Below are 66,179 nucleotides of genomic sequence, written 5' to 3'. Positions count from 1 at the left end.
AGACGGTGACAGAGAGGGGGGGCAGAGAGAGGGAGACAGAGAGAGGGGTACAGAGTGGGGGTGAGAGAGGGGGTCAGAGAGAGGGGGACAGAGAGTGGGGGAACAGAGAAGGGGGCAGAGAGAGTGGGTGCAGAGAGAGAGGGGGCAGAGAGAAAGGGTGAGTGAGAGGGGGTCAGAGAGCGGGAGAGAGAGAGAAGGGGCAGTGAGAGGGGGATAGAGTGAGGGGGACAGAGAGAGGGGGGCAGAGAGAGAGGGGGCAGAGAGAGGGCGACAGAGAGAGGCTCAAAGAGCGGGGGTGCAGAGAGAGGGGACAGAGTGAGGGGGACAGAGAGAGGGAAACAGAGAGAGGGGAACAGAGAGAGTGGGACAGAGAGGGGGGGACAGAGAGAGGGAGACAGAGAGAGGCGTACAGAGTGGGGGTGAGAGAGGGGGTCAGAGAGAGGGGGACAGAGAGTGGGGGAACAGAGAGGGGGCAGAGAGAGTGGGGGCAGAGAGAGAGGGGGCAGAGAGAAAGGGTGAGAGAGAGGGGATCAGAGAGCGGGAGAGAGATAGAGGGGGCAGTGAGAGGGGGATAGAGAGAGGGGGACAGAGAGAGGGGGGCAGAGAGAGAGGGGGCAGAGAGAGGGCGACAGAGAGAGGCTCAAAGTGCGGGGGAGAGAGAGGGGACAGAGTGAGGGGGACATGAGTGAGGGGGACAGAGAGAGGGGAACACAGAGAGGGGAACAGAGAGAGGGAAACAGAGAGAGGGGGACAGAGAGAGGGGTCGGGGGGCAGAGAGCGCGGGGGCAGAGAGAGGGCAACAGAGAGGGGGTCAGAGGGCGGGGGGAGAGAGGGGGTCAGAGAGGGTGGGAGAGAGAGGGGACAGATAGAGGGGACAGAGAGAGAGGGGACAGAGAGAGAGGGGGACAGAGAGAGGGGGGCAGAGAGAGAGGGGAAAGAGAGAGGGGCAGAGAGAGGGTGACAGAGAGTTGGGGACATAGAGTGGGTCAGAGAGTGAGAACAGAGAGAGGGGTAAAGAGTGAGGGAGACAGGGGGGGGTCAGAGATGGGGTGTCAGAGAGAGGGGGACAGAGAGTGGGTGGATGGAGAGAGTGGGGGACAGAGAGAGAGAGGGGGACAGAGAGGGGGCAGAGCGAGAGAGGGAGAGATAGAGGAGACAGAGAGAGGGGGACAGAGAGCGGGGGAGATAGAGGGGGTCAGAGAGAGAGGGGTCAGAGAGAGAGAGGGGGACAGAGAGAGTGGGGGTCAGAGAGAGGGCGCCAGAGAGCAGGGGACAGAGAGTGGGGGAGATAGAGGGGGTCAGAGAGAGGGGGGGCCAGAGAGAGGGGTTACAGAGAGACGGCGACAGAGAGAGGGGGACAGAGAGTGGGAGAGATAGAGGGGGTCAGAGAGAGAGGGGGTCAGTGAGAGAGAGGGGGACAGAGAGAGAAGGGGGCAGAGAGAGGAGGACAGAGAGAGGGCACAGAGAGAGGGCGGACAGAGAGAGGGGGACAGAGAGATGGGGGCAGAGAGAGGGAGACAGAGAGAGAGGGGACAGAGAGAGAGGGGGACAGAGAGATAGGGGGACAGAGCGAGGGTGGTTCAGAGCGAGTGGGGCAGAGAAGGATAGGGGCAGACAGAAGGGGACAGAGTGAGGGGGGCAGGGAGAGAGGGACAGAGAGAGGGGGCAGAGAGAGGGGGTCAGAGAGAGGGGGGTAGAGAGAGGGGGGCAGAGAGAGAGGGGAAAGAGAGAGGGGCAGAGAGAGGGTGACAGAGAGTTGGGGAGATAGAGTGGGTCAGAGAGTGAGAACAGAGAGAGGGGTAAAGAGTGAGGGAGACAGGGAGGGTCAGAGAGGGGGTGTCAGAGAGAGGGGGACAGAGAGTGGGTGGATGGAGAGAGTGGGGGACAGAGAGAGAGAGGGGGACAGAGAGGGGGCAGAGCGAGAAAGGGAGAGATAGAGAGGGGGGGACAGAGAGCGGGGGACATAGAGGGGGTCAGAGAGAGAGGGGGTCAGAGAGAGAGAGGGGGACAGAGAGAGTGGGGGTCAGAGATAGGGCGACAGAGAGCAGGGGACAGAGAGTGGGGGAGATAGAGGGGGTCAGAGAGAGAGGGGGACAGAGAGAGAGGGGTTAGAGAGAGGGGGGGACAGAGAGAGGGGGACAGAGAGAGGGGGAACAGAGAAAGGGGGAACAGAGAGAAGGGGGGATAGAAAGATGGTGACAGAGGGGGGGCAGAGAGAGGGAGACAGAGAGAGGGGTACAGTGTGGGGGAGAGAGAGGGGGTCAGAGAGCGAGAGAGAGAGAGACGGGGCAGTGAGAGGGGGATAGAGAGAGGGGGACAGAGCGAGGGACAGAGAGCGCGGGACAGAGAGTTGGGCACAGAGAGTGGGGAAGAGAGAGGGGGTCAGAGGGAGTGGGGACAGAGAGAGGGTTACAGAGTGGGGGAAAGAGAGGGTGTCAGAGAAAAGGGGGCAGAGAGAGGAGGACAGTGAGAGGCAGGTGGGAGAGAAAGGGGGACAGAGAAATGGGGGACAGAGAGGGGGACAGAGAAAGAGGGACAGAGTGGGGGACAGAGAGAGAGGGACAGAGAGAGAGAGGGACAGAGAGAGGGGGGGACAGAGAGGGGGGGCAGAGAGAGGGGGACAGAGTGGGTGGGACAGAGAGAGAGGGGGACAGAGAGAGAGGGGGACAGAGAGGCAGACAGAGAGAGGCGGGCAGGGAGAGGGGGGCAGAGAGTTGGCGACAGAGAGAGGGCCACAGAGAGTGAGGGAGATAGAGGGGGTCAGAGAGAAGGGGGGCGGAGAGTGGGGGACAGAGAGACGGTGACAGATATGGCAACAGAGGGAGGGGGGCAGAGAGAGGAGGACAGAGAGAGGGGGACAGGGGGTGCAGAGAGGTGGGGACAGAGAGGGGAGGACAGAGAGATAGTGCCTGGGAGGGGGCATAGAGAGGGGGACAGAGAGAGGAGAACAGAGAGAGGGAAACAGAGAGAGGGGAACAGAGAGAGGGGTCGGGGGGCAGAGAGAGCGGAGACAGAGAGAGGGCAACAGAGAGGGGGACAGAGAGTGGGGGAGATAGAGGGGGTCAGAGAGAGAGGGGGTCAGTGAGAGAGAGGGGGACAGAGAGAGAAGGGGGCAGAAAGAGGAGACAGAGAGAGGGGGATAGAGAGAGAGGAGGACAGAGAGAGAAGGGGTCAGAGAGAGGGGGGACAGAGAGAGGGGGACAGAGAGAGGGGGGGCAAAGAGAGGGGGAACAGAGAAAGGTGGGACAGAGAGAAGGGGGGATAGAGAGACGGTGACAGAGAGAGGGGGCAGAGGGAGAGAGAGAGAGGGGTACAGTGTGGAGGAGAGAGGGGGCGTCAGAGAGAGGGGGACAGAGAGTGGGCGGATGGAGAGAGTGGGGGATAGAGAGGGAGAGGGGGACAGAGAGGGGGACAGAGAGGGGGGCAGAGAGAGAGGGGGCAGAGAGAGGGCGACAGCGAGAGAGGGAGACAGTGATGTTGTACAGGGAGAGGCTGGTGTGAGAGAGGGGGTCAGAGAGAGGGCGACAGAGAGGGCGACAGCGAGAGAGAGCGGGGAAGAGAGAGGCGTCAGAGAGATGGGGACATAAAGAGGGCGACAGAGAGAGAGGGGGCGGTGAGATGGGGGGCAGAGAGAGAGGGGGCAGAGAGAGAGAGGGGGACAGAGAGACGGCAACAGAGAGAGGGGCGACAGAGAGAGCGGGCGACAGAGACTGGGTCAGAGAGCGGGGATGGAGAGAGTACATAGAGAGAGGGGGACAGAGAGGGGGGGAACAGAGAGAGGGGGAACAGAGAGAGGGGGGGCAGAGAGAGGGGGGACAGAGAGAGGGGGAACAGAGAGAGAGGGGAACAGAGAGAGAGGGGACAGAGAGAGGAGGTACAGAGAGAGGGGGTACAGAGAGAGGAGGATAGAGAGGGGGGAACAGAGAGAGGGGGGAACAGAGAGAGGGGGGACTAGAGAGGGGGCACAGAGAAAGGAGGACAGAGAGAGGGGGCAGAGAGCGGAAGAGAGAGAGGGGACAGTGAGAAGGGGATAGAGAGAGGGGGACAGAGAGAGAGGGGGACAGAGAGAGGGGGGACAGAGAAGGGGGCAGAGAGATAGGGGGCAGAAAGAGGGCAACAGAGAGGGCGTCAGAGAGCGGGGGAGAGAGAGTGGGGACAGAGAGAGGGGGACAGAGAGAGGGGGCAGAGAGAGAGGGGGCAGAGAGATAGGGGGCAGAGAGAGGGGCGACAGCGAGAGAGGGGGACAGTGATGTGGTACAGGGAGAGGCTGGTGTGAGAGAGTGGGTCAGAGAGAGGGCGACAGAGAGAGGGCGACAGCGAGAGAGGGCAACAGAGAGAGGGGGGACAGAGAGCGGGGGAGATAGAGGGCGTCAGAGAGAGAGAGGGGAGAGAGAGAGGGCGACAGAGAGCAGGGGACAGAGAGTGGGGGAGATAGAGCTGGTAAGAGAGAGTGGGGGACAGAGAGAGCGGGACAGAGAGGGGGGGGGACAGAGAGAGGGGGAACAGAGAGAAGGGGTGATAGAAAGAAGGTGACAGAGAGGGGGGGGCAGAGAGACGGAGACAGAGAGAGGGGTACAGAGTGGGGGTGAGAGAGGGGGTCAGAGAGAGGGGGACAGAGAGTGGGGGAACAGAGAGGGGGCAGAGAGAGTGGGGGCAGAGAGAGGGGGCAGAGAGAAAGGGTGAGAGAGAGGGGATCAGAGAGCGGGAGAGAGATAGAGGGGGCAGTGAGAGGGGGATAGAGAGAGGGGGACAGAGAGAGGGGGGCAGAGAGAGAGGGGGCAGAGAGAGGGCGACAGAGAGAGGCTCAAAGAGCGGGGGAGAGAGAGGGGACAGAGCGAGGGGGACATGAGTGAGGGGGCAGAGAGAGGGGAACAGAGAGAGGGGAACAGAGATAGGGAAACAGAGAGAGGAGGACAGAGAGAGGGGTCGGGGGGGCAGAGAGCGCGGGGGCAGAGAGAGGGCAACAGAGAGGGGGTCAGAGAGCGGGGGAGAGAGGGGGTCAGAGAGGGTGGGAGAGAGAGGGGACAGATAGAGGGGGACAGAGAGAGAGGGGACAGAGAGAGAGGCGGACAGAGAGACGGCGACAGAGAGAGGGGGGCAGAGACTGGGGGAGATAGTGGGGGTCAGAGAGAGAGGGGGGTCAGTGAGAGAGAGGGGGACAGAGAGAGAAGGGGGCAGAGAGAGGGGGACAGAGAGAGGGGGGCAGAGAGAGGGGAAAACAGAGACGGGGGACAGAGAGAGGAGGGGACAGAGAGAGGGGGACAGAGAGAGGGGGACAGAGAGATGGGGGCAGAGAGAGGGGTTCACAGAGAGAGGGGGACAGAGAGAGGGAGACAGAGAGAGAGGGGGACAGAGAGAGAGGGGGATAGAGAGAGAGGAGGACAGAGAGAGAAGGGGTCAGAGAGAGGGGGGACAGAGAGAGGGGGGGACAGAGAGAGGGGGGCAAAGAGAGGGGGAACAGAGAAAGGTGGGACAGAGAGAAGGGGGGATAGAGAGACGGTGACAGAGAGAGGGGGCAGAGGGAGAGTGAGAGAGGGGTACAGTGTGGGGGAGAGAGGGGGGTCAGAGAGAGGGGGACAGAGAGTGGGCGGATGGAGAAGTGGGGGATAGAGAGAGAGAGGGGGACAGAGAGAGAGGGGGACAGAGAGGGGGGTACAGAGAGAGAGGTGGCAGAGAGAGGGCGACAGAGAGGGCGTCAGAGAGCGGGGAAGAGAGAGGGCACAGAGAGACGGGGACATAGAGAGGGGCGACATTGAGAGCGGGCAACAGAGAGGGGGTCAGAGAGCGGGGAGAGAGTGAGTACACAGAGAGAGGGGGACAGAGAGAGGGGGACAGAGTGGAGGGGCAGAGAGAGGGAGAACAGAGAGAGGGGGGGCAGAGAGAGGAGGATAGAGAGAGGGGAACAGAGAGAGGGGGGAACAGAGGGGGTACAGAGAGAGGAGGACAGAGAGGGGAACAGAGAGAGGGGGGAACAGAGAGAGGGGGACAGAGAGAGGGGGTACAGAGAGAGGAGGACAGAGAGAGGGGGACAGAGAGCGGGAGAGAGAGGGGACAGTGAGAAGGGGTTAGAGAGAGGGGGGCAAAGAGAGAGAGGGGGACAGAGAGGGGGGGACAGAGAAAGGGGCAGAGAGATAGGGGGCAGAAAGAGGGCAACAGAGAGGGCGTCAGAGAGCGGGGGAGAGAGTGGGCACAGAGAGAGGGGGACAGAGAGAGTGGGAAGAGAGAGAGGGGGCAGAGAAAGGAGAACAGAGTGAGGGGAAAAGAGAGAGGGGGACAGAGAGAGAGGGGGACAGAGACGGGGACGGGGTTCAGACAGAGGGGGGCAGAGAGAGGGGGCAGAGAGAGAGGGGGCAGTGAGATGGGGACAGAGTGAAGGGGACAGAGAGAGACGGGGCAGGGAGAGAGGGTGACAGAGAGGGGGTCAAAGAGCGGGGGAGAGAGAGAGGGGACAGAGAGAGGGAGACAGAGAGAGGGGAATGGAGAGAGGGGAACAGAGAGAGAGAAGGGACAGAGAGAGGGGTCCGGGGGGCAGAGAGAGTGGGACAGAGAGTGTGGGACAGAGAGAGGGGCGACAGCGAGAGAGGGGGACAGTGAGGTGGTACAGGGAGAGGTGGGTGTGAGAGAGGGGGTCAGAGAGAGGGCCACAGAGAGAGGGCGACAGAGAGAGGGGGGTCAGAGAGCGGGGGAGATAGAGGGGGTCAGAGAAAGAGGGGGTCAGAGAGAGATAGGGGACAGGGAGAGGGCGACAGAGAGCAGGGAACAGAGAGTGGGGGAGATAGAGCTGGTCAGAGAGAGAGGGGGGGACAGAGAGAGCGGGACAGAGAGAGGGGGAACAGAGAGAGGGGGAACAGAGAGAGGGGGAACAGAGAAAGGGGGAACAGAGAGAAGGGGGGATAGAAAGACGGTGACAGAGAGGGGGGCAGAGAGAGGGAGACAGAGAGAGGGGTACAGAGTGGGGGTGAGAGAGGGGGTCAGAGAGAGGGGGTCAGAGAGTGGGGGAACAGAGAGGGGGCAGAGAGAGTGGGGGCAGAGAGAGTGGGGGCAGAGAGAGGGGGCAGAGAGAAAGGGCGAGAGAGAGGGGTTCAGAGAGCGGGAGAGAGAGAGAGGGGGCAGTGAGAGGGGGATAGAGAGAGGGGGCAGAGAGAGGGGGGCAGAGAGAGAGGGGGCAGAGAGAGAGGGCGACAGAGAGCGGCTCAAAGAGCGGGGGAGAGAGAGGGGACAGAGTGAGGGGGACAGGAGTGAGGGGGACAGAGAGAGTGGAACAGAGAGAGGGGAACAGAGAGAGGGGAACAGAGAGAAGGAAACAGAGAGAGGGGGACAGAGAGAGGGGTCGGGGGGGGCAGAGAGAGCGGGGGCAGAGAGAGGGCAACAGAGAGGGGTTCAGAAAGGGGGGGAGAGAGGGGGTCAGAGAGGGTGGGAGAGAGAGGGGGCAGATAGAGGGGGACAGAGAGAGAGGATACAGAGAGAGAGGGGGACTGAGAGACGGCGACAGAGAGAGGGGGACAGAGAGTGGGGGAGATAGAGGGGGTCAGAGAGAGCGGGGGTCAGTGAGAGAGAGGGGGACAGAGAGAGAAGGGGGCAGAGAGAGAAGGGGGCAGAGAGAGGGGGGACAGAGAGAGGGGGGACAGAGAGAGGGGGACAGAGAGAGGGGGGCAGAGAGAGGGGTTCACAGAGAGAGGGGGACAGAGAGAGGGAGACAGAGAGAGAGGGGGACAGAGAGAGTGGGGCAGAGAGGGATAGGGGCAGACAGAGGGGGACAGAGTGAGGGGTGCAGGGAGAGAGGGACAGAGAGAGGGGGGCAGAGAGAGGGGGGCAGAGAGAGAGGGGAAAGAGAGAGGGGCAGAGAGAGGGTGACAGAGAGTTGGGGAGATAGAGTGGGTCAGAGAGTGAGAACAGAGAGAGGGGTACAGAGTGAGGGAGACGGGGTGCCAGAGAGGGGGTGTCAGAGAGAGGGGGACAGAGAGTGGGTGGATGGAGAGAATGGGGGACAGAGAGAGAGAGGGGGACAGAGAGGGGGCAGAGCGAGAGAGGGAGAGATCGAGGAGACAGAGAGAGGGGGACAGAGAGAGGGGGGCAGAGAGAGAGGGGGCAGAAACAGTCGACAGAGAGAGGGGCCAGTGAAAGGGGGCAGAGAGAGGGGGACAGAGAGAGGGGGGCACAGAGAGAGGGGGCAGAATGAGGCGACAGAGAGAGAGGGCCAGAGAGAGAGGGGGCCAAAGAGAGAGGAGGCCAGAGACAGGGGGACAGAGCGAGAGGGGCAGAGAGAGAGGGGGAACAGAGAGTGGGGGAGATAGAGAGAGAGGGGCAGAGAGCGATGGGGGCAGACAGAGGGGGACAGAGTGAGGGGGGCAGAGAGAGAGGAACAGAGAGAGGAGGACAGAGAGAGGGAAGCAGAGAGAGAGGGGAAAGAGAGAGGGGCAGAGAGAGGGTGACAGGGAGTTGGGGAAATAGAGGGGGTCAGAGAGTGGGAACAGAGAGAGGGGTACAGAGAGTGGGGGATGGAGAGAGTGGGGGACAGAGAGAGGGCAGAGAGACAGGGAGAGATAGAGGGGACAGAGAGAGGGGGACAGAGAGAGTGGGGGACAGAGAGAGAGGGGGACAGAGAGAGGGGGGACAGAGAGAGGGGGAGACAGAGAGAGGGGGACAGAGAGAGGGGGGGACAGAGAGGGAGGGGAACAGAGAGAGGGGGGACAGAGAGAGGGGGACAGAGAGAGGGGGGGACAGAGAGAGTTGGACAGAGAGGGGGGTGACAGAGAGAGGGGGGACAGAGAGAGAGGCGGGTGGGAGAGAGAGGGGGACAGAGATGGGAGAACAGAGAGCGGGACTGAGTGAGTGGGGGACAGAGAGAGGGGGACAAAGAGGAGGGATAGAGAGATGCGGGTGGGAGAGAGAGGGGACAGAGGGGGACAGAGAGTGGTGAGATGGAGAGAGTGGGGGACAGAGAGAGAGGGGGACAGAGAGAGGGGGACAGAGAGAGGGGGGGACAGAGGGGGAGAACAGAGAGGGGGGGACAGAGAGAGAGGGGGGCAGAGAGAGCGGGCGACAGAGAGGGGATCAGAGAGCGGGGAGAGAGAGAGGACACAGAGAGAGGGGGACGGGGGTCAGAGAGAGGGGGGCAGAGAGAGAGGGGGGCAGAGAGAGAGGGGGCAGAGAGAGAGGGGGCAGAGAGAGGGGGCAGATAGAGAGGATGACAGAGAGGTGGTCAGAGAGCGGGAGAGAGAGAGAAGGGACAGTGAGATGGGGATAGAGAGAGGGGGACAGAGAGAGGGGACAGATGGAGAGATGGAGACAGAGGGGGGGTCAACGAGCCGGGGAGAGAGAGAGGGGACAGAGAGAGGGGGATAGAGAGAGGGGAACAGAGGGAGAGGGGACAGAGAGAGGGGTCGGGGGGCAGAGAGAGTGGGACAGAGAGAGTGGGACAGAGAGAGGGGCGACAGCGAGAGAGGGCAACAGAGAGAGGGAGACAGAGACGGGGGGAGATAGAGGGGGTCAGAGAGAGAGGGGGGACAGACAGAGAGGGGGCAGAAAGAAGCAACAGAGAGAGGGGGACAGAGAGAGAGAGGGGGACTGAGAGAGGGAGGGACAAAGAGAGGGGGAACAGAGAAAGGTGGGTCAGAGAGAAGGGCGGATAGAGAGACGGTGACAGAGAGAGGGAGCAGAGAGAGGGAGACAGAGAGGGGGGACAGAGAGGGGGGGACAGAGAGAGGGACAGAGAGAGCGGGACAGAGAGAGATGGGGAAAGAGAGGGGGGACAGAGAGAGGGCGGGAAAGAGAGAGAGGGGACAGAGAGCGGGGGAGACAGACAGCTGAGGGACAGAGAGTGGGGGGAAATAGAGAGAGGGGGCAGAGAGAGAGGGGGATAGAGAGAGGGGAACAGAGAGAGAGAGGGGTACAGAGAGGGGGGACAAAGATCGAGGGGGACAGAGAGAGGGGGACAGAGAGAGAGCGGGACAGAGAGAGAGGGGGAAAGAGAGGGGGGACAGAGAGAGGGCGGGAAAGAGAGAGAGAGAGAGAGGGGACAGAGAGCGGGGGAGACAGAGAGCTGGGGGACAGAGAGTGGGGGACAGAGAGCGAGGGACAGAGAGCGAGGGACAGAGAGCGCGGGACAGAGAGCGCAGGACAGAGAGTGGGGCACAGAGAGTGGGGAAGATAGAGGGGGTCAGAGGGAGTGGGGACAGAGAGAGGGTTACAGATGAGGGAAAGAGAGGGTGTCAGAGAAAGGGGGGCAGAGAGAGGAGGACAGAGAGAGGCAGGTGGGAGAGAGAGGGGGACAGAGAAATGGGGGACAGAGAGGGAAACAGAGAGAGAGGGACAGAGAGGGGGACAGAGAGAGAGGGACAGAGAGAGAGGGACATAGAGAGAGGGGGACAGAGAGGGGGGACAGAGAGATGGGGACAGAGTGGTTGGGACAGAGAGAGGGGGGGACAGAGAGAGATGGGGACAGAGAGAGAGGGGGACAGAGAGAGGCGGGGAGGGAGAGGGGGGCAGAGAGTTGGCGACAGAGAGAGGGCCACAGAGAGTGAGGGAGATAGAGGGGGTCAGAGAGAAGGGGGACAGAGAGTGGGGGACAGAGAGACGGTGACAGATATGGCAACAGAGAGAGGGGGACAGAGAGAGGAGGACAGAGAGAGGGGGACAGAGGGGGGGCAGAGAGGGGGGGACAGAGAGAGGGGGACAGAGAGAGGGAGACAGAAGGAGGGGGACAGAGGGAGGGGGGACAGAGAGATGATGACTGGGAGGGGGCATAGAGAGGGGGACAGAGAGGGGGGGACAGAGAGAGAGGGGGTCAGAAAGAGGGCGACAGAGAGAGGGGGACAGAGAGAGGGGGACAGAGAGAGGGGGTCAGAAAGAGGGCGACAGAGAGAGGGGGACAGAAGGAGGGGTCAGAGGGAGGGGGGACAGAGAGAGGGGGACAGAGAGGGCGACAGAGAGAGGGGGACAGAGAGGGGTGGACGGGGGGGAACAAAGAGATGGTGACTGAGAGGGAGCAGAGAGAGGGCTACAGAGAGGGGGGACAGAGAGGGGGGACAGAGAGAGGGGGACAGAGAGAGAGGGGACAGAGAGACTATGACAGAGAGGGGGCAGAGAGCGAGCGACAGAGAGGCGTGGACGGGGTGAACAGAGAGATGGTGACTGAGAGGGGGCAGAGAGAGGGCTACAGAGAGTGGGGGACAGAGGTTTGGGACAGAGAGGATGGACTGAGAGAGGGGGCAGAGAGACGGGGACAGAGAGAGGGGGGAGAGAGAGACAGTGTCAAAGAGGGGGCAGAGAGAGGGCGGTAGAGATGGGAGGACAGAGAGCGGGGAACAGAGCGAGGGGGTAGAGAGAGACGGGGGCAGAGAGAGAGGGACAGAGAGAGAGGGGGGCGGAGTGAGAGGGGGACAGAGAGAGGGGGGGTCAGAGAGAGAGGGGGTACAGAGAGAGAGGTGAACAGAGAGGGGGGGGCAGAGGGGGGGGACCAGAGAGGGAACAGAGAGATGGGGATAGAGAGATGGGGCAGAAAGAGTGGGGACAGAGAGAGAGAGGGGACAGAGAGAGAGGGGGGCAGAGAGAGAAGGGGCAGAGAGACGGTGACAGAGAGGGGCAGAGAGAGGCCAACAAAGAGAGGGGACAGTGAGGGGGGGACAGAGAGAGGGGGGTCAGAGATGGGACAGTGAGGGGGGGGGGAACAGTGAGAGGGGGGAACGAGGGGGACAGAGAGAAGGGGCACAGAGAAACTATGACAGAGAGGGGGCAGAGAGCGGGCGACAGAGAGGGGTGGACGGCGGGGCGAGAGACGGAGACTGAGAGGGGGGGACAGGGAGACGGTGACAAAGAGGGGGCAGAGAGAGGGCGATGGAGATGGGGGAACAGAGACCGGGGAACAGAGCGAGGGGCACAGAGAGGGGATCAGAGAGAGAGAGGGATAGAGAGAGAGGGGGACAGAGAGAGGGGGGACAGAGAGAGAGAGGACAGAGGGGGGACGGGGGGGGACCAGAGTGGGGGTGCAGAGAGAGGGGGACAGAGCGAGACGGAACAGAGGGAGAGGGGACAGAGAGATGGTGACAGAGTGGGGGCAGAGAGAGGGGGGACAGAGAGAGGAGGGACAGAGAGAGGGGGACAGAGAGAGAGGGGGACAGAGAGAGGGGGACAGAGAGAGGGGGACAGAGAGAGGGGGACAGAGAGACGGGGACAGAGAGAGGGGGTACAGAGAGAGAGGGGGACAGAGAGAGAGGGGGACAGAGAGAGGGGGACAGAGAGAGGTGGACAGAGAGAGGGGGACAGAGAGAGGGGGTACAGAGAGAGAGGGGGACAGAGAGAGAGGGGGACAGAGAGAGAGAGGCGGCCGGGGGGGGAGGGGACAGAGAGAGGGGGACAGAGAGAGGCGGGGACAGAGAGAGGGGGACAGAGAGAGAGGGGAAGAGGGGTGGCAGAGAGAGAGGGGGACAGAGAGAGTGGGACAGAGAGAGGCGGGGACAGAGAGAGGGGGGAAGAGGGGGTGGCAGAGAGAGAGGGGGACAGAGAGAGAGGTGTACAGAGAGAGGGGGACAGAGAGTCGGGGACAGAGAGAGGGGTACAGAGTGGGAGAGAGAGAGGGGGGCAGAGAGAGGGGGACAGAGAGTGGGCAGAGAGAGAGGGGGAGAGAGAGCGCAGAGAGAGGGTGACAGAGAGAGAGAGGGGGATAGAGAGAGAGAGGGGGGCAGAGAGGGGGAACAGAGAGAGGAGGACAGAGAGAGGGGTACAGAGAAAGAGAGGGGGACAGAGAGAGAGGGGGACAGAGAGGGGACAGAGAGAAGGGGGACAGAGAGGGGGGACAGAGAGAGATGGGGCAGAGATAGGTGGTATAGAGAGAGCGGGACAGAGGGAGGGGGGACAGAGAGTGGGGGACTGAGAGAGGGGTACAGAGTTGGGGAGAGAGAGTCCGTCAGAGAGAGGGAGACAGTGAGCCGGGGCCAGAGACTGGGGGACAGAGAGGGGGATGGACTGAGTGGGGAACGGGGGGGAGGGGTGGACGGAGAGGGAGTGGACAGAGAGAGGAGGGATAGAGAGGGGGGACAGAAAGAGATGCGGACAGAGAGAGCACTGGGACAGAGAGAGAGAGTGAACAGAGAGAGTGGGACAGAGAGAGGGGTCAGCGAGAAGGAGGGATAGAGAGAGATGGGGACAGAAAGAGATGCGGACAGAGAGAGGGACAGAGAGAGGAGGGATAGAGAGGAGGGACAGAAAGAGATGCGGACAGAGAGAGCACCGGGACAGAGAAAGAGATGCGGACAGAGAGAGAGGGACAGAGAGAGGGGGATGGACTGAGTGGGGAACGGGGGGGAGGGGTGGACGGAGAGGGAGTGGACAGAGAGAGGAGGGATAGAGAGGGGGGACAGAAAGAGATGCGGACAGAGAGAGCACCGGGACAGAGAGAGAGAGTGAACAGAGAGAGGGGGACAGAGAGAGGGGTCAGCGAGAAGGAGGGACAGAGAGAGATGGGGACAGAAAGAGAGGGGGACAGAGAGAGAGGGAACAGAGAGGGGGAGAGAGAGAGGGGGTCAGCGAGAAGGGGGGACAGAGAGAGATGGGGACAGAAAGAGATGCGGACAGAGAGAGAGGGACAGAGAGAGGAGGGATAGAGAGGAGGGACAGAAAGAGATGCGGACAGAGAGAGCACCGGGACAGAGAGAGAGAGTGAACAGAGAGAGGGGGACAGAGAGAGGGGGAACAGAGAGAGGGGGAACAGAGAGAGGGGTACAGAGAGAGGGGGACAGAGAGTGGGGACAGAGCGGGGGGGGCAGAGAGAGGGTGAAAGAGAGAGGAGGACAGAGAGAGAGGGGGACAGAGGGAGAGGGGGCAGAGAGAGGGGGGCAGAGAGAGGGGGACAGAGAGAGGGGGGCAGAGAGAGGGTGAAAGAGAGAGGGGACAGAGGGAGAGGGGAAAGAGGGAGAGGGGGCAGAGAGAGGGGGACAGAGAGAGGGGGGCAGAGAGAGGGTGAAAGAGAGAGGGGACAGAGGGAGAGGGGACAGAGAGAGGGGTGCAGAGAGAGGGGGACAGAGAGAGGGGACAGGGAGAGGGGGACAGAGGGAGGCGGACAGAGGGAGGGGGACAGAGGGAGGTGGGACAGAGAAACGGTGACAGAGAGCAGGCAGAGAGAGGGGGACAGAGAGCAGGGGGAGAGAGAAACGGAGACAGAGAGAGGGGTGCAGAGAGAAGGTGACAGAGAGGGGGCAGAGAGAAGGGGACTGAGAGCAGGGGGACAGAGAAACGGTGACAGTGAGGGGGCATAGAGAGGACGACAATGAGAGGGGACAGTGAGGGGGGGACAGAGAGAGTGGTACAGAAGGAGGGGGCAGAGGGAGGGGGACAGAGAGACGGTGACAGAGAGTGGGCAGAGAGAAGGCGACAGAGAGAGCGGGTCAGAGAGCGGAGGAGAGAGAAGGGGCAGAGAGAGTGCGAAAGAGAGAGGGGGCAGAGAGATGCGGACAGGGGGTGGGGCGAGAGATGGGGACAGAGAGAGGGGGGCAGAGGGAGGGGAGACAGAGGGAGGGGAGACAGAGAGACGGTGACAGAGAGGGGGCAGAGAGAGGGCGACAGAGAGAGATGGGAGACAGATTACGTGAGAGAGAAAGAGAGGGGGGAGAGAGGGGGATGAGAGAGAGGGGGGTGAGAGAGGGGATGGTAAGAGAGGGTGTGAGAATGGGGAGAGATAGGTGGAGAAAAAGGGGGGAGAGAGAGGGGGAGAGAGAGAGTGGGGGAGAGGGGCTGGAGAGAAAGCGTGTAGAGAGGGTGGAGAGACACGGGAGAGAGAGGGTGGGGGGAAGAGGGGAGAGAGAGGGGAGTGAGAGAAGGATGAGAAAGAGGGGGTGAAGGAGTTGGTGTGAGATAGAGGGTGTGTTTGAGAGAGAGTCGGTATGAGAGAGAGGGGTGAGAGAGAGAGAATGGGTGTGAGAGAGAAGGGGTGTGAGAAATAGGGGTGGAGAGGGAGAGAGAGACGTGGGGTGAGAGCGAGAGAGTGGGGTGACAGAGTGAGATGGGATGGAGAGAGTGGGGGTGAGAGAGACAGAGGGAGATGGACGGGGGGGGCAGAGAGAGGTGGAGAGAGAGGGGGGTGGGGGTGAGAAGGGGTTTAGAGAGAAGGGTTGATTGAGAGAGAAAAAGTGGGGGGTAAGAGAGAGAGTCGAGTGAGAAGGAGAGGGTGTGAGAAGAGAGTGCTTGAGAGAGAGTGGTGAGAGAGCGAGGGGTGAGAGAGAGTGGGTGAGAGAGGGGGTGAGCGAGAGGCGTGAAGGGGAGGGGTTAGAGAAAGAGGGCAGGGTAAGAGAGAAAGTGGGTGAGAGAGGGAGGGGGTGAGTCGGTGAGAGGGAGGAGGGGTGAGAGGGGAAACAGAGAGAGGGATAAGCGAGAGGGGATGAGAGTGTGAGGGGGTTGAGAGAGGGGGTGGTGAGAGGGGGCGGTTAGACACAGAGGGAGTGAGAGAGAGGTGTGAGAGAGAGGGTGTGAGAGACAAAGGGTGATTGAGAGAGAGAAAGTGGGGAGTGTGTAAGAGAGAGAGTGGAGTGAGAAAGAGGGTGTGAGAGAGAGAGTGGTTGAGAGAGAGGGGTGAGAGAGAGGATGAGCGAGAGAGGAGGAGAGAGAGGGGGAGGGGGAGAGAGAGAGGGGGAAAGAGAGAGGGGGAGAGAGAGAGGGGGAGAGAGAGGGGTGGAGAGAAAGGGGGAGAGAGGGCTCTGAGAGAGAGAGGTGATGAGAGAGAGGGGATGAGAGAGAGGAAGTGAGAGAGGAGGGGTGAGAAATAGGGGTGTGAGAGAGAAGGGGTGTGAGAGAGAAGGGATGTGAGAGAGAAGGTGTGTGAGGCAGAGGGGGTGGAAAGAGGGAGCGATGTGTGCTAAGAGATAGAGAGTGGGGTGAGAGAGTGAGATGGGAGTGAGAGAGAGGAGTTGTTAGAAGGAGTTGTGAGAGACAGAGTGGAGTGAGAAGGAGAGGGTGTGAGAAGTGAGTGGGTGAGAGAGAGTGGTGAGAGAGCGAGGGGTGAGAGAGAGTGGGTGAGAGAGGGGGTGAGCGAGAGGGGTGAGAGGGGGAGGGGTTAGAGAGAGAGGGCGGGGTAAGAGAGAAAGGGTGTGAGAAAGGGAGGGGGTGAGGGGGTGAGAGAAGGACGAGAGGTGAGAGGGGGTGAGAGAGAGAGGGGTGAGAGAGAGGGGATGAGAGAGTGAGGGGGTTGAGCGAGGGGGTGGTGAGAGTGGGGTGAGAGACACAGGGAGTTAGAGAGAGGGGTGAGAGAGGGGGTGAGAGACAATGGGTGATTGAGAGAGAGAAAGTGGGGAGGGGGTAAGAGAGAGAGTGGAGTGAGAAGGAGAGGGTGTGATTGAGAGAGTGAGTGAGAGAGAGGGGTGAGAGAGTGGGGAGGGGTTAGAGAGAGCGCGGGGTAAGAGCGAAAGGGTGTGAGAGGGCGTGAGAGAGGGGTGAGAGAGGGAATGAGAGAGAGAGGGGGGTGAGAGAGAGAGGGTTTGAAAAAGAGAGAGGGCATGAGAGATTGGAGGTATGAGAGAGTGAGGGGATGAGAGAGTGAGGGGGTTTGAGAGAGGGGGTGGTGAGAGAGAGAGGGAGTGAGAGAGAGCGAGTGTGGGAGAGGGGTGAGAGCAAGGGGTGAGAGTGAGGGGTTGAGAGAGAGGGGTTGAGAGGGAGAGGGGGTGGGGTGTGTAAGAGAGAGGGGGTGAGGGGTGTAAGACAGAGGGTTGAGAGAGAGGGATCTGGGAGAGAGAGAGGGAAGTGGGAGAGAGAGGGGTGAGAGAGAGAGAGGGGTGAGAGAGAGGGAGCGAGAAGGAGAGAGAAGGGATGAGAAAGAGGCAGAGAGATGGTGGGAGAGAGGAAGGGGTGAGAGAGCAAGGGTGTGTGAGAGTGTGTGTGAGAGAGGGGGATGTGAATGAGATTGGGGTGGGAGAGAGGGGGGTGACGGAGAGAGAGGAGTGAGAGAGAGGGGAGTGAGAGAGAGATGGATGTGAGAGAGAGAGGGGTTGAGAGAGAGGGGGTGAGAGACTGAGGGGTGTTGAGAGAGGGGGTGGTGAGAGAGGGGGTGATGAGGGGGGGACGGTGAGCGAGAGAGGGAGTGAGAGAGAGGGGTTGACAGAGAAAGCGAGTTCAGAGAGAGAGGGGTGAGAGAGAGTGTGTGTGAGAGAGAGGGGTTGAGAAAGAAAGAGAGGGGTGAGAGAGAGAGGGTAAGAGATAGAGGGGGTGACCGAGAGGGGTGAGAGGGGAAGGGGTTAGAGAGAGAGAGTGTGGGGTAAGAGAGAAAGGGAGAGGGGTGAGGGGGTGAGAGAGGGAGGAGGAATGAGAAGGGGTGACAGAGAGAGGGGTGAGAGAGAGGGGATGAGAGTGGGGGTGGTGAGAGAGGGGTGGTGAGAGACACAGGGAGTGAGAAAGAGGGGTTCAGAGAGAGGGTGTGAGAGAGAGAGAGGGGAGTTGAGAGTGAGGGGGGTGGGGGCTGAGACTGAGGAGGGTGAGAGAGAGGGGTGGGGTGTGAGAGAGAGAGGGTGAAAGAGTGAGAGGGAGGAAGAGAGGGGGTGTGGGAGAGAGAGAGGGGGTGAGAGAGAGAGAGAGCTGGGTGAGAGGGCGCTGAGGGAGAGGTGGGAGTAAATGACAGAGAGGGGGTGGGAGAGAGAGGGTGTGAGAGAGAGGGGGTGAGAGAGAGGGTGTGAGAGAGAGGAAGCAAGAAGGAGAGAGAGGGGAGAGAAAGAGGCAGAGAGATGGTGGGAGAGAGGGAGAGTGTTTGAGAGTGTGTGTGAGAAAGAGGGGGGATGTGAAAGAGATTGGGGTGGGAGAGAAAGGGGTGACAGAGAGAGGGGAGAGGGGGGAGAGAGAGGGGGTTGAGAGAGAGGAAGGTGGGAGAGGGGGATGAGAGAGAGGGGTGTGTGAGAGACTGATGAGGTGAGAGAGTAAGGGGATGAGAGATTGAGGGGGGTGAGAGAGGGGTTGAAGAGAGGGGGGGTGAGAGAGAGGTGGATGTGAGAGATAGAGAGGGGTTGAGAGAGAGGGGGGTGAGAGACTGAGGGTGTGAGAGACTGAGGGAATGAGAGATTGAGGGGTGGTGAGAGAGGGGGGTAAGAGAGAGGGTGTGAGAGACAGGGATGTGTGAGAGACTGATGACGTGAGAGAGTAAGGGGATGAGAGATTAAGGGGGGGTGAGAGAAGGTTTGAAGAGAGAGGGGGGTGAGAGAGAGGTGGATGTGAGATAGAGAGGGGTTGAGAGAGAGGGGGGTGAGAGACTGAGGGTGTGAGAGATTGAGGGGATGAGAGATTGAGGGGTGTTGAGAGAGGGGGTGGTGAGAGGGGGGCGTTTAGAGAGAGAGGGAGTGAGAGAGGGGTGAGAGAGAGAGGTTGACAGAGAAAGAGAGTGTGTGAGAGAGAGTGGTGAGAGACAGAGGGTGAGAAAGAGAGGGGTGAGAGAGAGAGAGGAAGAGAGAGAGGGGGTGAGCAAGAGGGGTGAGAGGGAGAGGGGTTCGAGAGAGAGCGCGGGGTAAGAGAGAAAGGGAAAGGGGTGAGGGGGTGAGAGAGGGAGGAGGGTGAGAGGGGGTGACAGAGAGAGGGATGAGAGAGAGAGAGTGAGGGGGTGATTGAGGGAGAGAAAGTGTGGGGGGTAAGAGAGAGAGTGGAGTGAGAAGGGCAGGGTGTGATTGAGAGAGTGGGTGAGAGAGAGGGGTGAGCGAGAGGGGTGAGAAGGTGAGGGGTTAGAGAGAGCACGTGGTAAGAGAGAAAGGGTGTGAGAGGGAGTAAGAGAGAGGGGTGAGAGAGAGGGGATGAGAGAGAGTGGGGCGAGAGAAAGGGTTTGAGAAAGAGAAAGGGCGTGAGAGATTGAGGGTGTGAGAGAGTGAGGGGATGAGAGAGTGAGGGAGGTTGAGAGAGGCGGTGGTGAGAGAGAGGGGGGTGGGAGAGAGACGGTGTGAGAGAGAGGGGTGTGAGAGGGAGGGGGTGAGAGAGTGAGGGCGTGAGAGAGAGAGGGGATGAGAGAGTGAGGGGGTTTGAGAGAGGGTATGGTGAGAGAGAGCGAGGGAATGTGAGAGAGAGGGGTGAGAGAGCGAGGGGTTAGGGAGAAGGGTTGAGAGAGAGAGGGGGAGAGAGAGAGGGGGTTGAGGGGGGTTTGAGAGAGAGGGGTGAGAGAGAGAGAGGGTTGAGAGAGAGGGAGGTGGGAGAGAGAGGGGGTGAGAGACAAGGAGTGATTGAGAGAGAGAAAGTGGGGAGGGGGTAGCAGAGAGAGTGGAGTGAGAAGGAGAGGGTGTGAGAGAGAGAGTGGGTGAGAGAGATGGGTGAGAGAGCGAGGGGGAGAGAGAGGGGGTGAGAGAGAGGGTGGTGAGAGAGAAGGGGGGTGGGAGAGAGAGCGGAGTGGGAGAGAGAGGGGGGTGAGAGAGAGGTGTTGAGAGAGAGAGGTTGAGAGAGGGAGTTGAAAGAGAGAGGGGGTGAGAGACAGGGGTTGAAAGAGATGTGGGAAAAGGGGTGAGTGAGAGAGAGACGTGGGCTAAGAGAAAGAGAGTGGGGTGAGAGAGTGAGATGGGAGTGAGAGAGAGGGGGTGTGAGAGACAGGGGAAGAGAGGGGGTAGAGAGTGGGGGCAAGACAGGGGGTAGAGAGAAGGGAGAGAGGGGGGAGAGAGAGAGGAGTTGAGAGAGAGAAGGGGTGAGAAAGAGAGACAGTGAGTGAAAAAGAGAGAGTGAAAGTGAGAAAGAGAGAGCGTGAGTGTGAAAGAGAGAGGAGGTGAGAGAGCGAGGGGTGAGAGAGCGAGGGGTGAGAGAGAAGGGTAGGGGAGAAGGGGTGAGAGACAGAGGGGATGGGACAGAGAGAGAGAGTGACTGTGGTGAGAGGGGGGGAGAGAGTGAGATGAGAATGAGAGGGGGTGTGAGAGAGGGCTAAGAGAGAGAGAGAGGGAGTGAGAGAGAGGGAGGTGGGAGAGAGAGACGGGTTGAGAGACAAGGGGTGATTGAGAGAGAAAGTGGGGAGACGGTAAGAGAGAGAGGAGTGAGAAGGAGAGGGTGTGAGAGAGAGGGGTGAGAGTGAGGGGTGAGAGAGTGAGGGGTGAGAGAGAGAGAGGGGTGAGAGAGAGTGGGGTGAGAGAGAGGGGGGTGAGAGAGAGGGAGGTGAGAGAGAGGGGTGTGGGAGAGAGAGGGGGTTGAGAGAGAGAACTGGGCGAGAGGACGGTCAGAGAGAGAGAGGAGTGAGAGAGAGCGGGGTGAGAGAGAGGGGTGAGAGAGCGAGGGGTGAGAGAGGGAGGGGTGAGAGATTAGGGAGTGAGAGAGAGGGGGGTGAGAGAGAGGGGTGAGAGAGCGAGGGGTGAGAGAGGGACGGGTGAGAGAGAGGGGAGTGAGAGAGAGGGGGGTGAGAGAGAGGGGTGAGAGAGCGAGGGGTGAGAGAGAGGGGGTGAGAGAGAGGGGGGTGAGAGAGAGGGGTGAGAGAGAGTGGGGTGAGAGAGGGAGGGGTGAGAGAGGGAGGGGTGAGAGAGAGGGGGTGAGAGAGAGGGGTGTGGGAGAGAGAGGGGGTTGAGAGAGAGAGCTGGGCGAGAGGACGGTCAGAGAGAGGAGTGAGAGCGAGAGCGGGGTTGAGATAGAGAGGGGTTGAGAGAGAAAAGGGGGTAAGAGAGAGAGAGAAGGGGAGTGAGAGACAGAGTGGAGTGAGAGAGAGGGGAGTGAGAGAGAGAGGTGAGAGAGTGCGGTTGAGAGAGGGGTTTGAGAGAGAGATGGGATGAGAGACGGGTTGAGAGAGATGGGTTGAGAGAGATGGGGGGAATAAGGGGTGAGAAAGAGAGAGACGTGGGCTAAGAGAGAGAGAGAGTGGGGTGAGAGAGTGAGCGTGGGGTGAGGGAGTGAGTGGGGTGAGAGAGTGAGATGGGAGTGAGAGAGAGGGGGTGTGAGAGACAGGGGAGAGAGGGGGTAGAGAGTGGGGGGCAAGAGAGGGGGTAGTGAGAGGGGAGAGAGAGGAGTTGAGAGAGAGGGTGTGAGAGAGAGGGGTGAGAAAGAGAGTGAGTGAAAAAGAGAGAGAGTGTAAGTGAGAAAGAGAGAGGGGTGAGAGTGTGAGGGGTGAAGAGAGGGGGTGTGGTGAGAAGGGGTTGAGAGAGAAGGGGTGAGAGACAGAGGCGATGGGACAGAGAGAGACTGTGGTGAGAGAGAGAGAGGAGTGAGATGGGAGTGAGAGGGGTGTAAGAGAGGGAGGTGGGAGAGAGTGGGGGGTTGAGAGACAAGGGGTGATTGAGAGAGAAAGTGGGGAAGGGGTAAGAGAGTGAGTGGAGTTAGAAGGAGAGGGTGAGAGAGAGAGAGAGGGGTGTGAGAGAGGGGTGAGAGAGCGAGGGGTGAGAGAGAGAGGGGTGGGAGAGAGAGGGGGTGAGAGAGAGAGAGCTGGGTGAGAGGAGGAGGTGGGAGTGAGTGACAGAAAGGGGGTGGGAGAGAGAGGCATTAAGAGAGAGAGGGGGTGAGAGAGAGGGAGTGAGAAGGAGAGAGAGGGGATGAGAAAAAGGCAGAGAGATGGCGGGAGAGAGGGCGGGGATTGAGAGCGAGTGTGTGTGAGAGTGTGTGTGAGAGAGAGGGGGGATGTGAAAGAGATTGGGGTGGGAGAGAGAGGGGTAACGGAGAGAGAGAGAGAGGGGAGAGAGAGAGGGGTGAGAGAGAGATGGATGTGAGAGAGAGAGGGGTTGAGAGAGAGGGGGTGAGAGAGTGAGGGTTGTTGAGAGAGGGTGTGGTGAGAGGAGGGCAGTGAGCGAGAGAGGGAGTGAGAGAGAGAGCGGTGAGAGAGAGGGGTTGACAGAGAAAGAGAGGTGTGAGAGAGAGAGGGGTGAGAGAGAGGGTGTGAGAGAATGTGGTGAGAGAGAGAGGGGTTGAGAGAGAAAGAGAGGGGTGAGAGAGAGGGTTAGAGAGACGAGGTGACCGAGAGGGGTGAGAGGGGGAGGGGTTAGAGAGAGGGAGAGCGCAGGGTAAGAGAGAAAGGGAGAGGGGTGAGGGGGTGAGAGATAGAGGAGGGGTGAGAGGGGGTGACAGAGAGAGGGGTGAGAGAGAGGGGATGAGAGAGTGAGGGGGGTTGAGAGAGGGGGTGGTGAGAGAGGGATGGTGAGAGACACAGGGAGTGAGAGAGAGGTGTGAGAGAGAGGGGTGAGAGACAAGGGGTGTTTGAGAGTGAGAAAGTGGGCAGTGGGTAAGAGAGAGAATGGGGTGAGAGGGCAGTGAGAGGGAGACGTGGGAGTGAGTGACACAGAGGGAGTGGGAGAGAGAGGGGTGAGAGAGAATGGGGGTGAGAGAGAGGGAGCGAGAAGGAGAGAGAGGGAAGGAGAAAGAGGCAGAGAGATGGGGATGTGAAAGAGATTGGGGTGGGAGAGAAAGGGGTGACAGAGAGAGAGGTGAGAGAGAGATGGATGTGTGAGAGAGGGGTTGAGAGAGAGGTGGGTGAGAGACTGAGGGGGTTAGAGAGTGAGGGGATGAGAGTTTAAGGGGTGTTGAGAGAGGGGGTGTTGAGAGAGAGGGGTGAGAGAGAGGGGTGAGAGAGAGGGTGTGAGAGAGAGAGGGGTGAGAGAGAGGGGTTGAGAGAGAGGAAGGTGGGAGAAAGAGAGGTTTGAGAGAGAGGGGGTGTGAGAGAGAGGGGTGAGAGGGCGGTGAGAGGGAGAGATTTAGGTGAGTGACAGAGAGGATGTGGGAGAGAAGGGACGAGAGAGAGAGGGGGTGCGAGAGAGAGGGTGTGTGAGAGTGTGAGTGAGAGAGAGGGGGGATGTAAAAGAGATTGGGGTGGGAGAGAGAGGGGTGACGGAGAGAGAGTGGAGAGAGAGAGGGTGGTGAGAGAGAGATGGATGTGAGAGAGATAGATGGTTGAGAGAGAGGGGTGAGAGACTGATGGGGTGAGAGAGTGAGGAGATGAGCGATTGAGGGGGGTTGAGAGAGGGGGTGAAGAGAAAGGGGGGTGAGAGAGAGAGGGAATGAGAGAGAGAGGGGCGAGAGTGAGGGGTTGACAGAGAAAGACAGGGCTGAGAGAGAGAGTTGAAAAGAGAGAAGGGTGAGTGAGGGGGTGAGAGAGTGAGGGGATCAGAGAGTGAGGGGATTTGAGTGAGGTGGTGGTGATGGGGGGTGAGAAAGGGGTGAGAGAGAGATTGGAAAAGAGAGAGGGGTGATTGAGGGCGTGAGAGAGTGAGGGGATCAGAGAGTGAGGGGATTTGAGTGAGGTGGTGGTGATGGGGGGTGAGAAAGGGGTGAGAGAGAGCGGGGTTGAAAGAGAGTGGGGTTGAGAGAGAGAAGGGGGTGAGAGAGAAGTGGGGTGAGAGAGAGGGGGGAGTGAGGGGTTGAGAAAGATGGGTTGAGAGAGAGGAGGTGAGGGGGGATACTGAGAGAGAGACGGAGAGAGAGTGCGACAGACAGAGAGAGAGATAAAGCAAGAGTGAGAGAGAAGAGGTGAGGGAGGTAGGGTGGACTGAGAGAGAGGTAGAGAGAGAGTGAGAGTGCCAGACAGAGAGAGCATGAGCGACAGAGAGAGAGAGAGAGAGAGAGAGCACGAGCAAGAGAGAGCGAATGAGAGAGACCGTGAGATAAGAGAGAGAGGGAGGCAAGAGAGAGGGAGAGAGGCAGGGAGAGAGAGATAATGTGAGAAGAGGATGAGAGAGTGAGAGAGACCGCAAGGGGAAGAGAGCGAGCTGAAGTGAGAGAGAGAGAGAGACGTAAGAGAGGGGTGTGAGAGAGAGGAGCGAAAGAGGAGGGGAGACAGGAGGAGAGAGAGAGGGGGCGGGGGAGGGGGAGGGAGAGGGAGAGGGGAGAGAGAGGGGGCAGAGAGATGGCGGATAGAGGGGGAGAGAGTGGAGGAGAGGGGAGAGAGAGGGGGAGAGAGAGGGTGAGAGAGAGAGGTGTTGAGAGAGAGGGGGTGAAAGAGAGGAATTGAGAGGGGAGGTGAGAAACAGGGGTGTGAGAGAGAGAACGGGTGTGAGAGAGAAAGGGTGGGAGACAGAGGGGGCGGGAGGGGAGGGTGCAGTGAGAGAGGGGCTGAGAGAGACATGGGGTGCAAGAGAGGGTGGGTGAGAGTAGGAGGGGCTGAGAGAGAGAGGGGCTGAGAGAGAGATGGGCTGAGAGAGATGGGTGAGATGGGGAGTGTGTGAGAGAGGAGGGATGAGAGTGGGAGGGGGAAAGAGGGACGGGATGGGAGAGGGAGGGTGATAGAGAGGGGTGTGAGAGAGAGAGGGGTGAGAGAGAGGGGAGAAAGAGGGGGGAGAGAGGGAGGGTGTGAGAGTGGAAGGGGGTGAGAGAGGGACGGGATGAGAGAGGGAGGGTGGGAGAGAGAGGGGTGTGAGAGAGAGAGAGGTGAGAGAGAGGAGTGAGAGAGAGGGGAGAGAGAGGAGTGAGAGAGGGGGAGAGAGGGGTAGAGAGAGAGGGAGAGCAGGTAAGAGAGTTAGAGTGGTGAGAGAGAGAGAGGGGTGACAGAGAGAGGGGCTTGAGAGAGAGAGGAGGTGTAAGGGGGGTGAGAGAGGGGGGTGAGAGGGGTAGGTAGGTGAGGGAGTGTGAGGGGGATGGGGGTGGGAGGGTGAGGGAGGTGGGAGGGAGATAGAGGGGCTGTGAGAGGGGGTGGGAGAGAGAGGTGTGTGAGAGAGAGCTGGGTGAGAGGGAGTGAGGGGGGTTGAGAAAGAGAGGTGGGTGAGAGAGAGAGTGGGTGTGAGAGAGAGGTTGGTGAGAGATGGGGAATGAGAGAGAGTGGGGTTGAGAAAGAGAGAGATGGGAGTGAGAGAGAGAGGGTGTGAAAGAGAGGGGAAGAGAGAGAGAGGGTGAGAGTGAAGGAGTGAGAAGGAGAGAGAGGGGATGAGAAAGAGATAAAGAGAGGGTGGGAGAGAGGGAGGGGGTGAGAGAGGGGGTGAGAGAGAGAGGGGTGAGAGAGTGGGGTTGAGAGAGAGAAGGTGGTGAGAGAACGAAGGGTCGTGAGAGAAAGGGGAGTGGGAGAAAGGGGGTGAGAGAGCGTGGTTGAGAGAGGGGGAGAGAGAGATTGAGAGAGAGGGGTTGACAGAGAGGGGGTTGAGAGAGAGAGACGGGGGAAAGAGGGGCTGAGAGAGAGAGGGTTAGGGAGAGAGAGGAGAGAGAGGGGTTGAGAAAGATGAGTTGAGAGAGAGAGGAGGTGAGGGGGAGGACTGAGAGAGAGAGACGGAGAGAGAGGGCAACAGAACAGAGAGAACGATAGAACAAGAGTGAGAGAGAAGAGGTGAGAGAGATAAGGTGGACTGAGAGAAAGGGAGACAGAGAGTGAGAGTGACAGACAGGAGAAGGGGGAGAGAGGGGGTGAGAGAGAGGAGGAGAGAGGGGGGTGAGAGAGGTGTTGAGAGAGAGGCGGTGAGAGAGAGGAATTGAGAGAGAGGGGGTGAGAAACAGGGCTGTGAGAGAGAGAAGGGGTGTGAGAGAGAAAGGGTAGGAGATAGAGAGGGTGGGCGAAAGAGAGACGTGGGGGAGAGAGTGAGAGTGGGGTGAGAGAGTGAGATGTGAGTGAGAGAGAGACGTGGGCTAAGAGAGAGAGAGTGGGGGAGAGAGTGAGACGTGGGCTAAGAGAGAGAGAGTGGGGGAGAGAGTGAGAGTGGGGTGAGAGAGTAAGATGGGAGTGAGAGAGAGGGGGTAGAGTGGGGGGCAAGAGAGGGGAGAGAGAGAGGGGGAGAGAGGGAAGAGAGAGAGAGGGGGCGGGAGAGAGAGGAGTTGAGAGAGAAGGGGTGACAGAGAGGGGGTGAGAAAGAGAGAGAGTGAGTGAAAAAGAGAGCGCGGGTGAGAGAGAGGGGGGTGAGAGAGAGGGGGTAGTGTTGAGAGGGGTGTGAGAGAGAAGGGGTGAGAGAGAGGGGTGGGGTGAGAGGGAGATGAGAGAGAAGGTGTGAGATACAGAGGGGGTGGGACAGAGAGAGAAAGATTGTGGTGAGAGAGAGGGGTGAGAGAGTGAGATGGGAGTGAGAGAGGGGGGAGTGAGAGAGAGGGAGTGTGTGAGAGAGAGGAGTAAGAGTGCGAGTGGTGAGAGAGAGGGGTTGAGAGAGAGAGGGTGGGTGGTGAGAGAGAGAGCTCGGGGTAAGAGAGAAAGGGGGTAAGAGAGAAAGGGTGTGAGAGAGGGAGAGGGGTGACGGGGTGCGAGAGGGAGCAGGGGTGAGAGAGAGGGGATATGAGAGTGAGGGGTTGAGAGAGAGATGGGGTGAGAGAGAAAAGGGGGTGAGAGAGAGAGGGGAGTGAGAGAGAGGGGGGGTGAGAGCGATGAGTGAGAGAGTGGTTGAGAAAGAGAGGGGTTGAGAGAGAGAGGGGGAGAGAGAGGTTGAGAGAGAGAGGGGAGTGAGAGAGAGGGGGGTGAGAGCGATGAGTGAGAGAGTGGTTGAGAGAGAGAGGGGTTGAGAGAGAGAGGGGGAGAGAGAGGTTGAGAGAGAGAGGGGGGAGAGAGAGGGTTTGAGAAAGATGGGTTGCGAGAGAGAAGACGTGCGGGGGAGGACTGAGAGAGAGAGATGGAGAGAGAGAGAGAGCAACAGACAGAGAGAACGATAGAGCAAGAGTGAAAGAAGTAGGGTGGACTGAGAGAGAGGGAGACAGACAGACAGACAGAGAGCATGAGCGACAGAGAGAGAGAGAGAGCGAGAGAGACCGTGAGATGAGATAGAGAGGGAGCCAAGAGAGAGAGGGAAATAGCCAGGGAGAAGAGTGAGTGTGAGAAGAGGTTGAGAGAGTGAGAGAGAGCAAGAGGAAGAGAGCGAGTGGAAGAGTGAGAGAGAGAGAGGATGCGAGAGAGAGAGAGGGCGGAGAGAGAGAGAGGCGAGAGAGGAGGGGAGAGAGGAGGTGGGAGAGGGGGAGAGGGAGGGGGAGAGATGGGTGAGAGAGAAGGGGAGAGAGGGGGGAGAGAGATAGGAGAGGGGGTTGTGAGGAGGAGAGAGCGGAGGAGAGGGGGTGAGTGAGGGGGCAGAGAGAGGGGGAGAGAAGGGTCAGAGAGAAGAGGAGAGAGAGGGGGAGAGAGAGGAGGGAGAGAGATGGGGAGGTGAGTGAGGGGGAAGGAGTGGAGGAGAGGAAGAGAGGGGGGTGAGAGAGAGGGGGAGAGAGAAAGGTGTTGAGAGAGAGGGGTGTGAGAGAGAGGGGTGTGAGAGAGAGGGGTGTGAGAGAGAGGGGTGTGAGAGAGAAGGGGTGGGAGGGAGTGAAATGTGGGGTGAGAGAAAGAGAGTGGGGTGAGAGAGTGAGAGTGGGGTGAGAAAGTGAGATGGGAGCGAGAGAGAGGGGATGTGAGAGACAGGGGGAGAGAGGGGGTAGAGATTGGGGGGCTAGCGAGGGGGTAGAGAGAGAGTGGAGAGAGAGAGGGGAGAGAGAGAGGGGGAGAGAGGGGGAGAGGGGATGAAAAAATTGGCAGAGAGTGGGAGAGAGAAGGGGAGAAAGAGGGGGGAAGAGAGAGAGGGTTTGAGAGCGCGGGTGAGAGAGGGGTTGAGAAAGAGAGAGTGTGAGTAAAAAAAAAGAGAGAGTGTAAGTGAGAAAGAGACAGTGAGTGAGAAAGAGAGCGCGGGTGAGAGAGGGGGATGAGAGAGGAGGTGGGGGAAGGGGTGTGAGAGAGAAGGAGTGATTGAGAGAAAGAAAGTGGGGAGGGGATAAGAGAGAGAGTGGAGTGAGAAGGAGAGGGTGTGAGAGAGAATGGGCGAGAGGGTGTGAGCGAGAGGGGTGAGGGGTGAGGGGGTGAGAGAGAGGGGTGAGAGAGAAGGGCTAAGATAGAGGGGTTGAGAGAGAGGGATGAGAGAGTAAGAGTTGGGGAGATTGAGGGGATGAGAGAGTGAGCTGGGTTGAGAGAGGGGGTGGTGAGACAGAGTGGGGTGAGAGAGGGGGAGAGAAGGGTGAGAGAGAGGGCGAGGGGGGTAGAGAGAGAGGGGTTGAGAGAGAGAGGGTTCAGGGAGAGAAGGGGGTGAGAGAGAGTGGTGGAGTGTGAGAGAGAAGGGGTAGAGAGAGGGAGAGAGGATGAGAGAGGGGGTTAGAAAGAGAGGGGGGGAGAGAGAGGAGTGGGAGAGAGAGGGAGGTGAGTGAGGGAGAGGGGTGAGTGAGAGAGGGCGATGTGAGGGGGTGAGAGAGAAAGGGGGAGAGACAAAGGGGGAGTGAGAGTGGGTCAGAGAAAGACTGGAGGTGAGACAGAGAGGGGCTGGGAGAAAGGGCATGAGAGAGAGAGGGTTTGAGAGAAATGGAGTGAGAGTGAAATGGGGTGAGAGAGAGAGGGAGTGAGAAGGAGAGAGAGGGTATGAGAAAGAGACAGAGAGAGGGTGGGAGAGAGGGAGGGGGTTGGAGAGAGGGAGGGGGTGAAAGAGAGAGAAGGGTAAGAGAGAGAGGGGGTGTGAGAGAGTATGGGTGAGGATGTAAGAGAGAGAGAGTTTGGGAAAGAGAGAGGAGTGAGAGAGCAGGTGAGGGGTTGAGAGAGAAGGGGGTGAGAGAGTCGGATGTGAGAGAGAGAGAAGGATAAGAGAGAGAGAGAGCAAGGGGTGAGAGAGAGGGGATTTAGATAGGGGTGCTTGAGAGAGCGAGAGAGAGCGGGTGAGAGAGAGTGAGGAGGATGAGGGGGGTGAGAGAGAGGGGGTTTAGAGAGAGAGGGGGTTTGAGAAAGCGAGAGAGAGCGGGAGAGAGAGAGAGAGGAGGATGGGGTGGTGAGAGACAGAGGGTGAGAGAGAGGGGTTTTAGAGAGGGAGGTGGTTTGAGACAGCGAGGGAGAGCGGGTGAGAGAGAGAGAGAGAGGAGGATGAGGGAGTGAGAGACAGAGGGTGAGAGAGAGGGGTTTTAGAGAGAGAGGGGTTTGAGAGAGCGAGAGAGAGCGGGTGAGAGAGAGTGAGGAGGATGAGGGGGGTGAGAGAGCTAGGGGTTTAGAGAGAGAGGGGTTTGAGAGAGTGAGAGAGAGCGAGTGAGAGAGAGAGGAGGCGGAGGGGGTGAGAGAAAGAGCGGGTGAGAAAGAGGGGTTGAGAGAGAGGAGGTTTGAGAGAGCGAGTGAGAGCTGTTGAGAGAGTGAGAGAGGAGGATGAGGGGTGTGAGAGACAGAGGATGAGAGAGGGGGTATTTTGAGAGAGAGGGTGTTTGAGAGAGCGAGAGAGCGGGTGAGAGAGAGAGAGGAGGATGAGGGGGGTGAGAGAGAGAGAGGGTGAGAGCGAGGGGTTGAGAGAGAGAGGTGGTTTGAGAGAGCGAGAGAGAGCGGGTGAGAGAGAGTGAGGAGGATGGGGGGTCGAGAGAGAGAGAGGGTGAGAGCGAGGGGTTGAGAGAGAGGGGGTTTGAGAGTACGAGAGAATGGGTGAGAGAGAGAGAGAGGAGGATGACGGGGTTGAGGGAGAGAGAGAGGGTGAGAGAGAGCGGGGTTTTAGAGAGAGGGCGTTTGAGAGTGCGGGTGAGAGAGAGAGAGGAGGATGAGGGGTGTAAGAGAGAGGGTTAGAGAGAGGGGGTTTGAGAGAGCGAGAGAGAGCGGGTGAGAGAGAGAGAGGAGGATGAGGGGGTGAGAGAGAGAGGGTGAGAGAGAGGGGTTGAGAGAGAGAGGGGGTTTGAGAGAGGGAGAGAGCGGGTGAGAGAGAGTGAGGAGGATGGGGGGTTGAGAGAGAGAGGGTGAGAGCGAGGGGTTGAGAGAGAGGGGGTTTGAGAGTACGAGAGAGTGGGTGAGAGAGAGAGAGGAGGATGGGGGGGTGGTGAGAGAGAGAGAGAGAGGGTGAGAGAGAGAGGGGTTTTAGAGAGAGAGGGGTTTGAGAGAGCGAGAGAGGGCGGGTAAGAGAGAGAGGAGGATGCAGGGGGTAAGAGAGAGAGGGTGAGAGAGAGGGGTTTTAGAGAGAGGGGGTTTGAGAGAGCAAGAGAGCGGGTGAGAGAGAGAGAGAGAGGAGGATGAGGGGGGTAAGAGAGAGAGGGTGAGTGAGAGGGGTTTTAGAGAGCGAGGTGGTTTGAGAGAGCGGGTGAGAGATAGAGAGGAGGATGAGGGGGGTGAGAGAGCTAGGGGTTTAGAGAGAGAGGGGTTTGAGCGAGTGAGAGAGAGCGGGTGAGAGAGAGAGAGAGGAGGATGAGGGGGGTGAGATAGAGAGGGTGTGAGAAAGGGGTTTTAGAGAGGGGGGGTTTGAGAGAGCGAGAGAGAGCGGGTGAGAGAGAGACAGTGGAGGATGAGGTGGGTAAGAGAGAGAGGGTGAGAGAGAGGGGTTTTAGAGAGCGAGGTGGTTTGAGAGAGCGAGAGTGAGCGGGTGAGAGAGAGGGAGGAGATTGCGGGGGTGAGAGAGAGAGGGTGAGAGAAGGGTTGAGAGAGAGGGGGTTTGAGAGAGCGAGAGAGCGGGTGAGAGAGAGGGTGAGGTGGATGAGGGGGGTAAGAGAGAGAGGGTAAGAGAGAGGGGTTTTAGAGAGCGAGGTGGTTTGAGAGAGCGAGAGAGAGCGGGTGAGAGAGAGAGAGAGGAGGATGAGGGGGGTGAGAGACAGAGGGTGAGAGAGGGGGGTTTTAGAGAGAGAGGGGTTTGAGAGAGCGAGAGAGAGCGGGTGAGAGAGAGAGAGGAGGATGAGGGGGTGAGATAGAGAGGTTGTGAGAAAGGGGTATTACAGAGAGAGGGGGTTTGAGAGAGCGAGAGAGGGCGGGTGAGAGAGAGAGAGAGGAGGATGAGGGGGGTAAGAGAGAGAGCGTGAGAGAGAGGGGTTTTAGAGAGCGAGGTGGTTTGAGAGAGCGAGAGAGAGCGAGCGAGAGAGAGCGGGTGAGAGAGAGAGAGGAGGATGAGGGGGGTGAGAGAGCTAGGGGTTTAGAGAGAGAGGGGTTTGAGAGAGTGAGAGAGAGCGAGTGAGAGAGAGAGAGGAGGAGGAGGGGGTGAGAGAGAGAGCGGGTGAGAAAGAGGGGTTGAGAGAGAGGAGGTTTGAGAGAGCGAGAGAGAGAGAGCTGTTGAGAGAGTGAGAGAGGAGGATGAGGCGTGTGAGAGAGAGAGGGTGAGAGAGGGGGTATTTTGAGAGAGAGGGTGGTTGAGAGAGCGAGAGAGAGCCGGTGAGAGAGAGAGAGGAGGATGAGGGGAGTGAGAGAGAGAGGGTGAGAGTGAGGGGTTGAGAGAGAGAGGGGGTTTGAGAGAGCGAGAGAGAGCGGGTGAGAGAGAGTGAGGAGGATGGGGGGTTGAGAGAAAGAGGGTGAGAGCGAGGGGTTGAGAGAGAGGCGGTTTGAGAGTACGAGAGAGTGGGTGAGAGAGAGAGAGAGGAGGATGAGGGGGGGTGAGAGAGAGAGAGAGGGTGAGAGAGGGGTTTTAGAGAGAGGGCGTTTGAGAGTGCGGGTGAGAGAGAGGAGGATGAGGGGGTAAGAGAGAGAGGGTGAGAGAGAGGGGTTGAGCGAGAGAGGGGGTTTGAGAGAGCGAGAGAGAGAGCGGGTGAGAGAGAGTGAGGAGGATGAGGGGGTTTGAGAGAGAGGGGGTTTAGAGAGAGAGGGGGTTTGAGAAAGCGAGAGAGAGCGGGAGAGAGAGAGAGAGGAGGATGGGGTGGTGAGATAGAGAGGGTGAGAGAGAGCCATTTTAGAGAGAGGGGGTTTGAGAGAGCAAGAGAGCGGGTGAGAGAGAGAGAGGAGGATGAGGGGGGTAAGAGAGAGGGGGTGAGAGAGAGGGGTTTTAGAGAGCAAGGTGGTTTGAGAGAGCGAGAGAGAGCGGGTGAGAGAGAGAGAGAGGAGGATAAGGGGGGTGGGAGACAGAGGGTGAGAGAGCGGGGTTTTAGAGAGAGAGGGTTTTGAGAGAGCGAGAGAGAGCGGGTGAGAGAGAGAGAGAGGAGGATGAGGGGGGTGAGATAGAGAGGGTGTGAGAAAGGGGTTTTAGAGAGAGAGGGAGTTTGAGAGAGTGAGAGAGAGCGGGTGAGAGAGAGAGAGGAGGATGAGGGGGGTGAGATAGAGAGGATGTGAGAAAGGGGGTTTAGAGAGAGAGGGGTTTGAGAGAGCTAGAGAGGGCGGGTAAGAGAGAGAGGAGGATGCAGGGGGTAAGAGAGAGAGGGTGAGAGAGAGGGGTTTTAGAGAGCGAGGTGGTGTGAGAGAGCGAGAGAGAGCGGGTGAGAGAGAGAGATGAGGCGGAGTGGGTGAGAGAAAGAGCGGGTGAGAAAGAGGGGTTGAGAGAGAGGAGGTTTGAGAGAGCGAGAGAGAGCTGTTGAGAGAGTGAGAGAGGAGGATGAGGGGTGTGAGAGACAGAGGGTGAGAGAGGGGGTATTTTGAGAGAGTGGGTGTTTGAGAGAGCGAGAGAGCGGGTGAGAGAGAGAGAGGAGGATGAGGGGGGTGAGAGAGAGAGGGTGAGAGTGAGGGGTTGAGAGAGAGAGGGGGTTTGAGAGAGCAAGAGAGAGCGGGTGAGAGAGAGTGAGGAGGATGGGGTTTGAGAGAGAGAGGGTGAGAGCGAGGGGTTGAGAGAGAGGCTGTTTGAGAGTACGAGAGAGTGGGTGAGAGAGAGAGAGAGGAGGATGGGGGGGTGAGAGAGAGAGAGGGGGTGAGAGAGAGGGGTTTTAGAGAGAGGGCGTTTGAGAGTGCGGGTGAGAGAGAGGAGGATGAGGGGGGTAAGAGAGAGAGGGTGAGAGAGAGGGGTTGAGCGAGAGAGGGGGTTTGAGAGAGCGAGAGAGAGCGGGAGAGAGTGAGGAGGATGAGGGGGGTGAGAGAGAGGGGGTTTAGAGAGAGAGGGGGTTTGAGAAAGCGAGAGAGAGCGGGAGAGAGAGAGAGAGAGAGGAGGATGGGGTGGTGAGAGAGAGAGGGTGAGAGAGAGGGGTTTTAGAGAGAGGAGGTTTGAGAGAGCAAGAGAGCGGGAGAGAGAGAGAGAGGAGGATGAGGGGGGTAAGAGAGAGAGCGTGAGAGAGAGGGGTTTTAGAGAGCGAGGTGGTTTGAGAGAGCGAGAGAGAGCGGGTGAGAGAGAGAGAGGAGGATGACAGGGGGTGAGAGAGCTAGGGGTTTAGAGAGAGAGGGGTTTGAGAGAGTGAGAGAGAGCGAGTGAGAGAGAGAGAGGAGGAGGAGGGGGTGAGAGAAAGAGCGGGTGAGAAAGAGGGGTTGAGAGAAAGGAGGTTTTAGAGAGCGAGAGAGAGAGCTGTTGAGAGAGTGAGAGAGGAGGATGAGGCGTGTGAGAGAGAGAGTGTGAGAGAGGGGTTTTTTTGAGAGAGAGGGTGGTTGAGAGAGCGAGAGAGAGCCAGTGAGAGAGAGAGAGGAGAATGAGGGGGGTGAGAGAGAGAGGGTGAGAGTGAGGGGTTGAGAGAGAGAGGGGGTTTGAGAGAGCAAGAGAGAGCGGGTGAGAGAGAGTGAGGAGGATGGGGGGTTGAGAGAGAGAGGGTGAGAGCGAGGGGTTGAGAGAGAGGCGGTTTGAGAGTACGAGAGAGTGGGTGAGAGAGAGAGAGAGGAGGATGAGGGGGGTGAGAGAGAGAGAGAGGGTGAGAGAGAGGGGTTTTCGAGAGAGGGCGTTTGAGAGTGTGGGTGAGAGAGAGGAGGATGAGGGGGGTAAGAGAGAGAGGGTGAGAGAGAGGGGTTGAGCGAGAGAGGGGGTTTGAGAGAGCGAGAGAGAGCGGGAGAGAGTGAGGAGGATGAGGGGGGTGAGAGAGAGGGGGTTTAGAGAGAGAGGGGGTTTGAGAAAGCGAGAGAGAGCGGGAGAGAGAGAGAGAGGAGGATGGGGTGGTGAGAGAGAGAGGGTGAGAGAGAGGTGTTTTAGAGAGAGAAGGTTTGAGAGAGCAAGAGAGCGAGTGAGAGAGAGAGAGGAGGATGAGGGGGGTAAGAGAGAGAGGGTGAGAGTGAGGGGTTTTAGAGAGCGAGGTGGTTTGAGAGAGCGAGAGAGAGCGGGTGAGAGAGAGAGAGGAGGATGAGGGGGTGAGAGACAGAGGGTGAGAGAGAGGGGTTTTAAGGAGAGAGGGGTTTGAGAGAGCGAGAGAGAGCGGGGGAGAGAGAGAGAGGAGGATGAGGGGGGTGAGAAAGAGAGGGTGTGAGAAAGGGGTTTTAGAGAGAGAGCGGGTTTGAGAGAGTGAGGTAGAGCGGGTGAGAGAGATAGAGGAGGAGGATGGGGATGAGAGAGCTAGGGGTTTAGAGAGAGAGGGGTTTGAGAGAGCGAGAGGGAGCGGGTGAGAGAGAGAGAGGAGGATGAGGGGGTGAGAGAAAGAGCGGGTGAGAAAGTGGGGTTGAGAGAGAGAGGAGGTTTGAGAGAGCGAGAGAGAGCTGTTGAGAGAGTGAGAGAGGAGGATGAGGCGTGTGAGAGACAGAGGGTGAGAGAGGGGGTATTTTGAGAGAGAGGGTGGTTGAGAGAGCGAGAGAGAGCCGGTGAGAGAGAGAGAGGAGGATGAGGGGAGTGAGAGAGAGAGGGTGAGAGTGAGGGGTTGAGAGAGAGAGGGGGTTTGAGAGAGCGAGAGAGAGCGGGTGAGAGAGAGTGAGGAGGATGGGGGGTTGAGAGAAAGAGGGTGAGAGCGAGGGGTTGAGAGAGAGGCGGTTTGAGAGTACGAGAGAGTGGGTGAGAGAGAGAGAGAGGAGGATGAGGGGGGGTGAGAGAGAGAGAGAGGGTGAGAGAGAGGGGTTTTAGAGAGAGGGCGTTTGAGAGTGCGGGTGAGAGAGAGGAGGATGAGGGGGTAAGAGAGAGAGGGTGAGAGAGAGGGGTTGAGCGAGAGAGGGGGTTTGAGAGAGCGAGAGAGAGAGCGGGTGAGAGAGAGTGAGGAGGATGAGGGGGTTTGAGAGAGAGGGGGTTTAGAGAGAGAGGGGGTTTGAGAAAGCGAGAGAGAGCGGGAGAGAGAGAGAGAGGAGGATGGGGTGGTGAGATAGAGAGGGTGAGAGAGAGCCATTTTAGAGAGAGGGGGTTTGAGAGAGCAAGAGAGCGGGTGAGAGAGAGAGAGGAGGATGAGGGGGGTAAGAGAGAGGGGGTGAGAGAGAGGGTTTTAGAGAGCAAGGTGGTTTGAGAGAGCGAGAGAGAGCGGGTGAGAGAGAGAGAGAGAGGAGGATAAGGGGGGTGGGAGACAGAGGGTGAGAGAGCGGGGTTTTAGAGAGAGAGGGTTTTGAGAGAGCGAGAGAGAGCGGGTGAGAGAGAGAGAGAGGAGGATGAGGGGGGTGAGATAGAGAGGGTGTGAGAAAGGGGTTTTAGAGAGAGAGGGAGTTTGAGAGAGTGAGAGAGAGCGGGTGAGAGAGAGAGAGGAGGATGAGGGGGGTGAGATAGAGAGGATGTGAGAAAGGGGGTTTAGAGAGAGAGGGGTTTGAGAGAGCTAGAGAGGGCGGGTAAGAGAGAGAGGAGGATGCAGGGGGTAAGAGAGAGAGGGTGAGAGAGAGGGGTTTTAGAGAGCGAGGTGGTGTGAGAGAGCGAGAGAGAGCGGGTGAGAGAGAGTGAGGAGGATGAGGGGGGTGAGAGAGCTAGGGGTTTAGAGAGAGAGGGGTTTGAGAGAGTGAGAGAGAGCGAGTGAGAGAGAGAGATGAGGCGGAGTGGGTGAGAGAAAGAGCGGGTGAGAAAGAGGGGTTGAGAGAGAGGAGGTTTGAGAGAGCGAGAGAGAGCTGTTGAGAGAGTGAGAGAGGAGGATGAGGGGTGTGAGAGACAGAGGGTGAGAGAGGGGGTATTTTGAGAGAGTGGGTGTTTGAGAGAGCGAGAGAGCGGGTGAGAGAGAGAGAGGAGGATGAGGGGGGTGAGAGAGAGAGGGTGAGAGTGAGGGGTTGAGAGAGAGAGGGGGTTTGAGAGAGCAAGAGAGAGCGGGTGAGAGAGAGTGAGGAGGATGGGGTTTGAGAGAGAGAGGGTGAGAGCGAGGGGTTGGGAGAGAGGCTGTTTGAGAGTACGAGAGAGTGGGTGAGAGAGAGAGAGAGGAGGATGGGGGGGTGAGAGAGAGAGAGGGGGTGAGAGAGAGGGGTTTTAGAGAGAGGGCGTTTGAGAGTGCGGGTGAGAGAGAGGAGGATGAGGGGTGTAAGAGAGAGAGGGTGAGAGAGAGGGGTTGAGCGAGAGAGGGGGTTTGAGAGAGCGAGAGAGAGCGGGAGAGAGTGAGGAGGATGAGGGGGGTGAGAGAGAGGGGGTTTAGAGAGAGAGGGGGTTTGAGAAAGCGAGAGAGAGCGGGAGAGAGAGAGAGAGGAGGATGGAGTGGTGAGAGAGAGAGGGTGAGAGAGAGGGGTTTTAGAGAGAGGAGGTTTGAGAGAGCAAGAGAGCGGGAGAGAGAGAGAGAGGAGGATGAGGGGGGTAAGAGAGAGAGCGTGAGAGAGAGGGGTTTTAGAGAGCGAGGTGGTTTGAGAGAGCGAGAGAGAGCGGGTGAGAGAGAGAGAGGAGGATGACAGGGGGTGAGAGAGCTAGGGGTTTAGAGAGAGAGGGGTTTGAGAGAGTGAGAGAGAGCGAGTGAGAGAGAGAGAGGAGGAGGAGGGGGTGAGAGAAAGAGCGGGTGAGAAAGAGGGGTTGAGAGAAAGGAGGTTTTAGAGAGCGAGAGAGAGAGCTGTTGAGAGAGTGAGAGAGGAGGATGAGGCGTGTGAGAGAGAGAGTGTGAGAGAGGGGTTTTTTTGAGAGAGAGGGTGGTTGAGAGAGCGAGAGAGAGCCGGTGAGAGAGAGAGAGGAGAATGAGGGGGGTGAGAGAGAGAGGGTGAGAGTGAGGGGTTGAGAGAGAGAGGGGGTTTGAGAGAGCAAGAGAGAGCGGGTGAGAGAGAGTGAGGAGGATGGGGGGTTGAGAGAGAGAGGGTGAGAGCGAGGTGTTGAGAGAGAGGCGGTTTGAGAGTACGAGAGAGTGGGTGAGAGAGAAAGAGAGGAGGATGAGGGGGGTGAGAGAGAGAGAGAGGGTGAGAGAGAGGGGTTTTCGAGAGAGGGCGTTTGAGAGTGTGGGTGAGAGAGAGGAGGATGAGGGGGGTAAAAGAGAGAGGGTGAGAGAGAGGGGTTGAGCGAGAGAGGGGGTTTGAGAGAGCGAGAGAGAGCGGGAGAGAGTGAGGAGGATGAGGGGGGTGAGAGAGAGGGGGTTTAGAGAGAGAGGGGGTTTGAGAAAGCGAGAGAGAGCGGGAGAGAGAGAGAGAGGAGGATGGGGTGGTGAGAGAGAGAGGGTGAGAGAGAGGTGTTTTAGAGAGAGAAGGTTTGAGAGAGCAAGAGAGCGAGTGAGAGAGAGAGAGGAGGAGGATGAGGGGGGTAAGAGAGAGAGGGTGAGAGTGAGGGGTTTTAGAGAGCGAGGTGGTTTGAGAGAGCGAGAGAGAGCGGGTGAGAGAGAGAGAGGAGGATGAGGGGGTGAGAGACAGAGGGTGAGAGAGAGGGGTTTTAAGGAGAGAGGGGTTTGAGAGAGCGAGAGAGAGCGGGGGAGAGAGAGAGAGGAGGATGAGGGGGGTGAGAAAGAGAGGGTGTGAGAAAGGGGTTTTAGAGAGAGAGCGGGTTTGAGAGAGTGAGGTAGAGCGGGTGAGAGAGATAGAGGAGGAGGATGGGGATGAGAGAGCTAGGGGTTTAGAGAGAGAGGGGTTTGAGAGAGCGAGAGGGAGCGGGTGAGAGAGAGAGAGGAGGATGAGGGGGTGAGAGAAAGAGCGGGTGAGAAAGAGGGGTTGAGAGAGAGAGGAGGTTTGAGAGAGCGAGAGAGAGCTGTTGAGAGAGTGAGAGAGGAGGATGAGGCGTGTGAGAGACAGAGGGTGAGAGAGGGGGTATTTTGAGAGAGAGGGTGTTTGAGAGTGCGGGTGAGAGAGAGAGAGAGGAGGGTGAGGGGGGTAAGAGAGACAGGGTGAGAGAGAGGGGTTGAGCGAGAGAGGGGGTTTGAGAGAGCTAGAGAGAGCGGGTGAGAGAGAGTGAGGAGGACGAGGGTGTGAGAGAGAGGGGGTTTAGAGAGAGAGGGGTTTGAGAAAGCGAGAGAGAGCGGATGAGAGAGAGGAGGATGGGGTGGTGAGAGAGAGAAGGTGAGAGAGAGGGGTTTTAGAGAGAGGGGGTTTGAGAGAGTAAGAGAGCGGGTGAGAGAGAGAGAGAGGAGGATGAGGGGGGTAAGAGAGAGAGGGTGAGAGAGAGGGATTTTAGAGAGCGAGGTGGTTTGAGAGAGCGAGAGAGAGCGGGTGAGGGAGAGAGAGGAGGATGAGGGCGGTGAGAGACAGAGGGTGAGAGAGAGGGTTTTTAGAGAGAGAGGGGTTTGTGAGAGCGAGAGAGAGCGGGTGAGAGAGTGAGAGAGGAGGATGAGGCGTGTGAGAGACAGAGGGTGAGAGAGGGGGTATTTTGAGAGAGAGGGTGTTTGAGAGAGCGGGTGAGAGAGAGAGAGAGGAGGATGAGGGGGGTGAGAGAGCTAGGGGTTTAGAGAGAGAGGGGTTTGAGAGAGTGAGAGAGAGCGAGTGAGAGAGAGAGAGGAGGAGGAGGGGGTGAGAGAGAGCGGGTGAGAAAGAGGGGTTGAGAGAGAGGAGGTTGGAGAGAGCGAGAGAGAGAGCTGTTGAGAGAGTGAGAGAGGAGGATGAGGCGTGTGAGAGAGAGAGGGTGAGAGAGGGGGTATTTTGAGAGAGAGGGTGTTTGAGAGAGCGAGAGAGAGTCGGTGAGAGAGAGAGAGGAGGATGAGTGGGGTGAGAGAGAGGGTGAGAGTGAGGGGTTGAGAGAGAGAGGGGGTTTGAGAGAGCGAGAGAGAGCGGGTGAGAGAGAGTGAGGAGGCTGGGGGGTTGAGAGAGAGAGGGTGAGAGCGAGGGGTTGAGAGAGAGGCGGTTTGAGAGTACGAGAGAGTGGGTGAGAGAGAGAGAGAGGAGGATGTGGGGGGGTGAGAGAGAGAGAGAGGGTGAGAGAGAGGGGTTTTAGAGAGAGGGCGTTTGAGAGTGCGGGTGAGAGAGAGGAGGATGAGGGGGGTAAGAGAGAGAGGGTGAGAGAGAGGGGTTGAGCGAGAGAGGGGGTTTGAGAGAGCGAGAGAGAAAGCGGGTGAGAGAGAGTGAGGAGGATGAGGGGGTTGTGAGAGAGGGGGTTTAGAGAGAGAGGGGGTTTGAGAAAGCGAGAGAGAGGTGGAGAGAGAGAGAGAGGAGGATGGGTTGGTGAGATAGAGAGGGTGAGAGAGAGCCGTTTTAGAGAGAGGGGGTTTGAGAGAGCAAGAGAGCGGGTGAGAGAGAGAGAGAGGAGGATGAGGGGGGTAAGAGAGAGAGGGTGAGAGAGAGGGGTTTTAGAGAGCGAGGTGGTTTGAGAGAGCGAGAGAGAGCGGGTGAGAGAGAGAGAGAGGAGGATGAGGGGGGTGGGAGACAGAGGGTGAGAGAGAGGGGTTTTAGAGAGAGAGGGGTTTGAGAGAGCGAGAGAGAGCGGGTGAGAGAGAGAGAGAGGAGGATGAGGGGGGTGAGATAGAGAGGGTGTGAGAAAGGGGTTTTAGAGAGAGAGGGGGTTTGAGAGAGTGAGAGAGAGCGGGTGAGAGAGAGAGAGGAGGATGAGGGAGGTGAGAGAGCTAGGGGTTTAGAGAGAGAGGGGTTTGAGAGAGCGAGAGGGAGCGGGTGAGAGAGAGAGAGGAGGATGAGGGGGGTGAGATAGAGAAGGTGTGAGAAAGGGGTTTTAGAGAGAAAGGGGGTTTGAGAGAGCGAGAGAGAGCGGGTGAGAGTGAGAGAGGAGGATGAGGGGGGTGAGATAGAGAGGATGTGAGAAAGGGGTTTTAGAGAGAGAGGGGTTTGAGAGAGCGAGAGAGGGCGGGTAAGAGAGAGAGGAGGATGCAGGGGGTAAGAGAGAGAGGGTGAGAGAGAGGGGTTTTAGAGAGCGAGGTGGTGTGAGAGAGCGAGAGAGAGCGGGTGAGAGAGAGTGAGGAGGATGAGGGGGGTGAGAGAGCTAGGGGTTTAGAGAGAGAGGGGTTTGAGAGAGTGAGAGAGAGCGAGTGAGAGAGAGAGAGGAGGCGGAGGGGGTGAGAGAAAGAGCGGGTGAGAAAGAGGGGTTGAGAGAGAGGAGGTTTGAGAGAGCGAGAGAGAGCTGTTGAGAGAGTGAGAGAGGAGGATGAGGGGTGTGAGAGACAGAGGGTGAGATAGGGGGTATTTTGAGAGAGAGGGTGTTTGAGAGAGCGAGAGAGCGGGTGAGAGAGAGAGAGGAGGATGAGGGGGGTGAGAGAGAGAGGGTGAGAGTGAGGGGTTGAGAGAGAGGCGGTTTGAGAGTACGAGAGAGTGGGTGAGAGAGAGAGAGGAGGATGAGGGGGGGTGAGAGAGAGAGAGAGGGTGAGAGAGAGGGGTTTTAGAGAGAGGGCGTTTGAGAGTGCGGGTGAGAGAGAGGAGGATAAGGGGGGTAAGAGAGAGAGGGTGAGAGAGAGGGGTTGAGCGAGAGAGGGGGTTTGAGAGAGCGAGAGAGAGCGGGAGAGAGTGAGGAGGATGAGGGGGGTGGGAGAGAGGGGGTTTAGAGAGAGAGGGGGTTTGAGAAAGCGAGAGAGAGCGGGAGAGAGAGAGAGAGGAGGATGGGGTGCTGAGAGAGAGAGGGTGAGAGAGAGGTGTTTTAGAGAGAGGAGGTTTGAGAGAGCAAGAGAGCGGGTGAGAGAGAGAGAGAGAGGAGGATGAGGGGGGTAAGAGAGAGAGGGTGAGAGAGAGGGGTTTTAGAGAGCGAGGTGGTTTGAGAGAGCGAGAGAGAGCGGGTGAGAGAGAGAGAGAGGAGGATGAGGGGGGTGGGAGACAGAGGGTGAGAGAGAGGGGTTTTAAAGAGAGAGGGGTTTGAGAGAGCGAGAGAGAGCGGGTGAGAGAGAGAGAGAGGAGGATGAGGGGGGTGAGATAGAGAGGGTGTGAGAAAGGGGTTTTAGAGAGAGAGGGGGTTTGAGAGAGTGAGAGAGCGGGTGAGAGAGAGAGAGGAGGATGAGGGGGGTGAGAGAGCTAGGGGTTTAGAGAGAGAGGGGTTTGAGAGAGCGAGAGGGAGCGGGTGAGAGAGAGAGAGGAGGATGAGGGGGGTGAGATAGAGAAGGTGTGAGAAAGGGGTTTTAGAGAGAAAGGGGGTTTGAGAGAGCGAGAGAGAGCGGGTGAGAGAGAGAGAGGAGGATGAGGGGGGTGAGATAGAGAGGATGTGAGAAAGGGGTTTTAGAGAGAGAGGGGTTTGAGAGAGCGAGAGAGGGCGGGTAAGAGAGAGAGGAGGATGCAGGGGGTAAGAGAGAGAGGGTGAGAGAGAGGGGTTTTAGTGAGCGAGGTGGTGTGAGAGAGCGAGAGAGAGCGGGTGAGAGAGAGTGAGGAGGATGGGGGGGTGAGAGAGCTAGGGGTTTAGAGAGAGAGGGGTTTGAGAGAGTGAGAGAGAGCGAGTGAGAGAGAGAGAGGAGGCGGAGGGGGTGAGAGAAAGAGCGGGTGAGAAAGAGGGGTTGAGAGAGAGGAGGTTTGAGAGAGCGAGAGAGAGCTGTTGAGAGAGTGAGAGAGGAGGATGAGGGGTGTGAGAGACAGAGGGTGAGAGACGGGGTATTTTGAGAGAGAGGGTGTTTGAGAGAGCGAGAGAGCGGGTGAGAGAGAGAGAGGAGGATGAGGGGGGTGAGAGAGAGAGGGTGAGAGTGAGGGGTTGAGAGAGAGGCGGTTTGAGAGTACGAGAGAGTGGGTGAGAGAGAGAGAGAGGAGGATGAGGGGGGTGAGAGAGAGAGAGAGGGTGAGAGAGAGGGGTTTTAGAGAGAGGGCGTTTGAGAGTGCGGGTGAGAGAGAGGAGGATGAGGGGGGTAAGAGAGAGAGGGTGAGAGAGAGGGGTTGAGCGAGAGAGGGGGTTTGAGAGAGCGAGAGAGAGCGGGAGAGAGTGAGGAGGATGAGGGGGGTGAGAGAGAGGGGGTTTAGAGAGAGAGGGGGTTTGAGAAAGCGAGAGAGAGCGGGAGAGAGAGAGAGAGGAGGATGGGGTGGTGAGAGAGAGAGGGTGAGAGAGAGGTGTTTTAGAGAGAGGAGGTTTGAGAGAGCAAGAGAGCGGGTGAGAGAGAGGGAGAGGAGGATGAGAGGGGTAAGAGAGAGAGGGTGAGAGTGAGGGGTTTTAGAGAGCGAGGTGGTTTGAGAGAGCGAGAGAGAGCGGGTGAGAGAGAGAGAGGAGGATGAGGGGGTGAGAGACAGAGGGTGAGAGTGAGGGGTTTTAGAGAGCGAGGGGTTTGAGAGAGCGAGAGAGCGGGGGGGAGAGAGAGAGAGGAGGATGAGGGGGTGAGATAGAGAGGGTGTGAGAAAGGGGTTTTAGAGAGAGAGGGGTTTTGAGAGAGTGAGATAGAGCGGGTGAGAGAGATAGAGGAGGAGGATGGGGATGAGAGAGCTCGAGGTTTAGAGAGAGAGGGGTTTGAGAGAGCGAGAGGGAGCGGGTGAGAGAGAGAGAGGAGGATGAGGGGGTGAGAGAAAGAGCGGGTGAGAAAGAGGGGTTGAGAGAGAGAGGTGGTTTGAGAGAGCGAGAGAGAGCGGGTGAGAGAGAGTGAGGAGGATGAGGGGGTTGAGAGAGAGAGGGTGAGAGCGAGGGGTTGAGAGAGAGGGGGTTTGAGAGAGCGAGAGAGAGCTGTTGAGAGAGTGAGAGAGGAGGATGAGGCGTGTGAGAGACAGAGGGTGAGAGAGGGGGTATTTTGAGAGAGAGGGTGTTTGAGAGAGCGAGAGAGCGGGTGAGAGAGAGAGAGGACGATGAGGGGGGTGAGAGAGAGAGGGTGAGAGAGAGGGGTTGAGAGAGAGAGGTGGTTTGAGAGAGCGAGAGAGAGCGGGTGAGAGAGAGTGAGGAGGATGAGGGGGTTGAGAGAGAGAGGGTGAGAGCGAGGGGTTGAGAGAGAGGGGGTTTGAGAGTACGAGAGAGTGGGTGAGAGAGAGAGAGGAGGATGAGGGGGTTGAGAGAGTGAGAGAGGGTGAGAGAGAGAGGTGTTTTAGAGAGAGGGCGTTTGAGTGTGCGGGTGAGAGAGAGAGAGGAGGATGAGGGGGGTAAGAGAGAGGGTTAGAGAGAGGGGGTTTGAGAGAGCGAGAGAGCGCGGGTGAGAGAGAGAGAGGAGGATGAGGGGGTGAGAGAGAGAGGGTGAGAGAGAGGGGTTGAGAGAGAGAGGCGGTTTGAGAGAGAGAGAGAGGAGTGAGAGAGAGTGAGGAGGATGGGGGGTTGAGAGAGTGAAGGTGAGAGCGAGGGGTTGAGAGAGAGGGGGTTTGAGAGTACGAGAGAGTGGGTGAGAGAGAGAGAGGAGGATGGGGGGGTGGTGAGAGAGAGAGAGGGTGAGAGAGAGAGGGGTTTTAGAGAGAGGGCGTTTGAGAGTGCGGGTGAGAGAGAGAGAGAGGAGTGTGAGGGGGGTAAGAGAGACAGGGTGAGAGAGAGGGGTTGAGCGAGAGAGGGGGTTTGAGAGAGCTAGAGAGAGCGGGTGAGAGAGACTGAGGAGGACGAGGGGGGTGAGAGAGAGAGGGTGAGAGAGAGGGGTTGACAGAGAGAGGTGGTTTGAGAGAGCGAGAGAGAGCGGGTGAGAGAGAGAGAGAGGAGGATGAGGGGGTGAGAGAGCTATGGGTTTAGAGAGAGAGGGGTTTGAGAGAGCGAGAGAGAGCGGGTGAGAGAGAGAGAGAGGAGGATGAGGGGGGTGAGATAGAGAGGGTGTGAGAAAGGGGTTTTAGAGAGAGAGGGGGTTTGAGAGAGCGAGAGAGAGCGGGTGAGAGAGAGACAGTGGAGGATGAGGTGGGTAAGAGAGAGAGGGTGAGAGAGAGGGGTTTTAGAGAGCGATGTGGTTTGAGAGAGCGAGAGAGAGCGGGTGAGAGAGAGGGAGGAGAATGAGTGGGTGAGAGAGTGAGGGTGAGAGAGAAGGGTTGAGAGAGAGAGGGGGTTTGAGAGAGCGAGAGAGAGCGGGTGAGAGAGAGGGAGAGGAGGATGAGGGGGGTAAGAGAGAGAGGGTGAGAGAGAGGGGTTTTAGAGAGCGATGTGGTTTGAGAGAGCGAGAGAGAGCGGATGAGAGAGAGGGAGGAGAATGCGGGGGTGAGAGAGAGAGGGTGAGAGAGAAGGGTTGAGAGAGAGAGGGGGTTTGAGAGAGCGAGAGAGAGCGGGTGAGAGAGAGGGAGAGGAGGATGAGGGGGGTAAGAGAGAGAGGGTGAGAGAGAGGGGTTTTAGAGAGTGAGGTGGTTTGAGAGAGCGAGAGAGAGCGTGTGAGGGAGAGGGAGAGGAGGATGAGGGGGTGAGAGACAGAGGGTGAGAGAGGGGGGTTTTAGAGAGAGAGGGGTTTGAGAGAGCGAGAGAGAGCGGGTGAGAGAGAGAGAGGAGGATGAGGGGGGTGAGAAAGAGGGGTTAGAGAGACAGACAGGATTTGAGAGAGCGAGAGAGAGCGGGTGAGAGAGAGAGAGGGGGATGAGACGGGTGAGAGAGAGAGGGTGTGAGAGAGGGATTTTAGAGAGCGAGGGGGTGTGAGAGAGTGAGTGAGAGCGGGTGAGAGAGAGAGTGGAGGATGAGGGGGTGTGAGAGAGAGGGTGAGAGAAAGGGGGTTTAGAGAGAGAAGGGGTTTGAGATAGCAAGAGAGAGCGGGTGAGAGAGAGGAGGAGGGAGTTGATAGAGAGAGGGTGAGAGAGAGGGGTTGAGAGAGAGAGGGGGTTTGAGAGAGTGAGAAAAAGCGGGTGAGAGAGGGGGAGAAGGATGAGGGCGGTGAGAGAGAGAGGGTGAGTTAGAGAGAGGAGCATCAGTGGGGTGAGAGAGAGATGGTGAGAGAGAGGGGTTTTGGAGAGAGCGAGAGAGAGCGGTTGATAGAGAGAGAGGAGGATGAGGGAGAGTGAGAGAGAGGGTTTGAGAGAGAGAGGGAGTTTGAGAGAGCGAGAGAGAGCGGGTGATAGAGAGAGAGGAGGATGAGGGGGGTGAGAGAGAGAGGGTGAGAGAGAGGGGTTTTAGAGAGAGAGGGGGTTTGAGAGAGCGAGAGAGAGCGGGTGAGAGATCGGGAGGAGGATGAGGGGGTGGGAGAGAGAGAGGGTGAGAGAAAGGGGTTGAGAGAGAGAGGGGGTTTGAGAGAGCGAGAGAGAGCGGGTGATAGAGAGAGAGGAGGATGAGGGGGGTGAGAGAGAGAGGGTGAGAGAGAGGGGTTTTAGAGAGAGAGGGGGTTTGAGAGAGCGAGTGAGAGCGGGTGAGAGAGAGAGAAGGATGAGGGGGTGAGAGAGGGTGTGAGAAAAGGTGTTTGAGAGAGCAAGAGAGAGCGGGTGAGAGAGAGGGAGGAGAATGCGGGGGTGAGAGAGAGAGGGTGAGAGAGGGGGGTTGAGAGAGAGAGGGGGTTTGAGAGAGCGAGAGAGAGCGGGTGAGAGAGAGAGAGGAGGATGAGGGGTGTAAGAGAGAGAGGGTGAGAGAGAGGGGTTTTAGAGAGCGAGGTGGTTTGAGAGAGCGAGAGAGAGCGGGTGAGAGAGAGAGGAGGATGAGGGGTGTGAGAGAGAGAGGGTGAGAGAGAGGGGTTTAGAGAGAGAGGGGGTTTCAGAGAACGAGAGAGAGCGGGTAAGAGAGAGAGAGAGAGGAGGAGGAGGGGGGTGAGAGAGAGAGGGTGAGAAAGAGGGGTTTCGAGAGAGAGGGGGTTTGAGAGAGCGAGAGAGCGGGTGAGAGAGAGAGAGTATGATGAGGGGGATGAGAGAGAGAGGGTGAGAGAGAGGGGTTGAGAGAGAGGGGGTGTTTGAGAGAGCGAGGGAGAGCGGGTGAGAGAGAGAGAAGACGATGAGGGGGGTGAGAGAGAGGGGTTAGAGAGACAGACAGGATTTGAGAGAGCGAGAGAGAGCGGGTGAGAGAGAGAGGAGGATGAGACGGGTGAGAGAGAGAGGGTGTGAGAGAGGGGTTTTAGAGAGCGAGGGGGTGTGAGAGAGTGAGTGAGAGCGGGTGAGAGAGATAGTGGAGCGTAAGGGGGAAAGAGACAGAGGGTGAGAGATAGCGGTTTTAGAGAGAGAGGGGTTTGAGAGAGCTGGTGAGAGAGAGGGAGGAGGATGAGGGGGGTGAGAGAGAGGGGGTTTAGAGAGAGAAGGGGTTTGAGAAAGCGAGAGAGAGCGGATGAGAGAGAGAGAGGAGGATGGGTCGGTGAGAGAGAGAGGGTGAGAGTGAGGGGTTTTAGAGAGAGGGGGTTTGAGAGAGCAAGAGAGCGGGTGAGAGAGAGAGAGAGGAGGATGAGGGGGGTAAGAGAGAGAGGGTGAGAGAGAGGGGTTTTAGAGAGCGAGGTGGTTTGAGAGAGCGAGAGAGAGCGGGTGAGGGAGAGAGAGGAGGATGAGGGCGGTGAGAGACAGAGGGTGAGAGAGAGGGTTTTTAGAGAGAGAGGGGTTTGTGAGAGCGAGAGAGAGCGGGTGAGAGAGAGAGAGAGGAGGATGAGGATGTTGAGATAGAGAGGGTGTGAGAAAGGTGTTTTAGAAAGAGAGGGGGTTTTAGAGAGCGAGAGAGAGCGGGTGAGAGAGAGAGAGAGCGGAGGATGAGTGGGGTAAGAGAGAGAGGGTGAGAGTGAGGGGTTTTTGAGAGCGAGGTGGTTTGAGAGAGCGGGTGAGAGAGAGAGGAGGATGAGGGGGTGAGAGAGCTATGGGTTTAGAGAGAGAGGGGTTTGAGAGAGCGAGAGAGAGCGGGTGAGAGAGAGAGAGAGGAGGATGAGGGGGTGAGATAGAGAGGGTGTGAGAAAGGGGTTTTAGAGAGAGAGGGGGTTTGAGAGAGCGAGAGAGAGCGGGTGAGAGAGAGACAGTGGAGGATGAGGTGGGTAAGAGAGAGAGGGTGAGAGAGAGGGGTTTTAGAGAGCGAGGTGGTTTGAGAGAGCGAGAGAGAGCGGGTGAGGGAGAGAGAGGAGGATGAGGGCGGTGAGAGACAGAGGGTGAGAGAGAGGGTTTTTAGAGAGAGAGGGGTTTGTGAGAGCGAGAGAGAGCGGGTGAGAGAGAGAGAGAGGAGGATGAGGATGTTGAGATAGAGAGGGTGTGAGAAAGGTGTTTTAGAAAGAGAGGGGGTTTGAGAGAGCGAGAGAGAGCGGGTGAGAGAGAGAGAGAGCGGAGGATGAGTGGGGTAAGAGAGAGAGGGTGAGAGTGAGGGGTTTTTGAGAGCGAGGTGGTTTGAGAGAGCGGGTGAGAGAGAGAGGAGGATGAGGGGGTGAGAGAGCTATGGGTTTAGAGAGAGAGGGGTTTGAGAGAGCGAGAGAGAGCGGGTGAGAGAGAGAGAGAGGAGGATGAGGGGGGTGAGATAGAGAGGGTGTGAGAAAGGGGTTTTAGAGAGAGAGGGGGTTTGAGAGAGCGAGAGAGAGCGGGTGAGAGAGAGACAGTGGAGGATGAGGTGGGTAAGAGAGAGAGGGTGAGAGAGAGGGGTTTTAGAGAGCGAGGTGGTTTGAGAGAGCGAGAGAGAGCGGGTGAGAGGGAGGAGAATGCGGGGGTGAGAGAGAGCGGGTGAGAGAGAAGGGTTGAGAGAGAGAGGGGGTTTGAGAGAGCGAGAGAGAGCGGGTGAGAGAGAGGGAGAGGAGGATGAGGGGGTGAGAGACAGAGGGTGAGAGAGGGGGGTTTTAGAGAGAGAGGGGTTTGAGAGAGCGAGAGAGAGCGGGTGAGAGAGAGAGAGGAGGATGAGGGGGGTGAGAAAGAGGGGTTAGAGAGACAGACAGGATTTGAGAGAGCGAGAGAGAGCGGGTGAGAGAGAGAGAGGAGGATGAGACGGGTGAGAGAGAGAGGATGTGAGAGAGGGGTTTTAGAGAGCGAGGGGGTGTGTGAGAGTGAGTGAGAGCGGGTGAGAGAGAGAGTGGAGGATGAGGGGGTGTGAGAGAGAGAGGGTGAGAGAAAGGGGGTTTAGAGAGAGAAGGGGTTTGAGATAGCAAGAGAGAGCGGGTGAGAGAGAGGAGGAGGGAGTTGATAGAGAGAGGGTGAGAGAGAGGGGTTGAGAGAGAGAGGGGGTTTGAGAGAGTGAGAAAGAGCGGGTGAGAGAGGGGGAGAAGGATGAGGGCGGTGAGAGAGAGTGGGTGAGTTAGAGAGAGGAGGATCAGGTTGGTGAGAGAGAGATGGTGAGAGAGAGGGGTTTTGGAGAGAGCGAGAGAGAGCGGGTGATAGAGAGAGAGGAGGATGAGGGGGGTGAGAGAGAGGGTTTGAGAGAGAGAGGGAGTTTGAGAGAGCGAGAGAGAGCGGGTGATAGAGAGAGAGGAGGATGAGGGGGGTGAGAGAGAGAGGGTGAGAGAGAGGGGTTTTAGAGAGAGAGGGGGTTTGAGAGAGCGAGAGAGAGCGGGTGAGAGATCGGGAGGAGGATGAGGGGGTGGGAGAGAGAGAGGGTGAGAGAAAGGGGTTGAGAGCGAGAGAGGGGGGGTTTGAGAGAGCGAGTGAGAGCGGGTGAGAGAGAGAGGAGGATGAGGGGGTGAGAGAGGGTGTGAGAAAAGGTGTTTGAGAGAGCAAGAGAGAGCGGGTGAGAGAGAGGGAGGAGAATGCGGGGGTGAGAGAGAGAGGGTGAGAGAGAGGGGTTGAGAGAGAGAGGGGGTTGGAGAGAGCGAGAGAGAGGAGGATGAGGGGGGTAAGAGAGAGAGGGTGAGAGAGAGGGGTTTTAGAGAGCGAGGTGGTTTGAGAGAGCGAGAGAGAGCGGGTGGTAGAGAGAGAGGAGGATGAGGGGTGTGAGAGAGAGAGGGTGAGAGAGAGGGGTTCAGAGTGAGAGGGGGTTTCAGAGAGCGAGAGAGAGCGGGTGAGAGAGAGAGAGAGGAGGAGGGGGGTGAGAGAGAGAGGGTGAGAAAGAGGGGTTTCGAGAGAGAGGGGGTTTGAGAGAGCGAGAGAGCGGGTGAGAGAGAGAGAGTATGATGAGTGGGATGAGAGAGAGGGGTTAGAGAGACAGACAGGATTTGAGAGAGCGAGAGAGAGCGGGTGAGAGAGAGAGAGGAGGATGAGACGGGTGAGAGAGAGAGGGTGGGAGAGAGGGGTTTTAGAGAGCGAGGGGGTGTGAGAGAGTGAGTGAGAGCGGGTGAGAGAGATAGTGGAGCATAAGGGGGAAAGAGACAGAGGGTGAGAGATAGCGGTTTTAGAGAGAAGGGTTTGAGAGAGCTGGTGAGAGAGAGGGAGGAGGATGAGGGGGGTGAGAGAGAGAGGGTGAGAGAGAGGGAGTTTAGAGAGAGAAGGGGTTTGCGATAGCAAGAGACAGCGGGTGAGGGAGCGGGAGGAGGATGAGGGGGTGAGAGAGAGAGGGTGAGAAAGAGGGGGTTTAGAGAGAGAGGGGGTTTGAGAGAGCGAGAGAGAGCGGGTGAGAGAGAGAGAGGAGGAGGAGGGGGTGATAGAGAGAGGGTGAGAAAGAGGGGTTGAGAGAGAGAGGGGGTTTGAGGGAGCGAGTGAGAGAGAGAGAGAGAAGAGGATGAGGGCGTGAGAGGGAGGGGGGTTATAGAGAGAGACGGGGTTTGAGAGAGCAAGAGAGAGCGGGTGAGAGAGAGAGAGGAGGATGAGACGGGTGTGAGAGAGAGAGACGGTGTGAGAGAGGGGTTTTAGAGAGAGAAGGGTTTTTGAGAGGGTGAGAGAGATTGAGGAGGATGGGGGGGTGAGAGACAGAGGGAGAGAGATAGGGGTTTTAGAGAGAGAGGGGGTTTGAGAGAGCAAGAGAGAGCGGGTGAGAGAGCGGGAGGAGGATGAGGGGATGAGAGAGAGAGAGGGTGAGAGAGGGGTTGAGAGAGAGAGGGGGTTTGAGAGAGCGAGTGAGAGCGGGTGAGAGAGAGAGAGAGGAGGATGAGGGGGTGAGAGAGGATGTGAGAGAAGGTGTTTGAGAGGGCAAGAGAGAGCGGGTGAGAGAGAGTGATGAGAATGGGGGGTGAGAGAGAGAGGGTGAGAGAGAGGGGTTGAGAGAGAGAGGGGGTTTGAGAGAGCGAGAGAGAGCGGGTGAGAGAGAGAGAGGAGGATGAGGGGGGTAAGAGAGAGAGGGTGAGAGAGAGGGGTTTTAGAGAGCGAGGTGGTTTGAGAGAGCGAGAGAGCGGGTGAGAGAGAGAGAGGAGGATGAGGGGGTGAGAGAGAGTGGGTGAGAGAGAGGGGTTGAGAGAGAGAGGGGGTTTCAGAGAGCGAGAGAGAGCGGGTGACAGAGAGAGAGGAGGAGGAGGAGGGGGGTGAGAGAGAGAGGTGAGAGAGAGGGGTTTAGAGAGAGAGGGGGTTTGAGAGAGCGAGAGAGAGCGGGTGAGAGAGAGAGAGTATGATGAGGGGGATGAGAGAGAGAGGGTGAGAGAGCGGGTGAGAGAGAGAGAGAAGAGGATGAGGGGGGTGAGAGAGAGGGTGAGAGAGATGGGTTATAGAGAGAGAGGGGTTTGAGAGAGTGAGAGAGAGCGGGTGAGAGAGATAGTGGAGGATGTGGGGGGTAAGAGACAGAGGGTGAGAGAGAGGGGTTTTAGAGATAGGGGGTTTGAGAGAGGTGGTGAGAGAGAGAGGGGGATGAGGGGGTTGTGAGAGAGAGAGGGTGAGAGAAAGGGGGTTTAGAGAGAGAAGGGGTTTGAGATAGCAAGAGAGAGCGGGTGAGAGAGAGGAGGAGGGAGTTGATAGAGAGAGTGTGAGAGAGGGGTTGAGAGAGAGAGGGGGTTTGAGAGAGTGAGAAAGAGCGGGTGAGAGAGGGGGAGAAGGATGAGGGCGGTGAGAGAGAGAGGGTGAGTTAGAGAGAGGAGGATCAGGGGGGTGAGAGAGAGATGGTGAGAGAGAGGGGTTTTGGAGAGAGCGAGAGAGAGCGGGTGATAGAGAGAGAGGAGGATGAGAGGGGTGAGAGAGAGAGGGTGAGAGAGGGGTTTTAGAGAGAGAGGGGGTTTGAGAGAGCGAGAGAGAGCGGGAGAGAGATCGGGAGGAGGATGAGGGGGTGAGAGAGAGAGAAGGTGAGAGAAAGGGGTTGAGAGAGAGAGGGGGGGTTTGAGAGAGCGAGTGAGAGCGGGTGAGAGAGAGAGAGGAGGATGAGGGGGTGAGAGAGGGTGTGAGAAAAGGTGTTTGAGAGAGCAAGAAAGAGCGGGTGCGAGAGAGAGAGTATGATGAGGGGGATGAGAGAGAGAGGGTGAGAGAGAGGGGTTTAGAGAGAGAGGGGATTTGAGGAGCGAGGGAGAGCGGGTGAGAGAGAGAGAGAAGACGATGAGGGGGGTGAGAGAGAGGGGTTATAGAGACAGACAGGATTTGAGAGAGCGAGAGAGAGCGGGTGAGAGAGAGAGAGGAGGATGAGACGGGTGAGAGAGAGAGGGTGTGAGAGAGGGGATTTAGAGAGAGAAGGGGTTTGAGATAGCAAGAGAGAGCGGGTGAGAGAGCGGGAGGAGGATGAGGGGGTGAGAGAGAGAGGGTGAGAAAGAGGGGGTTTAGAGAGAGAGGGGTTTGAGAGAGCGAGAGAGAGTGGGTGAGAGAGAGAGGAGGAGGAGGAGGGGGTGGTAGAGAGAGGGTGAGAAAGAGGGGTTGAGAGAGAGAGGGGGTTTGAGGGAGCGAGAGAGAACGTGTGTGAGAGAGAGAGAGGAGGATGAGGGGGGTGAGAGAGGGAGCGTGAGAGAGAGAGAGAGAGGGGGTTTGAGAGAGCGAGAGAGCGGGTGAGAGAGAGTATGATGAGGGGTATGAGAGAGAGAGGGTGAGAGAGAAGGGTTGACAGAGAGAGGGGTTTTGAGAGAGCGGGTGAGAGAGAGAGAGAAGAGGATGAGGGGGGTGAGAGAGAGGGTGAGAGAGAGGGGTTATAGAGAGAGACGGGGTTTGAGAGACCGAGAGATGGCAGGTGAGAGAGAGAGAGGAGGATGAGACGGGTGTGAGAGAGAGAGGGTGAGAGCGAGGTTTTAGAGGGAGAGGGAGTTTGAGAGAGCGAGAGACAGCGGGTGAGAGAGATATAGGAGGATGAGGGGGTGAGAGACAGAGTCTGAGAGATAGGGGTTTTCGAGAGAGCGGGTTTGAGAGAGCGAAAGAGAGCGGGTGAGAGAGAGAGAGAGGGGAATGGGGGTGAGAGAGAGAGTGTGTGAGAGAGGGGTTTTAGAGTGAGAGGGGTTTTGAGAGAGCGAGAGAGAGCGGGTGAGAGAGAGAGAGAGAAGAGGATGAGGGGGTGAGAGAGAGGGGGTTATAGAGAGAGACGGGGTTTGAGAGAGCGAGAGAGAGCGGGTGAGAGAGAGAGAAGGGTGAGATGGGTGTGAGAGAGAGAGGGTGTGAGAGAGGGGTTTTAGAGAGAGAAGGGTTTTTTGATAGGGTGAGAGAGAGCGGGTGAGAGAGATTGAGGAGGATGAGGGGGGGTGAGAGACAGATTGGTGAGAGATAGGGGTTTTAGAGAGAGAGGGGTTTGAGAGAGTGAGAGAGAGCGGGTGAGAGAGAGAGAGGAGGATGAGGGGGGGTGAGAGAGAGAGGGTGAGAGAGAGGGGGTTTAGAGAGAGAAGGGGTTTGAGATAGCAAGAGAGAGCGGTTGAGAGAGCGGGAGGAAAATGAGGGGGTGAGAGAGAGAGGGTGAGAGAGAGGGGTTGAGAGAGAGAGGGGGTTCGAGAGAGCGAGTTAGAGCGGGTGAGAGAGAGGAGGATGAGGGGGGTGAGAGAGCGTGTGAGAGAGAGGGAGGAGAATGAGCGGGGTGCGAGAGAGGAGGATGAGAGAGAGGGGTTGAGAGAGAGAGGGGTTGAGAGAGCGAGAGAGCGCGGGTGAGAGAGAGAGAGGAGGATGGGGGTGTGTGAGAGAGAGGGTGAGAGAGAGGGGTTTTAGAGAGCGAGGTGGTTTGAGAGAGTGAGAGAGAGCGGGTGAGAGAGAGAGAGGAGGATGAGGGGGTGAGAGAGAGAGGGTGAGAGAGAGGGGTTTAGAGAGAGAGGGGATTTGAGAGAACGAGAGAGAGCGGGTGTGAGAGAGAGAGTATGATGAGGGGGATGAAAGAGAGAGAGGGTGGGAGAGAGTGGTGAGAGAGAGAGGGGTTTTGTGAGAGCGAGAGAGAGCGGGTGAGAGAGAGAGAGAGGAGGATGAGGGGGTGAGAGAGGGAGGGTGAGAGAGAGGGGTTTAGAGAGAGAGGGGATTTGAGAGAACGAGAGAGAGCGGGTGTGAGAGAGAGAGTATGATGAGGGGGATTAAAGAGAGAGAGGGTGCGAGAGAGGGGTGAGAGAGAGAGGGGTTTTGAGAGAGCGAGAGAGAGCGGGTGTGAGAGAGAGGAGGAGGAGGAGGGGGGGTGAGAGAGAGAGGGTGAGAGAGAGGGGTTTGGGAGAGAGACGGGTTTGAGGGAGCGAGAGAGCGCGGGTGAGAGAGAGAGGAGGATGAGGGGGTGAGAGAGAGTGTGAGAGAGAGGGGTTTTAGAGTGAGGCGGTGTTTTGAGAGAGCGAGAGAGCGGGTGAGAGAGAGAGAGAGGAGAATGAGGGGGGTGAGAGAGAGTGTTGAGAGAGCGAGAGGATGATGAGGGGGTGAGAGAGGGTGAGAGAGAGGGGTTTTAGTGAGAGAGGGGGTTTGATAGAGACTGAGAGTGCGGGTGAGAGAGAGAGAAGGATGAGGGGGGTGAGAGAGAGTGTGAGAGAGAGGGGTTTAGAGAGAGGGGGGTTTGAGAGAGCGGGAGAGGGAGAGAGGAGGATGAGGGGGTGAGAGAGAGTGTGTGAGAGAGCGAGAGGACGATGAGGGGGGTGAGAGAGGGTGTGAGAGATGGGTTTAGAGAGAGAGGACGTTTGAGAGAGCGAGAGAGAGTGGGTGAGAGAGAGAGGAGGAGGAGGGGGGTGAGAGAGAGAGGGTGAGAGAGAGGCGTTGCGAGAGAGAGGGGGTTTGAGAGAGCGGGTGAGAGAGAGAGAGGAGGATGAGGGCAGTGAGTGAGAGAGGGTGAGAGAGAGAGAGGAGGATGAGGGGGGTGAGAGTGAGAGGGTGAGAGAGAGGGAGTTTTAGAGAGAGAGGGGATTTGAGAGAGAGCGGGTGAGAGAGAGGAGGATGAGGGGCGTGAGAGAGAGAGGGTGAGAGAGATGGGTTGAGAGAGAGAGGGAGTTTGAGAGAGCGAGAGAGAACAGGTGAGGGAGAGAGAGCAGGATGAGGGGGATGAGAGAGAGAGGGTGAGAGAGAGGGTTTTAGAGAGAGAGGGGTTTGAGAGAGCGGGAGAGAGCGGGTGAGAGTGAGAGAGGAGGATGACGGGAGTGAGAGAGAGAGGGTGAGAGAGAGGGGTTGAGAGAGAGAGGGTGAGAGAGAGGGGTTGAGACAGAGAGGGGGTTTAAGAGAGCGGGTGAGAGAGAGGGAGGAGGATGAGGGGGGTGAAAGAGAGAGAGGGTGAGAGTGAGGGGTTGAGAGAGAAGGGGTTTGAGAGAGCGAGACAGAGCGGATGAGAGAGAGAGAGGAGGATGAGAGCGGTGGGAGAGAGAGAGGGTGAGAGAGAGTGGTTGAGAGAGAGAGAGGGGATGATGAGGGGAGTGAGAGAGAGAGGGGGTGTGAGTGAGCGAGAGAGAGCGGGTGAGATAGAGAGAGGAGGATGAGGGGGGTGAGAAAGAGAGGGTGAGCAGCAGGGATTGCGAGAGAGAGAGAGGGGAGGATGAGGGGAGTGAGAGAGAGAGAGGGTGAGAGAGGTGGGTTGAGAGAGAGAGGAGCTTTGAGAGAACGCGAGAGAGCTGGTGAGAGAGAGAGAGGAGGATGAGGGGGGAGAGAGAGAGGGTGAGGTAGAGGGGTTTTAGAGAGAGAGGGGGTTTGAGAGAGCGAGAGAGAGCAGGTGAGAGAGAGAGGAGGATGAGGGGGGTGAGATAGAAAGGGTGAGATAGAGGGGTTTTAGAGAGAGAGGGGGTTTGAGAGAGTGAGAGATCGGGTGAGAGAGGGGGAGGAGGATGAGGGCTGTGAGAGAGAGAGTGTGTGAGAGAGAGAGGAGGAGGATGGGGGTGAGAGACAGAGGGTCAGAGAGAGGGGTTTTGGGGAGAGAAAGGATTTGAGAGAACTAGAGAGAGTGGGTGAGAGAGAGGAGGATGAGGGGCGTGAGAGAGAGGGGTGAGAGATAGGGGTTGAGAGAGAGGGGTTTTAGAGACAGAGGGAATTTGAGAGAGCGAGAGAGAGCGGGTGAGAGAGAGAGAGAGGAGGATGAGGGCAGTGAGTGAGAGAGGGTGAGAGAGAGAGAGGAGGATGAGGGGGTGAGAGTGAGAGGGTGAGAGAGAGGGGTTTTAGAGAGAGAGGGGGTTTGAGAGAGAGCGGGTGAGAGAGAGGAGGATGAGGGGCGTGAGAGAGAGAGGGTGAGAGAGATGGGTTGAGAGAGAGAGGGAGTTTGAGAGAGCGAGAGAGAACAGGTGAGGGAGAGAGAGCAGGATGAGGGGGTGAGAGAGAGAGGGTGAGAGAGAGGGTTTTAGAGAGAGAGGGGGTTTGAGAGAGCGGGAGAGAGCGGGTGAGAGTGAGAGAGGAGGATAAGGGGAGTGAGAGAGAGAGGGTGAGAGAGAGGGGTTGAGAGAGAGAGGGAGTTTAAGAGAACGGGTGAGAGAGAGGGAGGAGGATGAGGGGGGTGAAAGAGAGAGAGGGTGAGAGTGAGGGGTTGAGAGAGAGGGGGTTTGAGAGAGCGAGACAGAACGGGTGAGAGAGAGAGAGGAGGATGAGAGCGGTGGGAGAGAGAGAGGGTGAGAGAGAGTGGTTGAGAGAGAGAGAGAGGGGAGGATGAGGGGAGTGAGAGAGAGAGAGGGGGTGTGAGAGAGCGAGAGAGAGCGGGTGAGAGAGAGAGAGGAGGATGAGGGGGGTGAGAAAGAGAGGGTGAGCGAGAGGGTTGCGAGAGAGAGAGAGGGGAGGATGAGGGGAGTGAGAGAGAGAGAAGGTGAGAGAGGTGGGTTGAGAGAGAGAGGAGCTTTGAGAGAACGCGAGAGAGCTGGTGAGAGAGAGAGAGGAGGATGAGGGGGTGATAGAGAGAGGGTGAGAGAGAGGGGTTTTAGAGAGAGAGGGGGTTTGAGAGAGCGAGAGAGAGCGGGTGAGAGAGAGAGAGGAGGATGAGGGGGGAGAGAGAGAGGGTGAGGTAGAGGCGTTTTAGAGAGAGAGGGGGTTTGAGAGAGCGAGAGAGAGCAGGTGAGAGAGAGTGGAGGATGAGGGGGGTGAGATAGAGAGGGTGAGATAGAGGGGTTTTAGAGAGAGAGGGGGTTTGATAGAGTGAGAGAGAGCGGGTGAGAAAGAGGAGGATGAGGGGGTGAGAGAGAGAGGGTGAGAGAGGAGGATGAGGGGGTTGAGAGAGAGAGGGTGAGAGAGAAGGGGTTTAGAGAGAGAGAGGGTGTTTGAGAGAGTGAGAGAGAACGGGTGAGAGAGAGAGAGAGGAGGACGACGGGGGTGTGAGAGAGAGGTTGAGAGAGGGGGTTTGAGAGAGAGAGGGGGTTTGAGAGAGCGAGAGAGAGCGGGTGAGAGAGAGTGAGGAGGATGAGGGGGGTGAGAGAGAGAGGGTGAGAGCGACGGGTTGAGAGAGAGGGGGTTTGAGAGTACGAGAGAGAGTGGGTGAGAGAGAGAGAGGAGGATGAGGGTGTTGAGAGAGTGAGAGAGTGAGAGAGTGTGAGAGACAGAGAGGTTTTAGAGAGAGAGGGGATTTGAGAGAGCGGGTGAGAGAGAGGAGGATGAGCGGGATGAGAGAGAGAGAGGGTGCGAGAGAGGGGTTGAGAGAGAGGGGGTTTGATAGAGAGAGAGCGGGTGAGAGAGGGGGAGGAGGATGAGGGCGGTGAGAGAGACAGTGTGAGAGAGAGAGGAGGCGGATGGGGGTGAGAGACAGAGGGTCAGAGAGAGGGGTTTTGGAGAGAGAGAGGGTTTGAGAGAACGAGCGAGAGTGGGTGAGAGAGAGGAGGATGAGGGGCGTGAGAGAGAGGGGTGAGAGAGAGGGGTTGAGAGAGAGGGGTTTTAGAGACAGAGGGAATTTGAGAGAGCGAGAGAGAGCGGGTGAGAGAGAGAGAGGAGGATGAGGGCAGTGAGTGAGAGAGGGTGATAGCGAGAGAGGAGGATGAGGGGGGTGAGAGAGAGGGTTTGAGAGAGAGAGGGAGTTTGAGAGAGCGAGAGAGAGCGGGTGATAGAGAGAGAGGAGATTGAGGGGGGTGAGAGAGAGAGGGTGAGAGAGAGGGGTTGAGAGAGAGAGGGGTTTGAGAGAGCGAGAGAGCGCGGGTGAGAGAGAGAGAGGACGATGGGGGGGGTGTGAGAGAGAGGGTGAGAGAGAGGGGTTTTAGAGAGCGAGGTGGTTTGAGAGAGTGAGAGAGAGCGGGTGAGAGAGAGAGAGGAGGATGAGGGGGTGAGAGAGAGAGGGTGAGAGAGAGGGGTTTAGAGAGAGAGGGGATTTGAGAGAACGAGAGAGAGCGGGTGAGAGAGAGAGAGTATGATGAGGGGGATGAAAGAGAGAGAGGGTGAGAGAGAGGGGTGAGAGAGAGAGGGGTTTTGTGAGAGCGAGAGAGAGCGGGTGAGAGAGAGAGAGGAGGATGAGGGGGTGAGAGAGGGAGGGTGAGAGAGAGGGGTTTAGAGAGAGAGGGGATTTGAGAGAACGAGAGAGCGGGTGTGAGAGAGAGAGTATGATGAGGGGGATGAAAGAGAGAGAGGGTGCGAGAGAGGGGTGAGAGAGAGAGGGGTTTTGAGAGAGCGAGAGAGCGGGTGTGAGAGAGAGGAGGAGGATGAGGGGGGTGAGAGAGAGAGGGTGAGAGAGAGGGGTTTTGGAGAGAGACAGGTTTGAGGGAGCGAGAGAGCGCGGGTGAGAGAGAGGAGGATGAGGGGGTGAGAGAGAGTGTGAGAGAGAGGGGTTTTAGTGTGAGGGGGTGGTTTGAGAGAGCGAGAGAGCGGGTGAGAGAGAGAGAGGAGAATGAGGGGGGTGAGAGAGAGTGTTGAGAGAGCGAGAGGAAGATGAGGGGGTGAGAGAGGGTGAGAGAGAGGGGTTTTAGTGAGAGAGGGGGTTTGATAGAGCATGAGAGTGCGGGTGAGAGAGAGAGAGAAGGATGAGGGGGGTGAGAGAGAGAGTGTGAGAGAGAGGGGTTTTAGAGAGAGGGGGGTTTGAGAGAGCGGGAGAGGGAGAGAGGAGGATGAGGGGGTGAGAGAGAGTGTGTGAGAGAGCGAGAGGACGATGGGTGGGTGAGAGAGGGTGTGAGAGTTGGGTTTAGAGAGAGAGGAGGTTTGAGAGAGCGAGAGAGAGTGGGTGAGAGAGAGAGGAGGAGGAGAGGGGTGAGAGAGAGAGGGTGAGAGAGAGGCGTTGCGAGAGAGAGGGGGTTTGAGAGAGCGGGTGAGAGAGAGAGAGGAGGATGAGGGCAGTGAGTGAGAGAGGGTGAGAGAGAGAGAGGAGGATGAGGGGGGTGAGAGTGAGAGGGTGAGAGAGAGGGGTTTTAGAGAGAGAGGGGGTTTGAGAGAGAGCGGGTGAGAGAGAGGAGGATGAGGGGCGTGAGAGAGAGAGGGTGAGAGAGATGGGTTGAGAGAGAGAGGGAGTTTGAGAGAGCGAGAGAGAACAGGTGAGGGAGAGAGAGCAGGATGAGGGGGATGAGAGAGAGAGGGTGAGAGAGAGGGTTTTAGAGAGAGAGGGGTTTGAGAGAGCGGGAGAGAGCGGGTGAGAGTGAGAGAGGAGGATGACGGGAGTGAGAGAGAGAGGGTGAGAGAGAGGGGTTGAGAGAGAGAGGGTGAGAGAGAGGGGTTGAGAGAGAGAGGGGGTTTAAGAGAGCCGGTGAGAGAGAGGGTGGAGGATGAGGGGGGTGAAAGAGAGAGAGGGTGAGAGTGAGGGGTTGAGAGAGAGGGTTTTGAGAGAGCGAGACAGAGCGGATGAGCGAGAGAGAGGAGGATGAGAGCGGTGGGAGAGAGAGAGGGTGAGAGAGAGTGGTTGAGAGAGAGAGAGGGGAGGATGAGGGGAGTGAGAGAGAGCGGGTGTGAGAGAGCGAGAGAGAGCGGGTGAGAGAGAGAGAGGAGGATGAGGGGGGTGAGAAAGAGAGGGTGAGCAGGAGGGATTGCGAGAAAGAGAGAGGGGAGGATGAGGGGTGTGAGAGAGAGAGAGGGTGAGAGAGGTGGGTTGAGAGAGAGAGGAGCTTTGAGAGAATGCGAGAGAGCTGGTGAGGGAGAGAGAGGAGGATGAGGGGGTGAGAGAGAGAGGGTGAGAGAGAGGGGTTTTAGAGAGAGAGGGGGTTTGAGAGAGCGAGAGAGAGCGGGTGAGAGAGAGAGAGGAGGATGAGGGGGGAGAGAGAGAGGGTGAGGTAGAGGGGTTTTAGAGAGAGAGGGGTTTGAGAGAGCGAGAGAGAGCGGGTGAGAGAGAGAGAGGAGGATGAGGGGGGTGAGATAGAGAGGGTGAGATAGAGGGGTTTTAGAGAGAGAGGGGGTTTGAGAGAGTGAGAGAGAGCGGGCGAGAAAGAGGAGGATGAGGGGGTGAGAGAGAGAGGGTGAGAGAGAGAGGAGGATGAGGGGGTTGAGAGAGAGAGAGGGTGAGAGAGAAGGGGTTTAGAGAGAGAGGGTGTTTGAGAGAGTGAGAGAGAACGGGTGAGAGAGAGAGAGGAGGATGAGCGGGATGAGAGAGAGAGAGGGTGCGAGAGAGGGGTTGAGAGAGAGAGGGGGTTTGATAGAGCGAGAGAGCGGGTGAGAGAGGGGGAGGAGGATGAGGGCGGTGAGAGAGAGAGTGTGTGAGAGAGAGAGGAGGAGGATGGGGGTGAGAGACAGAGGGTCAGAGAGAGGGGTTTTGGAGAGAGAAAGTGTTTGAGAGAACGAGAGAGAGTGGGTGAGAGAGAGGAGGATGAGGGGCGTGAGAGAGAGGGGTGAGAGAGAGGGGTTGAGAGAGAGGGGTTTTAGAGACAGAGGGAATTTGGGAGAGCGAGAGAGAGCGGGTGAGAGAGAGAGGGGAGGATGAGGGCAGTGAGTGAGAGAGGGTGAGAGAGAGAGAGGAGGATGAGGGGGTGAGAGTGAGAGGGTGAGAGAGAGGGGTTTTAGAGAGAGAGGGGGTTTGAGAGAGCGGGTGAGAGAGAGGAGGATGAGGGGCGTGAGAGAGAGAGGGTGAGAGAGATGGGTTGAGAGAGAGAGGGAGTTTGAGAGAGCGAGAGAGAACAGGTGAGGGAGAGAGAGCAGGATGAGGGGGTGAGAGAGAGAGGGTGAGAGAGAGGGTTTTAGAGAGTGAGGGGGTTTGAGAGAGCGGGAGAGAGCGGGTGAGAGTGAGAGAGGAGGATGAGGGGAGTGAGAGAGAGAGGGTGAGAGAGAGGGGTTGAGAGAGAGAGGGGGTTTGAGAGAGCGGGTGAGAGAGAGGAGGATGAGGGGCGTGAGAGAGAGAGGGTGAGAGAGATGGGTTGAGAGAGAGAGGGAGTTTGAGAGAGCGAGAGAGAACAGGTGAGGGAGAGAGAGCAGGATGAGGGGGTGAGAGAGAGAGGGTGAGAGAGAGGGTTTTAGAGAGTGAGGGGGTTTGAGAGAGCGGGAGAGAGCGGGTGAGAGTGAGAGAGGAGGATGAGGGGAGTGAGAGAGAGAGGGTGAGAGAGAGGGGTTGAGAGAGAGAGGGGGTTTAAGAGAGCGGGTGAGAGAGAGGGAGGAGGATGAGGGGGGTGAAAGAGAGAGAGGGTGAGAGTGAGGGGTTGAGAGAGAGTGGGTTTGAGAGAGCGAGACAGAACGGGTGAGAGAGAGAGAGGAGGATGAGAGCGGTGGGAGAGAGAGAGGGTGAGAGAGAGTGGTTGAGAGAGAGAGAGGGGAGGATGAGGGGAGTGAGAGAGAGAGAGAGGGGGTGTGAGAGAGCGAGAGAGAGCGGGTGAGAGAGAGAGAGAGGAGGATGAGGGGGTGAGAGAGAGAGGGTGAGAGAGAGGGGTTTTAGAGAGAGAGGGGGTTTGAGAGAGCGAGAGAGAGCGGGTGAGAGAGAGAGAGGAGGATGAGGGGGGAGAGAGAGAGGGTGAGGTAGAGGGGTTTTAGAGAGAGAGGGGGTTTGAGAGAGCGAGAGAGAGCAGGTGAGAGAGAGAGGAGGATGAGGGGGGTGAGATAGAGAGGGTGAGATAGAGGGGTTTTAGAGAGAGTGGGGGTTTGATAGAGTGAGAGAGAGCGGGTGAGAAAGAGGAGGATGAGGGGGTGAGAGAGAGAGGGTGAGAGAGAGAGGAGGATGAGGGGGTTGAGAGAGAGAGGGTGAGAGAGAAGGGGTTTAGAGAGAGAGGGTGTTTGAGAGAGTGAGAGAGAACGGGTGAGAGAGAGAGAGAGAGGAGGATGACGGGGGTGTGAGAGAGAGGTTGAGAGAGGGGGTTTGAGAGAGAGAGGGGGTTTGAGAGAGCGAGAGAGAGCGGGTGAGAGAGAGTGAGGAGGATGAGGGCGGTGAGAGAGAGAGAGTGTGAGAGAGAGAGAGGAGGCGGATGGGGGTGAGAGACAGAGGGTCAGAGAGAGGGGTTTTGGAGAGAGAGAGGGTTTGAGAGAACGAGCGAGAGTGGGTGAGAGAGAGGAGGATGAGGGGCGTGAGAGAGAGGGGTGAGAGAGAGGGGTTGAGAGAGAGGGGTTTTAGAGACAGAGGGAATTTGAGAGAGCGCGAGAGAGCGGGTGAGAGAGAGAGGAGGATGAGGGCAGTGAGTGAGAGAGGGTGAGAGAGAGAGAGGAGGATGAGGGGGGTGAGAGTGAGAGGGTGAGAGAGAGGGGTTTTTTGAGAGAGAGGGGGTTTGAGAGAGAGCGGGTGAGACAGAGGAGGATGAGGGGCGTGAGAGAGAGGGGTGAGAGAGAGGGGTTGAGAGAGAGGGGTTTTAGAGACAGAGGGAATTTGGGAGAGCGAGAGAGAGCGGGTGAGAGAGAGAGGGGAGGATGAGGGCAGTGAGTGAGAGAGGGTGAGAGAGAGTGAGGAGGATGAGGGGGTGAGAGTGAGAGGGTGAGAGATAGGGGTTTTAGAGAGAGAGGGGGTTTGAGAGAGCGGGTGAGAGAGAGGAGGATGAGGGGCGTGAGAGAGAGAGGGTGAGAGAGATGGGTTGAGAGAGAGAGGGAGTTTGAGAGAGCGAGAGAGAACAGGTGAGGGAGAGAGAGCAGGATGAGGGGGTGAGAGAGAGAGGGTGAGAGAGAGGGTTTAAGAGAGAGAGGGGGTTTGAGAGAGCGGGAGAGAGCGGGTGAGAGTGAGAGAGGAGGATGAGGGGAGTGAGAGAGAGAGGGTGAGAGAGAGGGGTTGAGAGAGAGAGGGGGTTTAAGAGAGCGGGTGAGAGAGAGGGAGGAGGATGAGGGGGGTGAAAGAGAGACAGGGTGAGAGTGAGGGGTTGAGAGAGAGGGGGTTTGAGAGAGCGAGACAGAACGGGTGAGAGAGAGAGAGGAGGATGAGAGCGGTGGGAGAGAGAGAGGGTGAGAGAGAGTGGTTGAGAGAGAGAGAGAGGGGAGGATGAGGGGAGTGAGAGAGAGAGAGGGGGTGTGAGAGAGCGAGAGAGAGCGGTTGAGAGAGAGAGAGAGGAGGATGAGGGGGTGAGAGAGAGAGGGTGAGAGAGAGGGGTTTTAGAGAGAGAGGGGGTTTGAGAGAGCGAGAGAGAGCGGGTGAGAGAGAGAGAGGAGGATGAGGGGGGAGAGAGAGAGGGTGAGGTAGAGGGGTTTTAGAGAGAGAGGGGGTTTGAGTGAGCGAGAGAGAGCAGGTGAGAGAGAGAGGAGGATGAGGGGGTGAGATAGAGAGGGTGAGATAGAGGGGTTTTAGAGAGAGAGGGGTTTGATAGAGTGAGAGAGAGCGGGTGAGAAAGAGGAGGATGAGGGGGTGAGAGAGAGAGGGTGAGAGAGAGAGGAGGATGAGGGGGTTGAGAGAGCGAGGGTGAGAGAGAAGGGGTTTAGAGAGAGAGGGTGTTTGAGAGAGTGAGAGAGAACGGGTGAGAGAGAGAGAGAGAGAGAGGAGGATGACGGGGTGTGAGAGAGAGGTTGAGAGAGGGGGTTTGAGAGAGAGAGGGGGTTTGAGAGAGCGAGAGAGAGCGGGTGAGAGAGAGTGAGGAGGATGAGGGGGGTGAGAGAGAGAGGGTGAGAGCGACGGGTTGAGAGAGAGGGGTTTTGAGAGTACGAGAGAGAGTGGGTGAGAGAGAGAGAGGAGGATGAGGGTGTTGAGAGAGTGAGAGAGTGTGAGAGACAGAGAGGTTTTAGAGAGAGAGGGGATTTGAGAGAGCGGGTGAGAGAGAGAGAGGAGGATGAGCGGGATGAGAGAGTGAGAGGGTGCGAGAGAGGGGTTGAGAGAGAGGGGGTTTGATAGAGCGAGAGAGCGGGTGAGAGAGGGGGAGGAGGATGAGGGCGGTGAGAGAGAGAGAGTGTGAGAGAGAGAGAGGAGGCGGATGGGGGTGAGAGACAGAGGGTCAGAGAGAGGGGTTTTGGAGAGAGAGAGGGTTTGAGAGAACGAGTGAGAGTGGGTGAGAGAGAGGAGGATGAGGGGCGTGAGAGAGAGGGGTGAGAGAGAGGGGTTGAGAGAGAGGGGTTTTAGAGACAGAGGGAGTTTGAGAGAGCGAGAGAGAGCGGGTGAGAGAGAGAGGAGGATGAGGGCAGTGAGTGAGAGAGGGTGAGAGAGAGAGAGGAGGATGAGGGGGGTGAGAGTGAGAGGGTGAGAGAGAGGGGTTTTTTGAGAGAGAGGGGGTTTGAGAGAGAGCGGGTGAGACAGAGGAGGATGAGGGGCGTGAGAGAGAGAGGGTGAGAGAGATGGGTTGAGAGAGAGAGGGAGTTTGAGAGAGCGAGAGAGAACAGGTGAGGGAGAGAGAGCAGGATGAGGGGGGTGAGAGAGAGAAGGTGAGAGAGAGGGTTTTAGAGAGAGAGGGGGTTTGAGAGAGCGGGAGAGAGCGGGTGAGAGTGAGAGAGGAGGATGAGGGGAGTGAGAGAGAGAGGGTGAGAGAGAGGGGTTGAGAGAGAGAGGGGTTTAAGAGAGCGGGTGAGAGAGAGGGAGGAGGATGAGGGGGGTGAAAGAGAGAGAGGGTGAGAGTGAGGGGTTGTGAGAGAGGGGGTTTGAGAGAGCGAGACAGAGCGGGTGAGAGGGAGAGAGGAGGATGAGAGTGGTGGGAGAGAGAGAGGGTGAGAGAGTGGTTGAGAGAGAGAGAGGGGGGAGGATGAGGGGAGTGAGAGAGAGAGAGCGTGTGAGAGAGCGAGAGAGAGCGGGTGAGAGAGAGAGAGGAGGATGAGGGGGGTGAGAAAGAGAGGGTGAGCGAGAGGGGTTGCGAGAGAGAGAGAGGGGAGGATAAGTGGAGTGAGAGAGAGAGAGGGTGAGAGAGGTGGGTTGAGAGAGAGAGGAGCTTTGAGAGAACGCGAGAGAGGTGGTGAGAGAGAGAGAGAGGTGGATGAGGGGGTGAGAGAGAGAGGGTGAGAGAGAGGTTTTAGAGAGAGAGGGGGTTTGAGAGAGCGAGAGAGCGGGTGAGAGAGAGAGAGGAGGATGAGGGGGAGAGAGAGAGGGTGAGGTAGAGGGGTTTAAGAGAGAGAGGGGGTTTGAGAGAGCGAGAGAGAGCAGGTGAGAAAGAGAAGGATGAGGGGGTGAGAGAGAGAGGGTGAGAGAGAGAGGAGGATGAGGGGGTTGAGAGAGAGAGGGTGAGAGAGAAGGGGTTTAGAGAGAGAGAGGGTGTTTGAGAGAGTGAGAGAGAACGGGTGAGAGAGAGAGAGAGGAGGACGACGGGGGTGTGAGTGAGAGGTTGAGAGAGGGGGTTTGAGAGAGAAAGGGGGTTTGAGAGAGCGAGAGAGAGCGGGTGAGAGAGAGTGAGGAGGATGAGGGGGGTGAGAGAGAGAGGGTGAGAGCGACGGGTTGAGAGAGAGGGGGTTTGAGAGTACGAGAGAGAGTGGGTGAGAGAGAGAGAGGAGGATGAGGGTGTTGAGAGAGTGAGAGAGGGTGAGAGACAGAGAGGTTTTAGAGAGAGAGGGAATTTGAGAGAGCGGGTGAGAGAGAGAGAGGAGGATGAGCAGGATGAGAGAGAGAGAGGGTGCGAGAGAGGGGTTGAGAGAGAGGGCGTTTGATAGAGCGAGAGAGCGGGTGAGAGAGGGGGAGGAGGATGAGGGCGGTGAGAGAGGGTGTGAGAAAAGGTGTTTGAGAGAGCAAGAGAGAGCGGGTGAGAGAGAGAGAGAGGAGGATGAGGGGGGTGAGAGAGAGAGTGTGTGTGAGAGAGAGGAGGAGGATGGGGGTGAGAGACAGAGGGTCAGAGAGAGGGGTTTTGGAGAGAGAGAGGGTTTGAGAGAACGAGAGAGAGTGGGTGAGAGAGAGGGGGATGAGGGGCGTGAGAGAGGGTTGAGAGAGAGGGGTTGAGAGAGAGGGGTTTTAGAGACAGAGGGAATTTGAGAGAGCGAGAGAGAGCGGGTGAGAGAGAGAGAGGAGGATGAGGGGGTGAGAGAGAGAGGGTGAGAGAGAGGGGGTTTCGAGAGAGAAAGGGTTTGAGAGAGCAAGCGAGAGCGGGTGAGAGAGCGGCAGGAGTTTGTGGGGGGTGAGAGAGAGAGGATGAGAGAGAGGGGTTGAGAGAGACAGGGGGTTTGAGAGAGCGAGTGAGAGCGGGTGAGAGAGAGACGAGGATGAGGGGGCTACGAGAGGGTGTGAGAGAAGGTGTTTGAGAGAGCAAGAGAGAGCGGGTGAGAGAGAGAGAGAGGAGGATGAGGGGGGTGAGAGAGGGAGCGTGAGAAAGAGGGGTTGAGAGAGAAAGGGGGTTTGAGGGAGCGAGAGCGAGCGTGTGAGAGAGAGGGAGAGGAGGATGAGGGGGGTGAGAGAGAGAGGGTGAGAGAGAGGGGTTTTAGAGAGAGAGGGGGTTTGAGAGAGCGAGAGAGAGCAGGTAAGAGAGAGAGACGAGGATGAGGGCGGTGAGAGAGGGTGTGAGAAAAGGTGTTTGAGAGAGCAAGAGAGAGCGGGTGAGAGAGAGGGAGGAGAATGAGAGGGGTGAGAGAGAGAGGGTGAGAGAGAGTGGTTGAGAGAGAGAGGGCGTTTGAGAGAGCGAGAGAGAGCGGGTGAGAGTGAGAGAGGAGGAGGAGGGGGTGAGAGAGAGGGGTTTTAGAGGGAGAGGGGGTTTGAGAGAGCGAGAGAGAGCGGGTGAGGGAGAGAGAGGAGGATGAGAGGGGTGAGAGAGAGAGGGTGCGAGAGAGGGGTTTTATGAGAGAGGCGGTTTGATAGAGCGAGAGAGAGCGGGTGAGAGAGAGAGAGGAGGATGAGAGGGGTGAGAGACAGAGAGAGGGTGCGAGAGAGGGGTTTTAGAGAGAGAGGGTGTTTGAGAGAACGAGGGTGAGCGGGTAAGAGAGAGAGAGGAGGATGAGGTGGGTGGGAGAGAGGGTGAGAGAGAGGGGTTGAGAGAGAGATGGGGTTTCAGAGAGCGAGAGAGCACAGGTGAGAGAGAGAGAGGAGGATGTGGTGGGTGAGAGAGAAAGTGTGAGAGAGAGGGGTTTTAGAGAGAGGGGGCGTTTGAGAGAGCGAGAGAGCGTGGGTGAGAGAGAGAGAGAGGAGGATGAGGGGGGTGAGAGCGAGTGTGTGAGAGAGCGAGAGGATGATGAGGGGGGTGAGAGAGAGAAGGTGAGAGAGAGGGGTTTTAGTGAGAGAGGGGGTTTGATAGAGCGAGAGAGAGTGGGTGAGAGAGAGAGAGGAGGATGAGGGCGGTGAGAGAGAGAGGGTGAGAGAGAGCGGTTGAGAGAGAGGGACTTTGAGAGAGCGAGAGAGCGCGGGTGAGATAAAGAGAGGAGGATGGGTGGTGAGAGAGAGAGGGTGAGAGAGAAGGGTTGAGAGTGAGAGGGTGTTTGAGAGAGCGAGCGAGCGGGTGAGAGAGGGGGAGAGGAGGATGAGGGGAGTGAGAAAGAAAAAGTGAGAGAGGGGTTCTGGAGAGAGAGAGGGGGTGAGAAGGAGGGAGAGGGGATGAGAAAGAGACAGTGAGAGAGAGAGGGTTATGAGAGAGGG

The sequence above is a fragment of the Chiloscyllium plagiosum genome, unplaced genomic scaffold (assembly GCF_037043375.1).
Source record: "Chiloscyllium plagiosum isolate Xiang-an unplaced genomic scaffold, Cpla_swu_hap1 HiC_scaffold_46, whole genome shotgun sequence".
In the NCBI taxonomy this organism is placed as follows: Eukaryota; Metazoa; Chordata; class Chondrichthyes; order Orectolobiformes; family Hemiscylliidae; genus Chiloscyllium; species Chiloscyllium plagiosum.
The sequence above is the reverse complement of the archived record's forward strand: the minus strand, read 5'-3'. Positions refer to the sequence as shown.